The sequence below is a fragment of the Cornus florida genome, unplaced genomic scaffold (genome assembly GCF_030987335.1).
Source record: "Cornus florida cultivar Cherokee Brave unplaced genomic scaffold, ASM3098733v1 CherokeeBrave_3.0.0_Hap2_Chr07, whole genome shotgun sequence".
NCBI lineage: Eukaryota > Viridiplantae > Streptophyta > Magnoliopsida > Cornales > Cornaceae > Cornus > Cornus florida.
In genome coordinates this window covers 82,738,872-82,810,960 of record NW_026775577.1, presented here as the reverse complement: position 1 = coordinate 82,810,960, position 72,089 = coordinate 82,738,872, and the positions used below count along the sequence as shown (strand labels likewise).

General features: G+C 37.8%; 1 protein-coding gene across 2 annotated transcripts; it reads left to right on the top strand.

Annotated features, from left to right (window-relative positions):
* Positions 1-40,817: 40,817 nt before the first annotated feature.
* On the top strand, positions 40,818-67,093 carry LOC132267348 (uncharacterized). 2 transcript variants are annotated; one of them, XM_059768507.1, is made up of 10 exons: positions 40,819-41,375; positions 43,279-43,376; positions 43,472-43,517; positions 44,738-44,820; positions 44,969-45,033; positions 48,022-48,083; positions 64,755-64,814; positions 65,070-65,102; positions 66,767-66,832; positions 66,927-67,093. In XM_059768507.1, exons 1-10 carry the CDS (start codon positions 40,944-40,946, stop codon positions 66,957-66,959), a joined length of 978 nt encoding a protein of 325 aa, XP_059624490.1. In that variant the 5' UTR covers positions 40,819-40,943; the 3' UTR covers positions 66,960-67,093. The 2 variants fall into 2 exon arrangements, with proteins under 2 accessions (XP_059624491.1, XP_059624490.1); XM_059768508.1 differs by lacking the exon at positions 65,070-65,102 and having other exon boundaries at positions 40,818-41,375.
* The last annotated feature ends 4,996 nt before the right edge of the window (positions 67,094-72,089 follow it).

Below are 72,089 nucleotides of genomic sequence, written 5' to 3'. Positions count from 1 at the left end.
GTTTCTTCCTTTGTTCATATTTTCTCATTTTGAATCTTTTTCATTCATGGAGTTTCGTCATTTGAGCGCATTTGCTCAAAATCCACTTTCTCAGACCCGGTAAGGCCCTTTCGAGGCACTTTTTGAGTTTTTCTATAAATAGGGGATTTAAAGAGAAAATATCAGATTTTTCTCTCTCTCTCCTCTCTCTTGGCCGGCAGCCAAGGGGCTGGCACCCTTCTTCTTCATTTTTCGGCCACTTCCCTCGAGTGAAACATCGTAGTGCCTTAACGTTTAATGCTTGTCTTGACGACGCGCATCTTTCACCCTTATTAGAACCCGTTTTTGGCCAATTTTTGAGTTCGGGTTTGAAGTCAAGTTGTGATTTTCATGGGTCTTCTTCGGGATTCTTGTTCACCGTGTTGTCCCTGACAAAACCCTTCGGTATCGTCGGATTCGAAGCACTTTTATTTCGGTGGGCTTTTGAGATTTTCATCTCAAATTGAGGTAGGGGTTGTTATAATTTATTTTCTTGCTATCTTGCATGTTTGTGATGCATATACAACTCATTTACATATCTTTGTACCAAATCTAGAAACTTTGATTTATTATTTCTTTGTATAAGATTTAATTTTCCCAGTTGTCCATAGTTTGTTTTAAACATATGGCATGATAGAATATTATCCCTTGACATGATCATTGACATATATTAAATTGAGAGCTTTTGGATAAGTAATGAAGTTTTTATTTAATATTTATCTTAAGTGAAAGATTAATTCATGTGGCCTTAACTAGCTTGAAATCAATGTGTGTTAGCCTATTATACTAGGCCCTAGCATGCTCTTCAACATAGATGAATTTGAGAGAAATCGGAGATGTTTTGAAATTTAGTAATATTTAATTAATTTATTCTGAGTGTACTATTCACTCCATTGGAATTCTGACTTGATATTCATGATGTGCATGCCATATAGTTTCACATATGTTAAATCTAGAATATTTGATTAGGTTTTGAAATCTTTCATTTATTATTTTTTCTAGTATTAAAGTTTAATACTCATGGCCGTTTCTTGCTTAGAATTCACTTGTATCATGTTTTTAAATCAAGTCTTGACATGTTGTATAACATATATTAATTTGAAGTCATTTGGATGAATTTCAAAATCCAGAGATTTTAATTAAATAAAATAATTAAAATCCATTCAATGGTTCCATGAGCTAGATTAAGTTTCAGAGATTTTAATTAAATAAAATAATTAAAATCCATTCAATGGTTCCATGAGCTAGATTAAGTTTCTAACCTTGTATTCATGATTTCCTTGACAAGTTCCTTCACGTGTATCAACTCGAGAATAATCGGATAAGTTTGAAACTTATATTTAATTATTTCCTTTGTGTGGAAATTAATTCACATTATTGAGTCCTGTATGAAATGAACTTATAACATGATATTGAACTTGTCCTTGACATGATCCTTGGCATGCCTTATTTGTATATTTGGACTTGTCTTGAAATCTTGATAATTTAATCCCTTAAGTAGATTAAATTCCTGTTTATGCTTCCATCGGTTTAATCATGGACTTGTATCTTTTAATCAGGCATTGTGACCCTTTGTATCTTGGTTTCATTAATGTACTTCATAGACTTGTACATTTGTCTTGGAATGGTTTAATTACACATGTGTTGTTTAGTAAGTAATTGAATCATGTATCTTATACTTGTGGTATATTTACTTCAATGAATTTTTTGTGCTATATATCTTGGTTCTAGTCTATATAGATGCACACTATGATTTCTTGACATTTCACATGCCATCATAGTTGATGAACTTAGGGCATGACTTGTGTGTTCCAAAATCTTGGTTGTGCATGAAACGTGGTTAATGCATTTCTTATATTTTGATACTATCTTGGTTTGCACAACTTCTTGATTTTGGGACTTGGGATATCAATCAAGAATTGACATGGCTAGGACTTAGTTCTAGTACGGGGGAATGTCCTCTTACACTATAGTGCGCACTAGGGGAAAGGTACCCATAGGTTAGTAGCCCTAAAGTGATCTCAAGAGTACGGTTTTAATCCGGGCAATATCCGAGTTTTCCACATTGGTTGATTTCACTTTTTAAATTTCAAGTTGTTATTCCTTGAAGATTTAAACTTGTCGTGTATGTGAAATGCTCCAATCTTGTTTACTTGCATAGATATTATGCCTTGTTCTTGATTCATGCATAACTCCTTTCGTGTTTCATGGAATGTTCCATCCTTGTTTAATTGCATAGATATTGTGCCTTGTTCTTGATTTCGTGTATTACTCCTATCGTGTTAATTGGAATGCTCCAATCATGTTAATTGCATTGATAATGTAATTCTTGTTAACTTATATCCATGTATACTTCTCATCTTGTTAAATTAGAATGTTTCAATCATGTAAATTGCCTTGACAATTTGATCCTTGTATTCTAGTACCTTCTTGTCACGTTATATGGATTATTCCAAACCTTGCTTAATTGTATTGATAATGAAATTCATGTTGATCTCTTTTCAAGCATCCTTCTTATCGTGTTCTTTAGATTATCCCAACCTTGATTTGTTTCACATATGTATATGTATCATGATTCTTGTTAATATTGCTCTAGGGTAGCTTAGGATGATCCCTGAGTTTCAGTTTGACATAGACGCTAGGTGACATGATCCCTTTTGAACTATTTCATGATAGTCTAAAAATCTCTAAAGAAATTGAGTCGATGCATGCTCATTCTTTACGAGTAAACTTGTTTACTCACCCCAAAGTTACTGGGGGATTTGTTCAGGTATGAAGACTTGGTTCGTGATGCTTGTCATTCATTGGGATGGCTTGTAGCTTCAAGTTTCCATTTCATGCAAGTGTTAGCATGAAGTGCCATTGTTGTAGCCTTTTGTATCAAACTTGTATTCTTTGATTCCATTTATGTAATATGTACATAAGTACACTTTTTTCATTGTATTCAACATGTATAACATGAGTCCAAGGGCCAAGCATGTTCATATTTGCACTTGTACTCATTTGGAGCTTCATTTTGTTTTGAAATGTATATTTTATCAACTTTGGAGGTTTGGCATGTCAAATCTTGTGAATGGATTGTAGTGAGGCCGTAGGCCATTGTAGCATGTTTAAAATACCATATTACACTTGCGTGTATGTTCACATCATCACACATTAGCTTATAATGCAATTTGATCATGCCATGGGGGTTTCAAATGAGACTTAGAGTCTTTTCTTCATTTTGACTCATAACAGGTTCATATGCACATTCTCGAGCCATTTCGGTCGACCGAAATGCTAGTTCGGTCGACCGATTCCTTTTTGGTTTCAATTATTCAATAAAAACTCCAATTCCAGTAGCCATTTTCACTACCGAGGCCCATTTTGGTCGACCGGTTCTCTACATCGGTCTACCGAAACTCCTTTTTTTTATCTCGAGCCTCAAACCGGTCGACCGGTTTGTCACTTCGGTCGACCGAACTAGGAGCTCTTTCTTCTCTTTTCTCCTGGCTCATTTTGGCAAACTGATGCTCCATTTCGGTCGACCGAAATGGAGCTGCCTTGTGAGTTTGTTTGGTTTGTTGCCTAGACAGGTTAACCTTGTTCTATTTGCTCCCACTTGACCTTGTTCATCTTGTTTAAGCCATTTAATGGCGTACGTGATCTAGTTTGAACTAGATCTTGTCCTCTTGGGTGTCATTGGTGCCATAAGGTATCATTTAATCTTTTTATCCTAGTTTCCGCTTCCAGTTATTTCATTGAGTTCTTTGACTTCATGGAAAGTCACTTTGGTGTCCTAGGGATGGTTCCTATCTCTAGAGGCCTAGGTTTATCCTTTGCTCCCACGTTTGCGTTTCCTTTGAGTTCCTTAACCTCATGGAAGGTCATCTTAGTGTTTTAGAAGTGTGTTATGCCTTGGAAGACCATTGTCTTGTTTCTTGCTTCCGCATCTGGATCCATTATCGGGTCAATCTTCGATTCATCACTGACCCACCGAGTTAAAATAAAACTCGGGTCGTTACATAAATTGCAATTAACTAATTTACCTTAAATTAAACTAACCAAACCTGAAATTAAACTATTTAAACTAGACATTAACCTAATTGTGTAGTACAACCCATCTAATATAAGCAATTTCCATCAAATTAGAACACAATTATATCAAATTAATACAATGCATAGCCATCACATGATTTAATTCACAAAGAAATCAAATGTAAAGATCAATTATCATTCAAAAACATATAAGACAATATAAGATTGACAAAGATAATCAATTAAAAGAATTATTATATAAATATATCAAGGCTATAACAAAAATTACATAAATTAAATCCCTAAAATAGTAAAAGAGAGAAAATTTAGGTTACATGCTTAGGGTTTATCCAACCCTAAGTTGAAGAATTAGCCGCTCATGGTTGATGGATGTAAGATGTCAACAAGCCCCATCCTTTGATTCATCTAGCTCCTCTTCTTCTTCTCTGAACTTTTCTCAAGAACCCTAGCTTTCCTCTTTTTTGTGTTTTCCAGAGAGAATATCGATATATTGATTACATAAATTAAAAAATTAATAATAAAATAATAAAAAAAAAACTCCCCCAACTAATGGGTATTGGTTTCCTTAAATATAAGCCTTATTGGAGACCAATAAGTTACAAAATAAGCCCAAAACAAGAAAATCTCATAGCCAAGTAAACATAAATCCCGCAATGCTGCCAGGGGCTGGGGGATCGATCCCCCATCCCCTAGAGTTGGAATTTTCTTTTGCGCCTTATTTAGCTCCATTTTGGCCCCAGGCTAATTAGTTTGCTTCTTCATCTTTGGGAACATCATCAAAGGCCTGAAAAAGGTAGAATTGACCGCTTTTGAAGAATAAGCACACTATACGAACAATGGGCTGCGAGCTCTTTTTGCCATTTTCTAAACTTTTTCCGAATGTCTTTGCTTGTCTTCAAATAGGTTTTAATGAACCGAAATTAGTCCGTTTGAACCTTATTGACCTGAAATTGACAAAAACATAAATTAAAACTAAAACATGAAAATAAGATAGATGCAAGGACTAAAATACCCTAATTTAGGTGCTGAAATGTGCAACATTTAAGCACTTATCAAAAATCCAAGACATGATGGATGTCTTCAAACAGATAAAAGTCAATATTCCTCTCCTAGATGCTATCAATTAAATCCCTGCCTATGCTAAATTTCTAAAAGACTTGTGCACCCAAAAGAGAAAATCAAAAAGCTAAGTCTCTAAGAAAATCTATCTCACTGAGCAAGTCAGTGCAATCATACAACATAGCACTCTTCCTAAGTTCAAAGATCCTGGTGCTCCTACCATATCTTGCATCATTAGATATAATGTGATAGACAGAGCACTTCTTGATCTTGGAGCTAGTGTTAATCTTCTTCCTTACTCGGTGTATGAGCAATTAGGCTTGGGAGAGCTTAAACACACGTCAATGGTGTTGCAACTTGCTGATCGATCTATCAAGCAACAACGTGGGATCATTGAAGATGTTCTCATTAAAGTGGATAAGTTTTATTTTCCAGTTGACTTTTTTGTCCTGGATACAGAACTTGTTTACGATCCCAATAAATATATTCTTGTAATCCTTGGTCGTCCATTCTTAGCTACAGCAAATGCCAACATTAACTGTAGGACTAAGGCTATGGATATTTCTTTTGGGAACATGAAACTCAAATTAAACATCTTCAATGCCACTCCATATTCCTCAGAGAAAGATAAGTGCTTCTTTATTAATATCATAGATAAGGATTCAGTCACCATCTTTCCAACAAAAGATCCTCCTCATTTGATTTCAAGTCCTCCTTGTCCTTCTTGTGAGTCCTCTCACAAACTTGAGCTTAAGCCACCACCGAATAAGCTTGAGTATTCTTTCATGGGTCTTGATGGAACCACATTGGTTCCTCCTGTTTCAAATTTCATAATCACCCATAAGACTGATTTTGGGATAAGGGAGGTAGTTGAGTTGTTGATATAAGCAAAAGAGCGGTGTGTAGTCAAGCTAGCGACATTAAACTTAGCATGCTGTCGAGCTATTGACGTTAAACTTAGCATTTGTATGTTTGTACCATAGTTTATTTTTATTCTTTTTAGTTTTTCTAGGTTTTTATTTTTTTTTTCTTTTCTTTTTAAATTAGGTTAGTTTAGGTTTTCTTTGATAAAAAATAAAAATAAAAATAAAAATTAGGTTAGTTTATTTGTGTATTTTTCTTTTATTTTTAGATTAGGTTAGGTTAGGTTAGTTTTGTTATAAAAAAATAATAATAAAAAAAAAAAAAAAATGTCTTGTGCATAATAGTGATTTATTTGTTTTACTATATATGCTTGATACTCTGATGTGTGTTGTGGAGTGTGATTATTTTGTAGGTACAAAGGACTAAGTTTGGGGGTAAGGTGACGATTTCATCCTCTATGCTCTAATTCATGACCTTTGTTGGTTCTGCGCATTCTGGTAATATTGTTCTAACTCTACATCTATTTTCACACATTAAGGACAATGTGCATCTTATGTGACGACCTTGGTTTTTAGGCCAGCGTGTCCTGTGATGAACCAAAGATTGACCCGATAATGGATCCGAATTGCGGAAGCGAAAACAGAAAACAAGACTCTAAGAAGTCAAAGTGACCTTCTATGAGGTCATGGAACTCAATGAGAACTGATGTGGAAGCAAAAGATCAAAAATATGACAAATAAGCCCTCAGGGGCAAGATAGTCATTTCTGAAAATATAAAATCAGGTGCCACCGAGTACACCGCTGGAAGGACAACGAAAAACTAATCAAGATGGACTCAAGAATCGCATGATTCGGAGTCCGGACGAAGAAAAAACGGCATGACAAAGAAAAACGAGCACTTAAGGCTAAAAGGGTAAACTGGTAAATATTCAGGAAGATCCGGGTGCAACCGAGCACACCGTTGGAAAGACAGCAAAAAATTAATCAAGTTCCAAAAAAAGTTCACTCGATTTGGAGTCCGGACGAGGAAGAAACGAGTGTTTGAAGTTTTGACGTCGCGGCAGCCCGACGAAAGCCATGACATGCCCCATGCGCGCCCGGCGCCAATGCCGGCACGCGCGCCGGCACCCAATGGCATGCCCATGCTGACAGCAAGGGTCCAAAGTAGGTTTTCCAGAACTGAGGCTTGAAACGGAGGTCAAGACGAGTTTTTCTGGAAAAACATGAAGAAGAAACCCCCCCTAAAATCGAGTTTTCTACGTAACTCGTGAGAGAATTCAAAAAAAAAAAAAAATCACTGTAAAATGCCCAAAATGCCCCTCCATGAAATCTGGTCATGAAGGCCAAAAAGTTGCTAAAATGCAAACTGGAAGCTGAAACTTCACGAGGGATTTTCGGTACCAAGACGACATATTCTGGAAAAACACGAAGAAGAAACCCCCCTAAAATCACATTTTATATTCAACCATGTCAAAAGAAGAAATTAAAACTGATGTGAAAGGTCTAGAATGCCCCTAGATCAGATTATGCAACAAAATTTCAAAATGAGTCCATAGGAGGCTCATTTCACCAAAGAAAAAGGTTTGCCCGGAAACGACTATGCACGCAACCGTAACTTACCTATTTGGACGTGCTACAATGGTCCACGGCTTAAAAATACCACCGATACAAAATCCGACCCCCCAACGGGCAAAAAGGCAAAAATGAACAAAAAAAGGGAAATTTGAAAACCAAAATTATCAAATGATTTCAAATTACCGTTTGGCCCTTGGCCACACTTCAAACATAATTTATAAGACCCTATGAAAGAATAAGAATGGAATTCCCACACCCGATGCAAAAGTTATGAAGCAATGACGTAGCATTTTTCAATATTTTCATAATATTTCATAAAGTTAAAGTTGCATAGAATACAAGATACATGTCATTGGCCTCTGGCCTCATCTCATACATGTCAAATACATTGCATAGAGTGTACTTATGTACACATTACATAATTGGAATCAAATATACACATTTTGACGTATAAGGCTACAAGTGGCATTTCAAGCCAACTTTTACAAGAATTGAAACCTTCAAGGCTACAAATCATCCAAGCAATATGAGAATCTTGAATCTTGATTCCTTTACCTGAAAAATGTCCCCACTACATGGATGAGTAACATAAAGCTACTCGCAGGAGATGAGACTGCATCGACCTAGCAGTTTACAATAAGATCACCTTATGGTGAAACATGTTAAAAGGGCTCATGCCACCTAACGTCTATATCAAAATGAGACTCAGGGAACATCATAAGCTACTCATGCAATTGAAATGAACTACGGCATACAAGTATATATGCCAAAGTACACTCAACCGTATTAAAACATGATACACGACATTCAAGTACACATGCTCACAAGTATACTAAATCATGTTAAACGGGATAAGCAATACCTAGCATACATACACAAGTATAAGATATATGTATAGAGTACTCATAAATCAAGTATACAAACACAAGTATACTAAGCTAAACACATACGCACAAGACAAGTATACATGGCACAAGTGTACAAAAATGAAATCCGCACACACAAGACAAGCATACTAAGCGTAAATACACTAGATAGAGTTTAGATACACCAACAAGGATACAAGTTCAAGTATACAGTTTCAAGTATACTAAATGAGATCAAAATACATAGGCAAACACCAATTCTCAAGTTACAAGTAATCCATGATTAACAACTTGAAATTGAATGCGAAATCAAAGTAGAAAGACTAGGACATGTGGTCACTAGACCAAACAAGTGTTTCCGGGTAATTACGACCCACAAAGCACTACCTAGTGCGCACATGCATAAGTTATTCCGGACAATTACGACCCACAAGGTACTACCTAGTGCGCACTTATGACTTAGAAGACTCTTGTCTCTGTACTAGAGCCAAACACTAGCCATCACGTGAAATATGTCCTTATAAGCTTTCCAAAATCAATAAGTCCAAAACTTATACAAAAATCAATAAGTTAGACCAAACTTATACCAAATCCACTAATGCATAAAACCATCTTCCATGCACAAATAAGGTTGAATCCACACAAACTATGTCCTATAATTCAAGTCTAGATAGCATATGACATGTCAAGCCTCCAATATGCAATTTATACACCAAAACAAGAATATTTTACAACAATTGAACCACATTACCACACTAAGCCACAAGTACTAAATAAGTCCCAATTTAGTAACTAGCTTCCAAGGTAAACAATTGGAATATTCTAACAAGCTATACACCTGCACAAGATATATCTAAACAAGCTATGCAAGTCAATGATATTCTATATCATGCTAAGTCCAATTACCATTTCAAGAGGTCTCAAGTACTAATTCTACATCAAATTAGTAACATGCCCACAAGATGATTAAATAGACTACATTTCAAGGGATTATCAACCTATTACCTCCAATATCAATTTAAGTGACCAACACACTTAAAATAAAATTAATTAAGCTCATTAATTAATTTTTCTCTAGATTTTCAAACATATCCAAATATCCTTAATTTAATATATGTTAAAGAACTCACCAAGGCCTACTTTAATATCACATTACAAGTTGGTTTCATGTTTGATACAACTATGTGAATTAATCTTTCACAAAAGATAAATATTAAAAAAGTTTTGCAATTCTTACTCAAATGCTCCAAATTTAATATATGTTACACAACTCACCAAGGCCTAATTTACTAGCATTTCACAATTTAATTCTAAACTATATATCATCATTAGAATTAAATCCTAAATAAAGAAAATAAATAAATTAAATTCTATAACTTGAACAAGGCATGCTCACAAGTTGTATATGCTCATATAACAATCAATACAACAATAATATAACCCTAAAACATCCCCTACCTCAATTTGAGATGAAAATCTCAAAAGCCCACTAAAAAAAAAGTGCTCCGAATCCGACGATACCGAAGGGTTTTGTAAGGGACAACACGATCTACATGAACCCACAAGAAGCCCCATCAAAATCACAACTTGACTTCAAACCCAAACTCAAAATTTGGCCAAAAACGGGTTCTAATAAGGGGGAAAGATGCGCGTGGTCAAGACAAACAATAAACGCGAAGGCACTTTGACTTTTTAAAAAGGAAAGAAGGTTCAAATGAAAGAAGAAGGGTGGCAGCCCCCTTGGGCTACCATAGCAGGTTCTGGTCGTGCATGGAGAGGGGAGAAGATGAATTTTTAATTTTAAGTCCCCCTATTTATAGAAAATTTCAAAAAGTGCCCCGAAAGGGCCCCGCCGAGTTCGAAAAAGTGAATTTGAGCAAATGCACTCAAACGGCAAAACTCTATGAATGAAAAAGATTCAAAATGAGAAAATATAAATAACGGAAGAAACGTCATCAAAAACTGAGTTCCGAGCAGAGAGATATGCCCCAAACAAGTTCGGCGGCAACCAGGGCCAGAAACCCTGAAACTGAAGAACATCAACCAGAAGGGACTTCTAAGAGTTTACGACTTGACGAAAAGTGAAAATGAATCCCATACGAGGATCCAGGCTCAAAACAAAATAATTTGCAATAACTTTCATTAATTGCACAATGGCCCCCACAAAAAGGGTTAACTACAAAACTGCCACAGAATGAAAATATCTTCCAAAAGATATTTTCTTAAAAACCCCTAAAATAAAATATCTTCAAAATATATTTACAAAAAATACCCCAAGAAAAGAAAAAGATTCTGAAAAACTAAGCATCCATGCCCTTATGGACACCGGGAGTAACCAAAGTACTTTTCTGCAAAAGTAAAGATACGTATTTCGTGGAAACCACTTAAAATGAAGATACGTGAAGTCAAAAACCAACTCCAAACACAAAGAGTGAGGTTTTGCCAACAAAGTGACAAACTGAAAAAAGACAAAATAGGGAAAAGGACAAAATAGGGAAAAAGACGAAAAGTGAATAGTGTCAAAAAAATGAAAAATGTGGAAATGACTCGGTCCTCAAAGGAAGTTGTCGATACAAAGGAAAGAGTCTCAGAAACTATTTCTGAGCACTCGAGATGACACTAAACGACGAAAAACCGAACTTAGAAAAGGAATTTTAATGAAAAAAATTCATCCGTAAAATTCTAAGGAAAAAGGAAAGGAAAGAAATGACCGGGTCATTACATCTTAAGTTTGGGGGTAAGGCAGTGCCTTTTAAAATTTTTTTGATGATATATTGTGCACAAAAGGATATAATTTAACTACTTAGGCATGATTTTGAGTCTGTTGATTGTTATGATGTCTCTATTCAGTCTGAAGTTGGTTAAAGATGGCTTATATGCCAAATTTATGTTGAAAATAAATTTTTAAAATTTTTTGAAATCAGTTGGTGGCCTGTGGTCCACTTGGTCGGGATGATTATTGTTTGATGATTGAGATCTCTGAAATACTTTACTTTGCACATATTCACACTTGCATGAATTCTGTGGGGTATAAACTGGAAGTCTTATTTGGTTTTGTGTTAAATTGAGATGAGCAGGTGAATTTGATAATTTTGATAACCAAGGTATAAAAATAAAAAAAAAAATAGAAAGAAAGAAAGAAAGAAAGAATTAGTATGTATACAATAAATAAAAAAAATTCTTCACCAATGTGAATGAAAGAAAAAAAGAAGAAAAGTGAAAAAAAAAGAAGTAGAAAAGGGCCAAGTTTAGGTCTATACCTAGATTAGTTGAGCAATTAAGTCTTTAGGGGTGTTTCAATATCTAATGCCCTAAGACCATCTGGTTTGAGAGTTATTGGCTGAAAGCTTGTTATATAAGGGGTTTAGGTTGCCTAGATTACTTGAACAATTAGGTCCAGAGGGGTGTTTTATCACTTAATGCCCTAAAACCGTCTGGTTTGGGAGTCATTAGCCGAAAGTTCGTTACATGGGTGATTTAGAAGCTTAATAGACCTGAGCATTGCACAGTATTCTTTTTGAAAAATGCATACCTGAAGAAAATAAAAAATAAATAAAAAAAAATACCTTGGGAATTGGAATTTGAAAAGTTTGCCTATAAATTGAGGGATAGCATGGAATGAATATAAGTATGGATAGTAAGCCACATGTTTAAAATTGTGAGTTCACTATAAAAAGGATTTTGGGGATTGAGATTGTTAAATAAATGATTAAACTGACATGTGGGAACCATGGTTACTAAATAGAGATTGAAGGATTGAAATTTTTCCTGATTAATATAACTTGTTATAATTGTTGTAGTTGACTGATTGATGCATTATTGAGACATCATGATATGAAAACAGGTTTGGTTGAGCTTACCATGCAATTAAGGCACTGATTTAAGAAGTTTGTGGGTATCTTTACTGAAACCTTCACGAGACTACAACTCGTCTACTAGGGATAACCTAGGGGTTTAAAGGCTTGTTGTATAAGATAAATGCAACCGTGATTCCCATGAAAGCGGCCTTTTAGTTTTGTATTGCTAAGGGACTAGCAATATGTAAGTTTGGGGGTGTGATGAGCGCTGAATATTGCATATTCGAGCCCCTAAATACGCAAATGTTAAGACCTAAAGTGATATATCTATCCTGTTTTATATTGATTTATGTTTATTTTGTGTTTTTAGGTGATTTCCCAAAGAAGCAGTTAAAATCGGGCTTTTATGATGAAAAGAATGATAATGAAGTTTACAGCGTCGTTGCCAGTCATTCAAAGCAAGTCGAGTGTCAAAATGGTGAATTTTGGAAAAGTTTAAGTTCTGAAGCTCGAGCCTTGCACCTTCAGGCTCGAGCCTGAATAAAGGATGCTCAAGCCTGACTATAGGGTGCTCGAGCCTTGCCCTTAAGCTAGAGCACAAGGCGTCAAAATTTGAAGGAATTGATTTCCAAGCTCCCAGACCTCGTGCCAGACCTTAGGGATTGAGCACTAACACCTAAAGCTCGAGCCCACAACCCCAAAGCTCGAGCCCAACACCTTGGGATCGAGCACCATGAAGAGAGGATCAAGCACCATTAATAAAAAGACGTTCTAGACAATTTTTGCTCCCATAGCTCGAGACTGAGCTTTAAGGCTTAAGCACGAATCAGAAGGATCAAGCACCAACACTTCGGGCTCGAGCATGGCTGAAAACTCTAAACCCACTTTAGTATTTTGGCCATAAGTTTTAACTCAAAACTCCAAATTAAGCAAACTTAGTGGTTCTAGAACGAAGAGTCGAAGCCTAATGTTTTTGTCTCTAATAGCCATCTCCAAATTCGCACTCTAAATGGGTCAAAATCACATTACAAAGTTGGAACAATTTGTTGGCAGGTGATGCTCGAGCCTAAACCTCAAAGCTCGAGCCTGGGACTCTAAAGCTTGAGCCTGGACGTCCTAGAAGTCGTAAATACATGCGGCAATTACCAAAAATCATATTTCTTTATTTCCTTATAGACCCAATTGTTACCAAAAGCTAGAAAACCAATTTAAAGGGGATTGGGACTTGTTCTCCACTATAAAAGAAGAGGAGAAAGCTATAGAAAAAGATCCATCTGTTGTTTCATATCTCTCTCCCACGGCAGCTTTTAGGATTTTAAAAAAGAAGATCCCAAAGGAGTTTTGGCGGTCCATGGCGATAAAGACCACAACAACACAGATAATATCTTGCATCGTCATGAGTAGCTAATTCCTCTCTTAGGGCATTGATGTAGCCTGAATCCGAATACTATGGTTTGATTGTTCTGTACTTTGGGAATTTAATATATTATATATTTGGATTGCATGATTTTGGGCAATTGCTTAATTCAATTGGTGTTTTAATTATTAAATAGTTTTTTAATGGTCAATACCTTGTCTTAGATTTAATTATTCTTAAATTATATTCAACCCATTCTTATGGACGATATCTGGCGGAGCCCTGTCAGACATAAGAATGGAGAAATGCAATGGTGTTCAAACGTTTTTCATGAATGAATGTTTTTATAGTCTATGCCTAGGGAAGACGAGTTATACTGCAAAATTAGTTAGAAGTAGGTAGGTAGATAATTCGTGTCAACCGAAGATAGGTTATTATTAATTGAAATTCATGAAATATCTTTCTTTAAATATGAATTAAATGAATGTTATTGAGTTTAATTCCATATTATACATAATTGTTGAAATCCCAAGGTTGAACAGTTGACCATAGTATGAAGTTCGTGGTGAAGTCAATCCCTAAGTATTTCTTCTCTTGATCTCAGTCATTTTATTACGTTTATTTTCTTTATGTTATTGAATTGCAACACAACACACAAAATCAAATCCTCTTTCTAAATTAGAATAGTATTAATTGAAGACTTGATGAACCACCACAGTCCTTGAGGTTCGACACCCTCAATATAGCCCTATCCTACAAGAATTCATTCTATTGCGAGTGGTATTTTATTATTGATAAATAAAAACACACATCAGCCAACACACGAGGGATCAATTGAGAGTGATTGAGAGAAATTCTCCATTGTAATTCTTCATTTTTTTCATAGTAAATTTGTTCAGTGCGCTCCATGGATGTAGCCCTAAGATTTAGGTGAACTATGTATATATTGTGTTCTTGTGTGTGATTGATTTTATTCTTTGTAATTGCTTATAATTATTCCTTGAACAACATTGTTTTTTGCGTTTTTACCACAATAACTAGTATCAAAGCATCTGGTTGATTGTGCAACAACCATAACAACTGGTATCAAAGCATCCGGTTGATTGTGTATCAACTCCAACAATTTATTCATGGTACAATAGATTGTCACTTTACTTCATGTTTTGTTCTTAGGAAATGGTACCGTTTACTGATTGTGATTTTTAGGGGAAGACGGGATTTTAATTCAGAGAGGGCATAGTTTTTTTTTTTTTTTTTAAAAAAAAAAAATCAGTGAACATTGATATAACACGCAAAAAGAAGAATTTTAATAAGAAAAAAAGGAAAGAAAATGGAGATATATTTGAAAGGAAAAAAATTAATGTATGATTTAAAAAGGGAAATTTAATTTTTTTAAAAGAAATTTAAAGAATTTAAAAAACAAAAGAAAAAAAAAAGTTGAGATAATTTCAGAAATTAAAAATTTAGGGGGGCACGATATATAATTTTTCATATATACTAAAAAAATTATAAATTAACTATATATATATATTCTATTGGGCGGGGCCGGGGGGCACGTGCCCCCCCAGACCTTAATTGACTCCGCCCGTGGTCATTTTGCTTTTGCAAGTATATGGTATAGTGTCAGTTTACTTCATGACAGATTGTTAATTTACTGCAGTATTAGTGGTATTATTTTTTAGGAAATGGTATTATTTAGTTCTTTCCTTGAAATACTATTATTGTTCAAATATGTAGTGGTGGTTGTGGCATGGTCAATTACCATGGTTATTATTGATATCCAGTTTTGGTTAGTGGGTTGTATTATTGTTACATTATTGGTAGCTGTTATGTTATGATGACAACAGTTGTTATTACATTATTTGCCCTCAATGTGATTGTCTTATAATGATAGCATTTGGTATTACATTGTTAGTGGCTGTTGTGTTGTTTAAATGTTGTGTTAGGTTGTTATAGTGTGCATAATGTATGTGTGTGTGTCATGATTAATGTACATGTTATGATAGCAAGGAAATAGACTTTATTTTATTAACAATACAATTACCATTACAATAGCACATGTTATAAATCCTAACATGAAAACAACCAAATTAGTAGTTCACATACTCCTTGTATTTGCTACTGCACTCACAAAGTTAATACTCTCATCAATAGGCAAAGGTTCCACCACCAAGTTCCTATCAACATTTCTCATACCAACTTATTGATGGGAGAATTCAAGGACTGATTCTACCAACCTGAATCTCTCACAATTAAATCAGTAAAAATATATCCTCCCTCTGTGTGTAAATCTGTTGGGAAGCAATTAAATAGAGCACAATAATTTGCAAAATATAATCAATATCACACACACAATTGACACAGTCAATTTTAGCATGGAAAAAACTCCCTAATGTAGGAAGCAAAAAACCATGGACCGTAGTCACTTAATCTCCACTATCAACAAAATAATAGGTGTACAAAAGTTCCCTCTAGTTAGAATTAGAGGTAAACAATCTTAAGAAATAATCTTTCTTGGCAACAAATATCTTTTAATCAAAGATTAAGGACAGATCTCACCAAAAATAGAGGTATTATTCATGGACCCAAAACTATTCCAGAATGCTCGAAATCCAATCTCTACCGTTCAAAATGTAGAGACTTGTATTACGAACCCACCTGCCAAATTTCAGTTCGATCAGACCACAAACACCTGTTGATCGGAGCCCTTGATGAAATCTGGTTGCACTTGGAAAAACTGGTTTTAGCAATTATTCTCTATCTGTTTTTGGGTGCAGAAGACGCCGCTGCTTTTTTTTTAACCTCAATACAGAAACTATATATATATATATATGTAAGCATGTGGACTTCAAACCACATGGGCTTCACTTGGCCATTCTCACATTAGGAGGGAACCCAGCCCAACAAATCTCCCCCTTCCTAACTAAATGGGAAGATTCGCCATCCCAGCGATCAAGCGGCAAATCTCAAGCTTCTCCCTTGCCAGAGCCTTCGTTAACATGTCTGAGCCATTGCGATTTATATGAATCTTTTCAAGTTCCGACAACTTGTCATTCAAAGCGTCTCTGATCCAATGGTTTTTCACATCAATATGCTTCGATCTGGCATGAAAAGTAGAATTCTTAGCAAGGTGAATAGCACTTTGATTATCACAAAACAAGAAATATTTTTGTTGCTTAAAACCAAGCTCTCTCACAAACTTTTTCATCCATAGAAACTCTTTACAAGCTTTTATTGCTACAATAAACTTTGTCTCTATTGTAGAAAGTGTAATACATTTTTGCAACCTCGACTACCAAGAAACAACCCCACCTGAGAAAGTGATCAAACATCCTGAAGTAGACTTGCGGGTATCCACATCTCCCGCAATATCTGCATCTGCATATGTAATACCCCTAATTTTCAAAAGGATAATTTTGGAATTTAAATTTGATTCTATGTACTTAGGTGTCAAATTGTTTAAATAGTTGTTTTATTTAAATGAATTATTTTTTTTCAATTGTGTTTGTTGTTTGATTATTTAATTTAATTGCATTCCTTGATTTAATTTACTTATATGATTTAATTGGTAGTTATTTATTTTAATTGCATTCCTTTATTTAATTGATTGGTGGAAATGGTTTAATTTATTGTTTGGTTTTTTTTTTAGTTTACTTTACTTATTTAATTAAGTTAAATGAGTATTTTAAATTACGTTAATACAGTCATTACAACCTATGGGCCGATTAGGGTTTTATTTAGGCTAGGGTTTCTATCTCAGATTACCATTAGAATTAGGGTTTTATCTGTGCCTATATATATATGTTTATAGCCTGAAAGAAGGGTTGGGAAAACCTTATTCACGTCTCAAAACACAGTGTGATACAGAGTGAGGTTTTGAGAGAAACAGAACAAGTTTGTGAGGTTTCAGGCTGGGGCTTCAAGGTCAGACCTAGGAGAAGGGAAGAGCAGAAGTAAGAGGAGGCTAGACAGTAACTCAGTGTTGCCAGAACAGTGGACACGACGCCGAGATTTCATAACTGAAATCACAGGCAAGTTCTTTCCTTCCTCTTTCCCTTTGGCTTGTGTTCTGTGCACCTAGATGGTCTCTAGGGTTTAATTAATCATTAACTGAGTTTCACATGTATAATAGATGCTATATTGATGATCTGTATGGGTTAAAATTTGATCAATTACAGTTCGTGCATTTTTTTATATCAGTGTGTTTCTTAAAGCATAAAAAGTCTGTAGAACTTGTAGTTTCTGTATTTGGTTTCAACTGCTGTAAACACACCATGGGGATTATACTGGACATAGTTAGGACTCTTAGGAACTGTTGTAAAACCAAACAGACAGGTCGAGAGTGGCCGGAGACAAAGCAGAAGGTCGTAGAGGCAGCAGAGGTTGAAGACGGCTCTCAGAAAGGGAGAGAGCCAGCTCCAAGAGGAGGGAGTCGGCTCCCCCCCATTGTAGAGCCGGCTCTAGGAGAGATAGAGCCGGATCTACCCTTTTGGAGGCCATTCCAGATAGGTTGGAGCCTGCTCCAATAATTTTTAGAGCCTGCTCTACAAGTTTAAGAGCAGGCTCCCTTGTTTTCGTGAAATCTGGACTTTTGGGCACTTGTTTGGTGTTCTGAAATGATTTTTGAAGTGCACTGTGGGTTTTAAACATAATTTCATGAATTATTAAAGTTTCACATGGCAAAGATTATACCCATAGACAAGTGGATGAAACAGTATTAAACTATACAATTTAACATACTGTTAACGAACGGGTGGAACTGAACTGTTCTGGAAAAATTCTAGGACTACACAGAATGATTAAGAAGTTAATTTTAGGTGTTAATACGACTTTAATTGATCAAAGTTTACCCCTAAATTAACGGAACAAATCGTATAAAATTTATGCATTTTTTTATACGGTTAACGGATGGAAGAAAACTTAAATTGCCTAAGCTTAGTTTTGGCAATCCAGTGGGATCTAGTATGTTTATAAATCTTATTTTGGTTGTATGCTAGGGTCAGTTAGATATCAAGTTTGCTCTAAGCATACCTTGGATGTTAATTGTTGAAATGCTAATTCTGTTTTGCAATACATGGATTTAAGCTAGGATTGTAACTGCAGTAATATTAAGCACTATTATGCAAATACTTGGGTTATTGATTTGGGCCTAAATTGTTGAACTAATACTTAGGTTTTGTCAATCTAATTGGATGTTGGCCTGGAAATAATTGAAGAATTAATTATATATTTTCTGTCAATTACCTGGATGGATGTTGGACTGTAACTTGATGCACTGTTAAACTTCGTCTCGTTAAGTTACGTGAATGGATTCTGGATTTGTAGTTGATGAACTGTTTAAATTCTGCATTTATCAACTATTTGGATTATGTGGACCTTATTTGATGTACTGCTTAAAATATTACATCATTTACGGATCATATGCATAGTATATACCGGTATGGGACGGTGACATACGGAGGGATGGATTAGATCAAAATGCTAATTCCAACCCATTCATACATACGGAATGGATTAACTAAAACAATTAAATCCCACAACCAATCATCGGAACTACGATTCCTCAAAACTACGCCTAGCTATATCTAGGATAAGAAAACTCTACAAGCAAGCCATATCCAACAGCGATCCTCCAAAACTTCTCCTAACAGTCAACCACATCTAGATCTCCAAAACCAAAGCAAGTCTCCAAAAGACATCCTCAAAAGAGCATCGAGCTCACCTCACGAATTAAACAATTCCTCAATGATATGGACATAAGTCCCCGTAAAAATGATCTCACACCAATCAACTCACTCTGAGCACCACAACTCTGTCAACAACCACGGTAAAACTCCCCAAGGGAAGACACGAAGGAAAGGAACCACCAGTCCTAAGAAAGACAACACCACGACTTCATCTCTGAAATGAAAGACAATAAGGTCAAAGACTTCACCCCCTATATGGAAGTAAGTCGACAAAATCCATCAAATCCTCACCAAGGACTCAAGACAACGATAGTGGTCCTTACGGACCAGCCAACCCCCAAAGCTGTGCACAACGCAACGAAGAGAAGAGACTCACTCCTTGTGAAGTCCCTTACTTGAACCAAGAAAAGATGAGAAACCCTATTCTCCCACAAATGTCAACACGACAACATGAAAAGGGAGCAAAAAGGGAGAACTAAACCTGGAAGTCATGCAAATAACAAGGAATGCAACTACCAAGAAGGAAAATCTACTCAGATAGATAAAATCAAGGGTACATGCAACACGTCTCCACGTAAGCACAAAATCATGTCACTAAAATACAGTAACAACTTGGCATCTCTAAGCATATAAGGAAGGCATGCTAATGCCACACAACAAGAAAGCAAATGTGGATAGATCTCCACCTACTCACGTATCACAATAACATAAATCTTACTACTAACATGGCAGTAAACGAAACTGCAAAAGATAAAAATGATGCAACAGAACCCTATAGACATCGTGTCCTAGAGTGTCTAAGTAGAAGGAAAGACCAATCCTAGCCATAAACTGACTCAAAAAACCAATGCGACAACAACCTATCTCAAAACATATGTGAGCCCTTACCACAATGGTAAGACTCTAACAATCCATCTCTGAATCTGAAGGTGACACTACAAGTGACACTAACAGTGCGATGTTCTCTACCCAAACATCAATCAATCGAGTTGATCCCAAAAGCGTCATCACGCAAAGAAAACTCAAAGAAAATGGCAACTATAGCCATATCAACAACAACCAAATCAATCACTACGACTAATCCTCAAAAAAACTATCATCATCATCGATCAAAAGGACAATGCCTATCAAAACAAAATAAACATCGATTCCATCCCAACTGCATTTGTAGCTAGCCAGTACGGTAGTATGACAGTGCCATGCACCCGCCCACGAAAATTGCAATCCCAGAGGAATCATCCCGAACAATTAAGGATCCTAAGAGGCCCATAACCTCATCATGGCTCAAAATCAACAAATCCAGCACTACGGCAACGCCAAATGAATCACCTCACGAAAGCCTAAACAAAAGGTGTCTCACCACCTTCCTCAAAACCAAAGCTAGGTCGATAACAACCTATACTACCACAAAACCATGTGGACAATCACCAAAAACCTCAAGGAAGAGTGCCTAAACAAAACCAAACACACCAACCATTGCACTAAGTGCAAACTCACCGAACAGCTCAAACTAAACTCGAACATCCCATGACTAATCCCAAGTCCTGCCAAATATGCAAAACAATCATGCATATACAAATCAAATCTAGCATACATTATATGTCATGCTTTTTACATAAGAATTAAAATCATGCTTAAACAAACTGCATACTATATATACCACATAAGCACATAAACATGTTATCAAACCACAACATGTTATCAGGAAGCATATAAACACATAGAGCATGGCAACACAAGCATGATATGCACCCAAACTCGTCGTCCAAGGTATTCAAACCTAGGAGCTCTGATACCACCTGTGATGGCCCAAGTTTTTCAACCCGGTGCGTCAGTGATGAACCGAAAGTAGACCCGATAACGGATCCGAAATGCAGAAGGAAAAGATAAATCCAAAGTCTATAGAGATGTAAACCATCCCCAAGACACCAATGTGACCTTCCATGAAGTCACGGAGCTCAAGGAAATAACCAGAAGCGAAAATTAACATGAAACGGGTCAAATGGTACCTTATGGCACCAATGACAACCAAAGGGACAAAATCTAGTTCAAACTAAACCAAGAACACCACTAAATGGCTTACACAAGATTAATAAAATCTAGTAGGAAAGAATGAAGTAATAAAGGCCTGAAGAAACAATCAACCAAACAAAACCTAAAAAACAGCTTCATTTCGGTCGACCGAAATAGAGCTTCAGTCTGGCGAAATGAGCTAGGAAAAAGAAGGAAAAGAGCCTTCATTTCGGTTGACCGAAATGACAAACCGGTCAACCAGTTTGTGGTTCGAAACTGAAAAAGGCTACTGGAATTGGACTTTTATTGTTCAATTGAAATTCAAAGGCTACCGGTCGACTGAAATAGGTTAAAAATGCAAAAACGAACCTATTATGCACCAAAAATGAAAAGAAATCCCTAAGGCTCAATCGGATCCCCCATTGCATGATCAAATTGAATTGTATGCAAGTGTGTGATGATGTGAACATACACACAAGTGTAAAATAACATTTTTAAACATGCTGAAATGGCCTATGGCCTTATTACAATTCATTTATAACATTTGACATGTCAAACCTCTAAGTTAAAAAAATTACATTTCATAGGCAAAACTTAAACATGCGAACACTTGCATGTGAACAAGAATGCTTCTAAAGAAACTTCCATTCTGCAATGCACCCAAAGCAAGTGTAAATCTCCAATCTTGTATCCTATACCTGAAATATGCCCTAGTAACTTTAGGTGAGCAACATAAAGCTACTCGTAAGAAATGAGCATGCATCGACCTAACATTTTACATGTTTGCATGATTTAAACATCGTGGTTCATTCCACCTAACGTCTATGTCAAAGGTGAGACTCAGGGAGCATCCTAAGCTGCCTAAGATCATTTCTAGTATAAAACACATCATTCATGTAATTCAAACAACATAGGAGCATGTTATACAAAACAACAAAATATAGACTCTCAAAGTCATCAACTTAAAATCTAAGATGCAAGAACAACCAAAGTGGGTCATGCCACCTAACGTCTATGTTCCAAATTAACCTATAGGATCATTCCAAAGTCACATTTGAACAGTAAAGCACGAATCACAATATCTATGTAATTTAACCAACATAGAAGCATGTTATACAAAGCAACAGGATATAGATTCTCAAAGTTATCAACTTGAAATCTAAAAGTGTGAAATCAACTAAATATAGCAATTCAGTATAATTAGAATTTCTAATACCACACATCAAGACATAGATTCTCTAGGTTATCAACTAAAAATCTAAAAGTGCGAAATCAAATAGTAGAATACTTGGACATCTAAGCTCGGAATTCTGCCGAGACCTCAACGGTTATTACGGGCACTAACCCGCTGGTAATACCACCCCTAGTGCGTGCTATCTCAACGGGGAGAACTCATACCTCCCGCACTAGAGCTAAAATCTAGCCATGTTATAATAACCATGTCCCAAGTGACTCCAAAATAAATAAGTTAACAACTTATATACGAAAAATATATATACAGCACGAAACTACATTCTATACACAAGTAGGTCGAAACCACACAATACATGCTCTAAATCCACAACTACTATAGGATGACAATGTCGAATCTTCAGAGCACGATTCGTTACGCGCTATAATAACATCACATGTCGAATCTTCAGTGTGCGATTCGTTACACGCTATAACAATATAATTCAATATTGAAACATAATCGTATAAATCCATTACAAGTCTAAAATCATGCTTCGAATATAATATCAATGTTAAACACATGATTTAATCAATATTGCAATAAAAACATAAATTAATTATATAACCTAATTAATTTCTCTAAGTTTCATATCTCAATCAAATGAATCATAATTAACACATGTTAAACAACATAACTTATTCATTACATGAATCAAATCAAAAGCTTACTTAGGTCATTGGATCAATAGGATGGAATTTAATTAAAACATGATAATTAGATCCCTAAATTCTAAGACAACATCAAATGGTCCCAAATTAATATATGCTAGTATATAAGCCCTAGTCATCACAAATATCAAGTTAAAAACTTAATTAGGCCAATGGAACCATTAAATTGATTTTAATTAATCATTTTAATTAAAATCTCTAGATTTTTATACTTATCCAAATACTCTCGAATTAGAGTATGTTAAGGAACATGCCAAGACTTAATTTAAAAGCATATTACAAGTTCATTTCATGTAAGGTATGACCATGGGAATTAATCTTTCACAAAAGAAAAATATTAAATAAAAGTGCAATTCTTATTCAATTAATTTCAATTTAATATATGTTAACAAACATATTAAATCCAAACTTTCTAGCATGCCATAATTTAATTCTAAGTTATACATCATCATGAGAATTAAATTCTAACCATAGAAATTAATTAAATTAAATTCTAGGACTTAAACAAAAGCATGCATACAAGTTGTATAATCATGAAAAACACTCCATACAACACATATAAGATCCTAAAACATACCCTACCTCAATTTGAAATGAAAATCTCAAAAGCCCATCGAAATAAAAGTGCTCCGAATCCGACGATACCGAAGGGTTTTGTTGGGGACAACACGATGAACAAGAATTCGAAGGAAGCCCCATGAAAATCACAACTTGACTTCAAACCCGAACTCAAGAAATTGTCATAAATGGATTCTAATAAGAGAGAAAGGTAGAGCTCGTCGAGGGGAACAATAAACGTGAAGGTCGAAGACTTTTCACTTAGGAAATCAAGTGGAGGAGAAGAAGAAAAGGTGGCAGCCCAAGGAGCTCCCATGGTTGCCGGCCAAGAGGGTGAGGAAGATGATCAAAATCTGAATTTTCTTCTTTAAGTCCCCTATTTATAGAAAATCTCAAAAAGTGCCCCGAAAGGGCCCCGCCGAGTCCAGAAAAGTGGATTTTGAGCAAACGCGCTCAAACGGTGAAACTCCGTGAACAAAAAAGATTCAAAATGAGAAAATATGAACAACGGAAGAAACAGCGTCGAAAATTGAGTCCCGAACAGAGATATATGCCCGAACAAGTTCGACGGCAACTAGGGTCAGAAACTCTGAAACTGGAGAAAAATGACCAGAAGGGAATTCTAAGAGTACACGATTTGATGAAATGTGAAAATGAATCCCGTACGAGGATCCAGGCTCCAGACGAGGTATTTTTACAATAACTTTCGTTAATTGCACAATGACCCCTCCAAAAAGTGAAAACTGCATTAATGCCGCAGAATGAAAATATCTTCCAAAAATATTTTCTTAAAAACCCCTGAAATAAAATATCTTCAAAAGATATTTACGAAAAACACCCCAAGAAAAGAAAAAGATTCTGAAAAACTATGCATCCATGCTCCTATGGACACCGGGAGCAACCAGAGTACTTTCTTACGAAAGTAAATATACGTATTTCGTGGAAACCACTTAGAATGAAGATATGTGAAGTCAAAAACCAACTCTGAACACAAGAAGTGAGGTTATGCCAACAAAGTGACAAACGGGGAAAAGACAAAATAGGGAAAAGGACGAAATAGGGAAAAGGATGAAAAGTGAATAGTGTCGAAAAACGAAAAATATGGAAATGACTCGGTTCTCAAATGAAGTTGTCAATCCAAAGAAAAGAGTCTCGGAAAGCATTCCAGAGCACTCGAGACGACACTAAGCGACGAGAAACTGAACTCAGAAAGGAAAAGACCAACGGAAAAAAAAAAATATCCGTAAAAATCTGATAAAAGGAAAGGAAGGAAAAAGACCGGGTCATTACAGCTTAGGTAGTCATACCCACTCAGGTACGTTTTGCATGTTGCCTTTTATTCAGGTTGAGACCCTCAGCATAGTCTAGTGAGAGTCCTGTAGTGTGAATATATATTTATCTATTACGGACTATATAGATATGGTTGAGACATCTAGGATGTATCTGCGTATCGGGTCTCTATTTGGATTGTAGTTAGGATAGAACTTGTTCATAGGCCTGACCCACTCTTATTTTTCAGGTAACGGATGGTTCCAGTTCTTAGAGCTTGTTCGTTCTGAGCAGAGACGACTTCTCATTCTTCCAATGACGTATGAGTTTTTTTTGGATTTAGCATTGGAGTTCCTCAGTTGTTGATTTCAGTGTTGGAGTTTATTAGGGGTCCATCAGATGGATTCCCGAGTTGTATTAGAAATGGAGAGTTGGATGTATCAGAATATTTCTTTATTTATAAAATTTTATTCTGAGGTTTTAATATTTGGATTATCATTCTAATTTCTTTTCAGCAGTTTTATTTGTTCCTGTTTTCTTAATTGTATTCTGTGTTCGTTTATTGGTAATTGGTTTGATATCCTCGGGTAATCGGGCGTGGGCCTGGCCAACCTGCATCCGGAAATCCGAGGGTATCATAGCATAGCCAACTAGCACTAGTTTGCCACTTCCAAAGCTGAGTCTGAACTTAGAAGTGCCTCGAAGATACCTCATAATCCACTATACTGCATTTCAATGGTCTCTTCTTGGATTTGAAAAAAATCGGCTAACAACACCAACTGCGTGGGCTATGTCTGGCCTTGTGCAAACCATTGCATACATCAAGCTTCCTACTGCTGAGGCATATGGAACTCTTTCTATATCTTCCTTCTCTTTATCTGTGAAAGGGCTTTGATTTGTGCTTAACTTAAAATGAGTAGCAAGAAGAGAGCTAACCACTTTAGCATTATCCATTTTGAACCTTTTAAGCACATTTCCAGTGTATTGCTCTTATGACATATACAGCTTCTTCTTTTTTCAATCTCGACAAATACGAATACCAAGAATTTGTTTTACCGGTCCCAAGTTCTTTATAGCAAAGGATTGACTTAGCTGCCTTTTCAATTTGTCAATTCTTGAAAGATTCCTACCAACAATCAACATGTCATCAACATATAGCAATAAAATAAAAAAATCATCATCAGAGAATTTTTACACAAATACACAATGGTCAAAAGTAGTCTTCCTGTAGACTTGTTCCCCCATAACTAACTCAAACTTCTTATACCACTGTCTAGGTGCCTGCTTCAAACCATAAAGATTTTTCTTTAGTTGACACACATAATCCTCTTTTCCTTTCACCTTGAAACCCTTTGGCTGCTCCATGTAAATCTCCTCCTCCAAGTCACCATGAAGGAATGTAGTTTTCACATCCATTTGTTCAATCTCTAAGTCTAAGCTAGCTGCTAAACCAAGAACCACACTTATGGAAGACACTTTCACAACTGGAGAGAAAATGTCATCAAAATCAATGCCTTTTCTCTGACTGAATCCTTTGACAACTAATTTAGCTTTGTACTGTGGCCGTGAAGTATGTTCTTCTTGTTTCACCCTATAAATCCATATATTCTTCAAAACTCTTTTTCCTTTAGGCAACTTCACCAGCTGAAAGGTGTAATTGTCATGTAATGACTACATCTCATCTTGCATTGCATCAACACACTCTGTCTCATGTTCATCTTCTATGGCTTCTGCATAACACTCAGGTTCTCCCCCGTCAGTCAGTAACACATACTCATTTATAGAATACCGAGTGGAAGGGTGTCGGTTTCTAATAGATTTCCTGAGTGGAACATTTGGTGGTGTCTCTAGCACTGGCAACTGATCAATCTCAATCTGTACAGAAGCATCACTGTCACCTGGACCCTACTGGTCATCCTAAGCATCATGTTTAACATATACTGGAACATCTGTCAAAGAAATTAGATCCAAGTCAATCAAACCATCATTGTACTGAGGCACTGCTTTATCTGTTTTCTCAGTATCTTGTATGATTTGATCTTCCATAAACACAACATCTCTACTTCTCACTAGTTTCTTGTCAATTAGATCATATAACTTGTAGCCAAACTCATCTAGGCCATAGCCTAGAAAGATGCATTGTCAGGTCTTCACATCAAGCTTAGACCTCTAATCTTTGGGAATATGCACAAAAGCCTTACACCCAAAGACACGCAAATGATCATAAGAAACATCCTTGCCAATCCAAACTCTGTCAGGTACATCAAACTGAAGAGAAGTATATGGTGTGATATTAAGAGCATTTATAACTGTACTCAAAGCTTCACCCCAAAAGGATCTTGGCAATCGTGCCTATGAAAGGAAGCATCTCACTCTCTCAACTAGTGTCATGTTCATCCTCTCAGCTAAACCATTCAACTGAGGAGTCTTGGGAGGCGTCTTTTGATGTCGAATACCCTGTTGTCTGCAATAGTCATCAAAAGGACCTATGTACTCTCCCCCATTATCTATTTTGATGCACTTCAGTTTATTTCCAATTTGCCTCTCAATTAAAGCCTGAAACTGTTTAAACATATCCAACACTTGATCTTTTCTTCTCAAGGTATACACCCACAATTTCCTTGAATGATTATCTATGAAGGTCACAAAATAACGAAAGACATCGAGTGACATCGTCTTTATAGGGCCACAGACATCTGAATGTATCAAGTCAAGTATATATGGCTTTCTTGAAGGAGGGGAACTCTTAAACGAAACTTTATTCTACTTCTCTACCAAACAATGAGTACACTCTTTCAAAAATGCACTCTTAATTCATGACAGAAGATTCTTTTTAGACAACATTGTCAAGCCTTTCTCACTCATATGACCAAGCCTTTTGTGGCACAACTCAATTGAGTGCTCATCCTCCATTGCATTAATAATGCCTTTGGAGATTTTTGCCTGCAATACGTACAAACTAGAAGACTTGTTGCCTTGAGTAACTATCATAGCACCTCTGGTGAGCTTGCACTGGCCATCACTAAAGGAGCTGCAATAACCCTCATCATCAAGTTTGCCTGCAAAAATCAAGTTCAAGCGGATGTTAGGAATATGCCTTACATCTTTAAGGACCAATCCCGTGTCATTAGTCATTTCCAAGCACACATCTCCAATACCAATGATTTTGGCCAAGCCATCATTTCCCATCTTTATTATCCCAAAGTCACATGGTGTATAAGATGTGAAGGCATCCTCTCAAGATGTAGCATGAATAGAGGCGCCACTATCAATAACCCATCTAGTCTCATGGTATGCAATATTAATAGCATCATCATCATAAACAATGAGGAAGTCTTCAAAAGTAGTGGTGGCAACTCGATCATCATCTTTGCCATTGTCAATTTTTTTTCTCATTCCCTTTCCCCTTGTTCTTTCTCTTTAACTTTCTGCAATATTTCTTGATGTGCCTCTTCATGCCACAATGATAGCACTCAACATTAACAAACTTATTGGACTTGCTTCTGCCTTTATCTTTATTCTTTTAACCTCTGCTCTTACTTCTCCCCCTATATTTTGTAACCAAAACCTCTAACTGTGAACTGGATCCCTGTGACTTCTTTTCATCTTTTCATTTAAAACACTGTTCTTAGCCAGATCCATATTGATTAAGCCATCCGGAACTGAATTAGACAATGACATTCTGAAGGTCTCCCATAAGTCCAGCAATGTACCAAGTAGACATAACCCTTGTACCTCAGCATCAAACTTAATACCCATTCCAACCAGTTGATTAATTATTCCTTGGAAAGTGTTCAAGTGATCTGTTATTAGAGTCCCATCTTGGTATCTCAAAGTTATTAAGTGTTTTATCAAAAACATCTTGTCATTTTTAGTCTTCCGGGCATACAACTACTCAAGCTTATTTCAAAGTGTGCGTGCATGTGTCTCTTCAACAATATTGTTCCAAATATTATCATCAACCCACTGTCTAATATATCCACACACTTGCCGATGTAGTAATGTCCATTCTTCATCAGATTTATTATCAGGCTTCACACTAGCAAACACCAGTAAATAAAATTGCTTCACATAGAGAAGGTCTTCCATTTTTCCTTTCTAAGTGTGGTAATTTGAACCATTCAAAATGACCATTATACTTAAATTAGCTTCCATTATTTAACACAAGAAATTCAGCAGTAATAATAACCAGGCTCTAATACCACTTGATGAGAGAATTCAAGGATTGATTCTAGTAACCTGAATCTCTCACAATTAAATCAGCAAAAATATATTCTCCCTCTATATGTAAATCTGTTAGGAAGCAATTAAATAGAGCACAATAATCTGAAAAATATAATCAACATCACACACATAATTGACACAATCAATTTTAGCGTGGAAAAAACTCCCCGATGTAGGAATCAAAAAACCACGGGACCATTGTCACTAAATCTCCACTATCAACAAAATAATAGGTGTACAGTAGTTCTCTCTAGTTTGAACTAAAGGTAAACAATCTCAAGAAATAATCTTTCTTGGCAACAAATATCTTTTAATCAAAGATTAAGGAAAGATCTCACCAAAAACAACGGTATTGTTCACGGACCCAAAACTGTTCCAGAATGCTCGAAATCCAATCTCTACCGTTTAGAATGTAGAGCCTTGTATTGCGAACCCACCTGCCAAATTTCAGCTCGATCGGACCACAAACACCTATTGATTGGACCCTTGATGAAATCTGGTTGCATTTGGAAAAACTAGTTTTAGGAATTATTCTGTCTGTTTTTAGTTGCAGAAGACGCCGAAGACACTGTTTGTGACGACCCTGGTTTTTAGGCTCCTGTGATGAACCGAAGATTAACCCGATAATGGATTCGATGTACAGAAGCGAAAACAGAAAACAAGACTCTAAGAAGTCAAAATGACCTTCTATGAGGTCGTGGAACTCAATGAGAACTGATGCAGAAGCAAAAGATCAAAAATATGACAAATAAGCCCCCAGGGGCAAAATAGTCATTTTTGAAAGTATGGATTCCGGTGCCACCGAACACACCACTGGAAAGACAATGAAAAACTAACCAAGATGGACTCAAGAGTCACATGATTCGGGGTCTGGTTGAAGAAGATAAGAAATTCCAAAGTTTCATAAAATCAAACTTTTGGGTTTTTCAAACAAGTGCGGCAATGGTACTTTACAAGGGGTAAACTAGTCTTTTTAGACAAAACCATATGCAACTGAGAATACCATTAGATAGACAAGGAAAAACTAATAAATCTAGACTCAAGAATCTCTTGATTCGGAGTCCGGATGAAGAAGATATGAAACGTCAAAGTTACAAAAAATTAGACTTTTGGATTTCAAATCAATGCGGCAAGGGTACTTGGCGAGGGGTAAAATGGTTCTTTAAGAGAGAATTGGATACAACCAAACATACCGTTGGATAGACAAGCAAAATTTAATAAACTTAGACTCAAAAATTACTTGATTTGGAGTCCGGATGATGAAGATATGAAGCCTCAAAGTTTCAAAAAAAATCAACTTATTTTCCGGGTAAGAAATCTTGGCAGGAATAATGTTTTTACAGCAAGCAACATTTGATTTTTTTTCCCAGAACTGAGGCAAAGAACGGACCCTTAAACGAGTTTTTCTGAAAAAATACAAAGAAGAAACACTCCTCAAAATCATATTTTCTACCTGACATTGCAAAAGAAACCAAAAAAAACATGACGTAAAGTCCCTAAAATGCCCCTTGAACAGCATAGGTCAAGATGGACCCAAAAAGCTGTTACATGAATTTTTTTCAGAATCTGCCCACAACTGAGAGTGAAAACGGGCTACCAAACGAATTTTTCTGGAAAAACACAAAGAAGAAACCTCCCTCAAAATTGAGTTTTCTACATGACTCACAAGAGAATTAAAAAAAAAATGCAATGTAGAATGCCCGAAATGCCCCTCCATAAAATCTGGTCATGAAGGTCCAAAAAGCTGCTAAAAAAAAAAAGAAAGCTGAACTTTGTGATCGATTCCCGGCACCAAGACGACATTTTCTGGAGAAACATGAAAAAGAAACCCCCCCTAAAATCACGTTTTCTAAGAGACCATGAGAAAACCGGAATTTATTTCCCGAAGGAAAACTCCAGGATGCCTTAAAATCAGATTATACAACAAAGTTATAAAATGAGTCCACAAGAGGCTCAAATCACTAAGGATGAGGTTTTCTTGAACACGATCATGCACACAAATGTAACCTACCTATTTGGATGTGCTACAATGGTCCACGGCTTAAAAATACCGCCGATGCAAAATTCGACCCCCCAACGGCCAAAAAGGCAAAAATGGACTTGAAATGGGAAAAATTAAAACCAAAATTGATAAATGATTTCAAATTACCGTTTAGCACTTGGCCACACTTCAAACATGATTTATGAGGCCCTATGAAAGAATGAAAATGGAATTCCCACACCCGATGCAACCATGGTGAGACAATGACTTGGCATTTTTCAATATTTTCATAACATTTCATGAATTCAATATACATGTCAATAGCCTCCAGCCTCATCTTATACATATCAAATACATTGTAAAGAGTGTACTTAGGTACACATTACATACATGGAATCAAAAGATACAAGCTTTGTCAAAATAAACAAAAGCAAACATGATATGCTAACATGTACACATTCAATGTCATCAAAAATACTTCAAGACTTCTAGCATGTCTAAAAGTGTTATATATCCCACAACAAAACTTATTTACCTGTAAAACACCCAGTAACTTCGGGGTGAATAAACAAGACTAACAAGTTTATTCGTAGGGGATGAGCATGCATCGACTTGATTTCTTTAGAGATTTTTAGGACTAACATGATATAATTCAAAAGGAATCATGCCACCTAACGTCAATGTAAAAGTGAGACTCAGGGATCATCCTAAGCTACCATGGAGTATAAGCAACAAGAGTCATGATATATATACATATATGAAACAAGTCAGAGTTGTGATAATCCAAGAACACGATAAGAAGGATGCTAGAATACAATGATCACATTATCAAATGCAATTAACATGATTGGGAGTGATACATGAAATCAAGAACAAGGCATAATATCTATGGAATTAACAAGATTAGAGCATTCCAATTAACACGATAAAAGTAATACAAGAAATCAATGACAAGGCATAGTATTTATGCAACTAAACAAGGATGGAACATTCTATGAAACACGAAAAGAGTTATATCAATAGCAAGGCATAATATCTATGCATTTAAACAAGGATAGAATCTTCCATACAACACGAAAAGAGTCTTAAATCTTCAAGGAATACAACACTTGAAATTTAAGGAGTTAAATCACGAATGAAGTATAAAATCTATACAATGAGACAAGTTTGGAGCATTTCACATACACGACAAGTTTAAATCTTCAAGGAATAGCAACTTGAAATTTAAAGAGTGAAATCAACCAATGTGGAAACTCGGATATCGCCCGGATTAAAACCGTACTCTTGAGATCACTTTAGGGCTACTAACCCATGGTACCTTTCCCCTAGTGCGCACTATAGTTTAGAGGGACAATCCCCCATACTAGAACCAAGTCCTAGCCATGTCAATTCTTGATTGATATCCCAAGCTCCAAAATCAACAAATTGTGCAAGTCAAGATTGTATCACAATACAAGAAATGCATTAACCACATATCATACACAACCAAGATTTTGGAACACACAAGTCATGCCCTAAGTTCTTAACTATGATGGCATGTGAAATGTCAAGAAATCAATGTGTGCATTTATATAGACCACAACCAAGATAAATAGCACATGGAATCCATCGAAGCAAATATACTATAAGTATAAGATACATGATTCAATTGTATATTAAACAACACATGTGTAAATAAACCATTCCGAAACAAATGAGCTTGTTCATTAAGCACATTAATGAAACCAAGATACAAGAAGTCTAGATACATGATATCAAGGCATGATTAACTCGAGGGAGACATAAAATGAAATTTAATCTACTTAAGGGATTAAATTATCAAGGTTACATGGCAAGTCCAAATGTTCTACGAACAGGTTATGTCAAGAATCATGTCAATGCCAAGTTCAATGTCAAGTTTTAAGTTCATTTCATACATGACACAACCATGTGAGTCAAGTTCCATACAAGGGAAATAAATAAATGTAAATTTCAAAACTTATCCGATTATGCTCAAAGTAATACACGTGAAGGAACTTATCAAGAAAATCATGAATACAGGGTTAAAAACTTAATCAAGTGCATAGAACCATTAAATGGATTTTAATTATTTCATTTAATTAAAATCTCTAGATTTTGAAAGTCATTCAAATGACCTCAATTTAATATATGTTATACAACATGTCATAACTTGATTTAAGAACACGGTATAAGTACATTTCATGCAAGGTACGGCCACGAGTATTAAACTTTACTACTAGAAAAATAATAATTGAAAGGTTTCAAAACCTAATCAAATATTCCAAATTTAATATATGTGAAACTATATAACATGCATATCAAGAATTTCAAGTCGGAAATCCAACGGGATGAATAGTACACTTGGATCAATTTAATTAATCTAATTAATTAACTATTACTAGATTTCAAAACTTCTCCGATTACTCTCAAATTAATCTATGTTGAAGAGCATGCTAAAGCCTAATATAATATGCTATCACATGTTGATTTAAAGATAGATAAGGCTACATGATTTAATATTTTATTCAAGATAAATATAAAATAAAATCTTCATTACTTGTCCAAATAATCTAGATTTAATATATGTCAATCTACATATCAAGGGGTAATATTCTATCATGCCACATGATTAAACAAAGTTATGGACAACCAGGAAAATTAAATCCTTCACAAGAAAAATAAATAATAAAATCTCTAGATTTTACATCCAAGCATGTAATCAAGTTGTATAAGCATCACAAGCATGTAATATAGCAAGAATTTAAATTATAGCACCCCGTACCTCAATTTGAGATGAAAACCACAAATCCCTACTAAAAAAAAAGTGTTCCGAATCCGCCGATACCGAAGGGTTTTGTCGAGGACAACACGATCTACATGAATCCGAAGGAAGCCCCATGAAAATCACAACTTGACTTCAAACCCAAACTCAAGAAGTGGTCGGAAATGAATTCTAATAAGAGGGAATGGTAGAACACGTCGAGGGGAACAAAAACCGTGAAGGCCGAAGACTTTTTACTTAAGAAAAGTAAATCAAATGAGGAGAGAGAAGGTGGCAGCTGTGACGGCCCAAGTTTTGTAAACTCGGTGCGTCAGTGATGACCAAAAGATGACCCGATAACGGATCCGAAATGCGGAAGTGAAAGGTGAAACAATGGTCTCTAGAGATACAATGTGTCTCTAAGACACCAATGTGACCCTCAATGAGGTCATGGAACCCAAAGGAAAACAAATGCGGAAGTGTCATTTCAAAAACGGATAAAAAGGAACCTAGGGGCAAAATGGTCATTTTGCAAAAAAAAAAGGGATTCAAGTGCTATCGAGCACACCACTAGGAAGACAATAAAAAATTAGTGATGATGGACTCAAGAATTTCATTATCTGGATTCCGGACGAAGGAGAAACGACAAAACAAAAAAAAAAAAACGAGCAATAAAGCTAAAAGGGTAAACTGGTAATTATCCAAAAATATCTGGGTGCAACCGAGCACACCATTGGATAGAAAATGAAAAATTAATCAAATTAAAAAAAAAAAAAACTCACTTGATTTGGAGTCCGGATGAGGGAGAAAGGTTAAAAACAAAATCGATGTCGCAGCGGCCCGACGAAAGCCGTGACAACTACAGTGCCATTAACCCACTACTGCTGCAACTGAGAGTAAAAACGGGCATCTAAACGGACTTTTCTGGAAAAACTCAAAGAAGAAACCCCCCCTAAAATCAAGTTTTCTACCCGATGTGCAAACAGAAACCAAAAAAATGCATTGTAAAATGTCCAAAATACCCTAAAAAAAATCAGGTCTAGAGGTCAAAAATCGTTCCAAGCTACTGCCCAAAGAAAGGAAATGGGGCTTTGGAAGGTTTTTAAATTGCCTAAATTGAAAATGCAATTTTAAAATACACCCACAAGACTCCCGGAAGTTTCGGATCGGTCGTCATGCTTTTCAAAAAAAAGTCGATGAATAGTACCAAGTATATTTGCATTAAAGTCGGCAAAAACCTGGCAGTAATGATTTTTCGGAAAAAAAAAATCGATTTTTGAGAGCCAAGATGATAGTTTCTGGAAAAATACAAAGAAGAAACCCCCCTCAAAATTGAGTTGTCTATGTGACTCATGAGAAAAAATGAAAAAACACATTTTGAAATATCCGAAATTCCCCTAGAACAGAATAGGGTAAAACTCCCTAAAAATGCTACTTAGAGTCTTTGTTTCATCAAGGATGGTTTTGTTTGCCAAAGTGAGCATGCAAGCATATGTAATATGATAAAATAGATGTGTTGCAATGGCCTATGGCCTCATGGCATGTCATATGCAAAATAGAACCCTTCAATGCATTAATCCACATATCTTCCATAGGCAACAATGAAGTTCAAAGTTAGCATACTTTTCACATAAGTGTCTTTGGCCCTTGGCCTCATTACAACCACATTCTAAGAGTGTCAAAAGGTGCACTTAAGTACATATTACATAACTTAAACAATAAGTACAAGTTTTATCAAAGTAAGCAAAAGTATGACAAGAGATGCTAACATATGCATATTCTATGTCATCAAAATATACTTCAAGAACTCTAGTGAGTCTAAGAATGCTGTGCATCCCACACTAAGGCTTCTTTACCTGCAAAACACCCATTAACTTAGGGGTGAGTAAACAAATTTACTCGTAGGGAATGCATGGGTTTATCTTTGTACCAAGTTACAATCCAATACCATTTAATTCATGCTATCAAGTGACAATAGAACTTTCAACATAACACAATGAGATGTAATTTTACAAAGTTAACAACTTGGAATTTAAATGCAAAATCAAACCAAAGTGGATACTTGGACGTCATGCCAGATCAAACCGACAATGTGGTTACTTTAGGGTTACTAGCCCATGGGTAACCTCCCTATGTGCGCACTAGACTATATAGAGGGACAATCCCCCGTACTAGAACCAAGTCCTAGCCGTAGCCAAACAACGACATCCCCAAGTTCCCAAAATCAACAAATTATGCAACAACGTATATATATATATCAACATGTACATACAAGATATCAACTATTTACCAAGCACAATCCAATTTTGGAAACTTATACAATACATGCTCAAAGTCTACAACTACTATAGCATGAAAGATGTCAAATACAAAGTGTGCAATTCCTTACGCATAGCAACAATATATTCAATAAGGAAAAATATATTCTCATGAATATAAAAGTAACAACTATGTTATCCAATGGTCAAAAGTAATCAAATGAACATACACCAAATCCAAATCCATGATTTAAATATAAAAATAACTTCTAAAATGCAATTAAATCCATGGAATAATAAAATAGAATTTAATTAAACATAAATAGTTAAATTCTCTAAATTCCAAGTTAACCCCAAATAACCTCAATTTAATAAATATTGAAGGACATGTCATGGTTATCATATATATAATATTAAATGACAATTTAAGTGATTAAAACACTTAAAACAAAATTAATCAAACTAATTAATTAATTTCCTCTAGATTTTTAAACAATTCCAAATATCCTCAATTTAATCTATGTTAGAGAACATGCCAAGACCTATCCAAATATCACATTACATCATGATTTCATGCTTGCTATCACCATGTGAATTAAACTTTCACAAAAGATAAATATTAAATAAATTTTACAATTTTTATCCAAATGTCCCAAATTTAATATATGTTGTAATACATGTCATGGTTATTATATAAATCACTTCAAAACTTGATTTAAGTCATAGGAGCATATAAATAAAAATTAATTAAATTAATTCATTAATCTAACTAGATTTTAAAACAACTCTAAATGATCTCAAATTAACATAAGTTATGAATCAAGCCATGGTCATGTTATTTATCAAGTTTAAAGTGAATTACATACAAGTTACAATTAATCATTTATTTCTCATTTTAATACAAGACAAACATATAACTTAGATATCACTATAGGAACAATTAAAATCACTTGGAAGATAAATGATAACACTCCCTACCTCAATAGAGAATTGAATCTCTATAATCCAAGCAACCAAACTCAAAATGGAAAACAAGTTTAGGGTTAATGAAGAGGGGAGTGAGAGGAAGCTTTTGTCTTCCAAAGTTTTATGTCTAAGGTGAGTGGAAGGAGGCCAAAATGAAGAAGAAAGCTATGAACCAAGTTTTTCTCCAATGGTGGCTAGGTTATGGTTCTTGAAGACAAGTGAAAATGAAAATGATAAAGTATAAAATGGTGAGTGGAAGGGCTAGAAATCCTCCACTCACTATGTGCTCTTACACTACCTCTCTCACACACATAATGCAAGACTAAATGGTGAACCTACACTTGTCATGAATCTATGGTTCATTCTTAGGCTTAATCTCAAGCCTACACTTGTCACCATCCTATGTAAACTTCCAAGACTTAATATTGAACATACATTTGTCAACCATCCATGCCAACAAGTGTACCAATCCTAGGCCAACAAGTGGGTGAATCTCCACCCTCCATATGTCATCATCCAAGGCATCAAAGTGTTTCCACACAAATGTCAACAAGTGAACCAATGAGAGTGTGACACTTGTCACACTTTCCGGAAATTGCAAACAAGTCTTTTTTGAAAATATCTTCCAAATTAAATTGTAAAATGGTCTTTAAGACGAAAAATAATTACTTTACTTAATTACCCAAAAACCTCTCAAGTTATGGATAATTACAAAAAGTCTTTGTTTTCATGACTTTTACAAAGAAAGTAAGTATTTAATATGCATTTCTACAAAAGTAAAAATGTAGATGTCATGGAATTTAAATACCATGAATGCATGCAAAATCGGAATCAAATCCGAGTACAAAAAATGAGGTTATATAAGTAAAAGTGAAAAACGAGAAGAGGACGAAATAAGGAAAAGACGAAAAAATGAATAGTGTCAAAAAACAAAAAAATGTAGAAATGACTCGGTCCTCAAAGGAAGTTGTCAATCCAAAGGAAAGAGTCTCAGAAACCATTTTCGAGCACTCGAGACGACACTAAGAGGCGGGAAATCGAACCCGAAAAGGAAAAGACAATGAAAAAAATTTATCCGCAAAATTTGAAGAAAGGGAAAGAAATGAAAATGACCGGGTCATTACAGAAGCTCCATGGGTATTCATGGCTGCTTCAAGTCGTGCAAGGAGAGTGGGGAAGATGAAAAATAAAATATTTCACCCCCCTTTTAAAGAAATCTCAAAAAGTGCTCTGAACGGGCCCCGCCGGGCCCGAAAAAGTAGAATTTAAGTAAACGTACTCAAATAGCAAAACTTCATGAATGAAAAAGATTCAAAATGAGAAAATATGAATAACGGAAGAAACGGCGTCAAAAACTAAGTCCTGAGCAGAAAGTTATGCTCCGAACAAGTTCGGCGGCAATCGGATCCAGAAACTCTGAAGCTGAAAAAAAATGACTAGAAAGAAATTCCAAGAGTCCATGACTCGACGAAATGTGAAAATGAATCCCATATGAGGATCCAGGCTTCAAATGATATATTTTGCAATAACTTTCGTTAATTGCACAATGGCCCCTACAAAAAGGGTTAACTGCGAAACTGCCCCAGAATGAAAATATCTTCCAAAAGATATTTTCTTAGATACTCTACGAAAAACACCCCAAGAAAAGAAAAATAATGCCAAAGAATTGTGCATCCATGCCCCTATGGACACCGAGAGCAACCAGAATATTTTCTTGCAAAAGTAAATATACGTATTTCGAGGAAACCACTGAAGATGAAGACACGTGAAGTCAAAAACCAACTCCGAGCACGAAAAGTGAGGTTGTGCCAAAAACTGGCAAACGGGGAAAAGACAGAATAGGGAAAAGGACAAAAGTGAATAGTGTCCCGAAAAGTGAAAATGCGGAAATGACTCGGTTCTCAAAGGAAGTTGTCAATCCACACGAAAGAATCTCAGAAGCCAATTCTGAGCACTCGAGATGACACTAAACGACGAGAAACAAATCTCAGAAAAGAGAATTAAACGGAAAAAATTTATTCGTAAAATTTCAGGAAAAAGGAAAGGGAGTCAAATGACCGGGTCATTACACTGTTGCCTTTTTATTTTTTTAAACCTCAATACAGAAACTACATATATATATATATGTGTGTGTGTGTGTGTGTGTGTGTGTGTGTGTGTGTGTGTGGGCTTCAAACCCACATGGGCTTCACTTGAGCCATCCTCACATTAAGAGGGAACCCAGCCCAACACTTATACCCTAGAGATTATATGGTCTCCGTGGCCATATCTTGTTCCATATGGTTCTAATTAAAATTTCTTTGAACTTCATTGTGCTTGGGATCGATCTATCTCAGGAACCCACAACACTTTATCGAATAGTTATCACATCCATAGAACATTCGTCCTAAATTACTGTTGTTGCTCTTCTCAAAGGAGACTTTAGTCCATAGTAGAAATAGATATCTTTATATAATCTATCCAGGGGCGGTTGGACCCTTAGGCGACTTAGGCTGTTGCCTAAGGCCCCAGCCAATAAGAAGGCCTCAAATTATTATTTTTTATTTATTTTTATTTCTTCATATATATCCTTCCTAAAATTTTTATTTCCTTCCTATTATCACTCCAGGTCAATATAAATTAAGGCCCCAAAATTTGTATTTCCTTAATTATATTATAACTTTCAATTTTTTTTTTTGTTTATATTATAACATTTCAAAAAATGTTATTTCCTTCTTATTATTAAACTCTGTCAAATAGAAAGGCCCCAATTTTATTTATTTATTTTTTATTTCCTTATATTATAACCTCCTTACAATTTTTATTTGTACCCTTGACCAATAGAGATTTAATAGGGGTCAAAAGATATCTATCTATCTATCTTCTTTTTTTTTTTTTTTTTTTTTCTCTCTCTCTCTCTTAGCTCCTCATTCACGTTTCTTTTTTCATATTCCGAAATTTGTAAAACTTTCCATATTCATATTTTAACTTTTTTTTTTTCTTTGTTTTTTTTTTTTTCCTCATTTTTCTAATTGGATTGACTATATATATATATATATATATATATATATATATATATTAGATATTAGAAAGCCACTTTTATATATTTTGCCTAAGGTCTCAAATTATATTAAGCCGCCCTTAATTCTACCCTGATATAATAAGTGATTCGGGTTTCTTGAAGTCATAGATGCATCCATATATGCTGCTTAAAAAAAAAAAAAATTTCAAATCTGTTAATAAAAATACTACTTATGTGAACATATAGATGCGCGCGCGCGCGCATATTTGTACTAAAAAGTGAAACTTATAGATGCAAATTGGGATAAAATCTGAAACTTTTGATGCAAATGGGTTTGGGAATTGCCTGATTACTGTTGGATGGGAGACGAGAAAGAGGGGCTGCCGCATTTTGCTTGCAAATGGGTTTGTGAGGCAAACAATACATTTTATAGCACATGAGGGGGCATTTTGGCATTAAAATAATATTGCAGGGTGTATCACAAATTTACGGAAAGTGCACTCCGCTTGGCTCCAGAGGGTATTTGCTTCATTTTGGAAAGGTGGAGGACTGACTTGAGAACAAAATTAGTTCAGTGGGTTTTATGCAACTTTTTTTTATAGTATAGGGATTTTTTTCAAACTTCTGCCTTGTATCATTTTGGGTATCGTCATTTGGCGAAAGGCACTTTGCTCTCTCTCTCTCAGCGTAACACAGCTTAGCAGAGCACAGCAGCATACTATAGCAGCATACAGCTCTTCCTTCAAGTCATGGCTCTCTCTTTCTCCACCACCCCCATATCAACCTCTTCAAACCTCACCATTCTTGCTTCACTTCTAAAGCCACGATTTAAGGTGCAATCTCGTCCTTCACTCGTAGTCTCAGTCTCGCTCTACAATCGTAACCCTAGAACTCTTCGATTCCCTTGTTGCCATGCCGCCAAGCAACAGAGCAGCTCAGTCAAGAAGAGGCCACCCAGGAAAAAGAGGGGTAGTGCTGGTAATGATGCTTTGAAGGGGTTGAGTTTAGATGATGTTGAAAATGAAGATGATGATAGTGTCGATGCCTCGTCGTCTAAGTCCAAGTCCAAGTCCAAGTCGCAGTCATACCATCCTCTCCCGCTACCCAAACCTCCGGCTGGGTTTGTAGTGGATGAACACGGACAGGTTCTCATGGTTTCAAAAAAGAGAATTGCTACAATTGTAAGTCTCTTCTTGCAACTTCCATAGTATATAAACATCATCTATATGTATATCTTTATGCATATACATGATTATGCATATACATGATTGTATATATTGTCTGGTACGGGTACCTTTTGGTTTGAATTTCATGTCCACAAGTAATGCTGCCTCTGCCTTACAAAGAATTCAAGATGAAGAAATTATCTTAATCTATTTCTACAACTTAATCTGAAAACTAGAGCAATAAATTTTTTTTTTGATAGGTAAAAAAACTAGAACAATAATAATCCCACAAATCCTTGCAATGCCAAATTATATTGTGTTTCCTACTCAATCCCAGCCATAGATGGATTTATTACCAGCTATAATTTCAAAGGAAAAGGGAGAATTTAAAAAATGTTAGAAAATCTGTATCTCTTGCCCTTTCCCCACTTTCTCTCTCTTTTGGGTGTTTCCAAAATTGTAGGAAATTTTCTGCATGGATATGATGCCATTATCCTCCCCCTAGGGGAAGTCGTCAAATTTTGGCTCGACCTCCAAGATTACTTCATAAAATTCCTCAGTGTAATCTACCACACTGCTGCCTCCTTGCCTTAAATTCTGCAAACTTTGGTACATTGTTTGAACATAATTAAAATGTAAAAAATGTTTCTTTAACTTTTTCATCTCTTTTCATTCCGCAACCTTAGGCTTATTCTCTTCCCTTCAAACGAATAGCCATAAGCTTGACCACTTTTTTTATTTTTTATTGGTAAGTAAAATTTCATTAAAAGAACCCTCAAGAGGGGAGCATCCCAAAGAACTACACCATCAAAGTATGTTATGTAGATAAGATATCCAAAAAATCCACTGTATCCCTTACCGATTTACAAATTGATCCCTGTATCCAAAAAAATAAAGAACTCACAATAGAGAACTTAAGCAGCCAAATCAGAACCTCCTCTTTATCAAAGGATTGCCTGTTCCGCTCTCTCCACAAACCCCACCACAAACAAAGGGGTGCCACCCTCTAAGCATCATGAGCATGCCTCTGCACTATACATCCTCTTTAAGCCTCAAGCATGCTCTTTGGGGACTCTGGCATAACCCATAAGACACCAAACAACGTAAAGATCATAGACAAGCTCTCCCAAGCCACTGCGTAAAGCAATAGAAGATGATTAACCGACTCCTCACCCCTCTTACACATGCAATACCAATTGGTGATAGTGTAATTTGCCCTCAGTGGACATCAGTGTAATTTACCATTTTTTTGGGTTTGCTAAGCAACACATTCACACACCACATTGCCCTGCGTAGGGCTTGAAGCACTCACCTCCCCTTTGGGGAGCAGAGCTCTTACCACCTGAGCCATTACCCTAGTGGTAGTTTACCCTTTCTTTAATCAAATTATTGACACTCACATTCCTAATTATCCCTTTCCTCAATCAAATTGTATGAATGAAATTCTCTCTCAACCTATGAGAGCTCATACCACCCAGGCCAATGGCCCAATGGTAGTTTACCCTTTCTTAAATCAAATTGTAAACACTCACATTCCTAATCAGCCCTTTCCTTAATATAATTGTATGAATAAAATTCTCTCTTGACCTATGGCCCATTATATCTAGCTTTAGTTGTTATCAACATTGTGATCTACCAATCTTTACTGTAAGAAAATATAGAAATAAAGTAAACAGAGTTAAGGTAGCCCAAAGGGATATACTAGGGAGATGTTTTCACAATAGTATTGATACACCAACATTGTTTATTTGGTTTGTTGGAAGATAATGACCACTATGGATTATGACAAATATTCCCTTTACAAGAATATGTTAAAATGCTTATCAACTGCAGTTTTGTGATACATCTTTTTGGGTATTATTCTATCTTGGTCCTTGCATGGCCTTGATTTTATAAATTATAATGAAATCTTGGACAGGTTGATTCTACCAATAATTTCCCATTGGACTGCATAATTAGGAGAGTGTTTAGAAGTTCACGAGGGGATGAGTGTTTGCTACTCTGCCCAGTTGATACGTAAGTGAGATTGCATTACACAACATCTCTTGTCAACTATTAAATGTTTTTCCCTTTTCTAAAAGTATACTTAATGTATAGTTTTGCTTTTGCAGGCCTGTTCAGATTTTGAAGAGCACAAATATTGACGGATGGTCAGCTGTAAGTTTTTTCTTCTTGTGTAAATTAAAACTTGGAAATTAAATATTCATTTAACATATTTATATTACATATTACTAATCCACACATGTAGATAAAGAAGTCAAAGCCGCTGCCCCAACTCTTTTTTTCTCACTGTTGTCAAAGGTGTGCCTAGGCTCTAGGCTCATACAGGCTTGCGCTTGTGCCCTGTTGTGTGCCCAGGTGTGCCTTTCACAACAGTTGTGCCTTTAATATGGAATATGAATATGCTTTAATAGTAATTTAAATTTTTAGTTGTGCACCTCTCTTTACTCAGGCGCGTGCTTCGCCTTGCGCCTAGGCTCCAACGGACCTCTAGCGCCTTAGGCCTTTGATAACACTGCCACTACCACAATCTCTCTCCACCATCAAGAGTTCCTACGACCACCACCACATGACACTAATGCCTGCCCCCCCTCTCTCTCCCTCTCCCTCTCCCCACCCCACCGCCGCCATCCCTGCCTCTATCTCTTTCGTCGATACTGCCTCTCCCCCCCCCCCCCCCCCCCCCTCTCTCTCTCTCACACACACATTGCAGCCTCCAAATCCCCCGCTAAGTGCTCTGGCAATTGCTTTAAAGAAATAAACAAACACACAAGCTTGCAGAAATCAAGCAACTTCCATTTGGGGAATTTCAGAAATTGTTCAATTGCGATTGAGGGGCATGTTTGCGATTGCAATGATGAGAAGAACAATGACTGTCTTTGCAATGCTATAATTGAATGGCTGTGATACCATGTGAAGTTTGCATGGAGAAGAAGAGGGAAGCAATCCAGCCGTATGTTATTCAAAATTGTTGAAGAAGAATACAATACATACAAAAAATACAAGAAGCCCTAAACTAATAAACCGATGGAAAGGACAGTACGACCCTCATAACAGGGCAATGGTGTATAGTATGTATTTGAAGGAAGATTTTAAGAGCAAATGCAACTTTACATGTAAGCTATTGTTTGCATTTTTATGCCGTGATTTTCCATTGTAGGATGCCTTCCTTGTTTTGCTGCTTCTCCCTCAGAGATTCTTTCTTTATGGTTGCGACTTGAGAGATTGTTTTTTAAAAATACGATTAACATTTTGCTGCTTATTGTGAGAAGGAGATCCACTCATCATCCTTCTTCTATTTAAATGTAAATAGGGATATATGTGTGTGTTTAAACTTGAGTTCACATTTTTTATAATCTGCATCTATCTGCATTTAGGTCAGTGATGAAGAAGTTGAAACTATCCTTCCCACAGCAGCCTATGCCCTTGCCAAGATACACATGCATCTGGTATATAGCGGGTAAGGTCACCGATGTACATTTTTTTTTTCTTTCTCTAAAGGTTGTGCTTGTGCTTGTTTCCTTTGCTTGTTAAACCATATATACATTTTTATCTTTTCACTTCTAATAGTTTTGATATCATGTTTCTGCTTTGTGTCTTCCAATCAGGTTTTGTTACACGGCTCGGGGAGGATTTTGCTACAGGGAAGAGGACATATTTGAATTTCGTACAGGCAATGCTCTTATTCTATAATTATTCTGTGCTTGTCTAACCATTGAAGCACTATAGACCCCTTTTTTAGTTGGATCTGGAGATTTTCATAACTTATTCATGAATTCAACTTGAGCATTATTAAGATGGTGATGAGCTTTCTATCTATTGATTTACATGTGCTTTTACTTGGGTATTACTAGCTTAACTAAACAAATGATTGGGAGTTATCCAAAATGGTACTATAAAAATTCAGTTGAGAATGGTTTGGGACCTGTAGACGGCATTTCAGTGGGTGGGAATCAGTAGCAGCCTGCAATGGTGACATTGCGTTGCTGTCAACCACTGTGATGATGATGTGGTGGTGGTTACAGTTGAAAGGGCTATGGTGAAACGTAATGTATCGTGATAATCTTGTGATGGTGGTTTGCTGAAGATGGTGGTGGCAGCTACTGACGGTAGTTGATGTAAGTTTACAGAATTCTAACAGTGTTTTAGAAAGTTGACAAGGGAGAGCAGTCTCTCAAATTGTCTCTTAAATTGGGGACCTCTTCTCTGTAACAGGGAGAGAGAGTTCAAGAGCAAAAGGCATAAAAAATGGTAAAACCAAAACAGTTCACATGAAATGTAAATTTGATAAAGTAGCAGAAAATGATAATATAAGTATTAGAAGGGTAAACTGTGAATAACCCCCCTCAACTGTCAAGGATTTTCAAATACCCCCTGGTGATGCAACTAACCCCTCAACTATCTAAAAGTTGCAATTTACCCAAAATAGTGTCTGATTTACCATTTTACCCCTGAAGAAATAAAAAATAGGTAAACTGCAAAAAAAAAAAAAAAAAAAAAAAAAAAAAAAAAAGAAAAATCCCTCCACTTTCAAGAGGTGTTGTAGCATTTTGTAATATTTTAAGGGGGTTATGTGCAAAAGTGAAAGTTGAGGGGAGTATGATGTAGAGCATAGTGTGATGGATTCTTGTCCCACATTGGATTTGGATGGGGAGGGTCTTGGGCATATAAGGTTGGGTGTTAGAACCACTTAATAGCTTAAGCTTTTGGGTAGGCTCGTGAAGCACCCGGCCCGTGAAAAATGCTATCAGAGCAGGCCCAATACTTGATCCGGTGTCACGCCAAGTGCCCACACACATGGAGGTATCCGGATTGGGTACCGGATCCCTCGCCGTTAGGGTGGACGGGTAGGCAGGGTGGGCCAACTGCAACGAGGGCGTTGCGGGTTTGGATGGGGGAGAATGTTATGGATTCTTGTCCCACTTCGGATCTGGATGGGGAGGGTCTTGGGCATATAAGGTTGGGGGTTAGCACCACCTAATAGGTTAAGCTTTTGGGTCGGACAACAAAGCACCAGGCCCATGACAATAGGCTGGCATACAAACCAGGCATAGGCAGCTAACCTAACGGCTGCAATCTGATTATGATGCAATGGCAGCTTCAGTGATGTTTTTGCAATGCTGTTTTGTGTACTTGACAGTCATATTTTGTACTTTCTATGCTATCAAGTTTCCCTAGATATTTTGTGTTTCTTTAGTTATAAAGGAAACTTTTGAGGGAAGCTTTTGTTAAGAAGGTTATGGAGGAAGCTTTTCTAGGAACTAGGAAGCTTTTGGTGCCTATAAATAGGCATATATGTAAATCATATGGTCAGTTTTTGGATTGAGTTTGAATATTGAATTTGAGTTCAGTTTTCCTCCCCTAAATTCTTCTCTCTTCTCCTCCCTCTCCTTCTCTAGTCTTTCTCACATCTCTTTTCTTCTCTATCTCGCCTCTGTTTCTATCTGTTCTCCATCAATTCTGTTCTCTATCTCTTGCATCTATCTCTACTCTGTTTCTATCTATTCTATTATAATTTTGTTATCTACGTCTCTTCTTAATTGTTTCTACGCTCCAGTTGCAACCAAAGCTAACCATACCAACAAACTTCTATCCATTCTACATTAGGGTAATCACGAAATCATGAAAGTTGAGGGATTTTATTATTATTATTATTATTATTTGCAGTTTACCCGAAAGGGTATTATAGAGTTTTTACAGCTTAAAATCTCATGTGCTATGCACATGATACTATTCCATCCATTCCGTTATGGTCAGCTTTTTTTAGTACTTTAGGGGGGTTATTTGTAAAAATAAAAGTTAGAGGTTTTTTTTTTTTTTTTTTTTAGCATTTTACCCATATTAGAATTCAAGACCAAAGAATAATTCAAAATAACTACTTTTGTTATTTAGGGTCAATTTTACAAATAGATGGAAAAATAGATGGTGATGTAGGAAGCAGGATTGGAGTAAGGGGGGACAAAACGGAGGCAAACTAGTTGTATTCTTTGTTACAAACGAATATCAAATAAATAAAAGGAAAATTCTATGGAACGGGTAATTAAGCTAGTTATATTTTATGGAATAGTGTGCTATGCAATGAAAAAGAAACAAAAATAACACACTCATGTAGCGGAAATGAGGATAATATGATGGAGATGATAGGAGTGAGAGGATTGGTAATGAACGAGTCAGGGAAAAACTAGGAATAGCCACTACTTCTGATAAAATTTGAAAAAGTAGACTTAGGTGGTATAGTCATGTACAACGTAGATTTGAAGATGCACCCATTAGAAGAGGAAAAGTTGTTTGCCTAGAAGGTAAGCAACAAAGAGGATGACCAAAACATACATGGAATGAAGTAATTAAACATGAATTTAAAACATTAATTTGAGGAGACATGGTATATAATAGGTAAGAATGAAAAAAGAGAATTCATGTGGCCGACGCCATCCATATGGGGCAAAGGCAAGGATGATGATGGTATGTTGACTCTAATTCAACTTGAAAAAGTTGTTTATATGCTCTTCATCTCATTGTGGGCTTTAAAATCTGATTTTACTTCTCAATGAAAAGGGTTTTTTTTAAATTTTTTTTTGTATTATTGTAATTATTTACTGGGATAGTATCTTTTGAGACATATTTCAAGTTTCGTCCACACTGCGTGTTCACAATTTTGCAGATGATGGTCAAGATGTAGATGGCTTGCCAACCGAAGGCATAGAAATTACATGCTTCCATTTGGTAATGTGTTTGTGATCTGTTCTATGAACTTATCATTTTAATTTTGGAATATAGTTTAGAACATCTTGATTTCTAGAAACTGTTTAATGGTGCTCTGTTTGGATAAAAAGTGACACACTTATATTAGCCTTTTCTTCTCATACAATTATGCTTTTCACCTAGTGAAGTGAGTATTTATAATGCTTATATGCTTTCATTGTTAAAATGGTGTGGCAGCTCCTAATGGGTATTAACAATATTAGGCTTGCAATTAGATCCTAGTTTCCTTCCACTCTTTCTTCTTTTTGTCTGAAAATTTTACTTAATAAGATTTCTCTTCGCCATTGCCCAAGGCCTTTCCAAATTGTTTTTAAGTTGGGTATCTACTTTGGTTTATTGTTTTCTTCATCATTTCCTATCTGCCTAGGTTTATGGTTGTGGTTGAGATGGATTACTTATGAAACTAGAGTTGAAAGGTATCTACTTAGGTTTATTGAAATGGATTGCTTGTGCTAATAATCCATCTACTTGAACTATAAATCTCTCGTTTCTTAAGCAGTTGCTTGTCTTTGTTGTAAGTGACCAAAAACATCTTAAATGATATTTTTTCATTGTGCTCAACTTACATGAAACATTCCTTTTGTTGTATCATGAGTCGTGTGCAAAATAATTTTTTGAGCCAATTGTCTTTCTACCTCGCCCTATCCCAAGAACTGAAAACATAAAAAGTAAAAAGAAAGGAAAAGGCTCATTGCAGAAATTTTAATATTGCACATTGAAACTATAGGGAGAAAATATAGGGATTTGATCTGTATTGGGAGTATCTTTAGGGATTGGATTTGATCTGTATTGGGAGTATCTTTAGGGATTGGATTTGATCTGATCTTAATTTGATTTTATATGATATTATTTTCATATGCCTATTAGAGGCATAGGATTAGTGATTTGATTTACTTTCCACTTATGTAATATAAATTAGGGGTAAGAGCACGACACACACTCCACTCCACTCCACTCCACTGCTTGAGCTCTACTTCATCTTCTCCTGGTTCATCCTCGCCTTTTCTGTGTTCTTTAATTTTTTCAGTCACCAACAACTAGACCACACCCATGCAAACCCCTCGGGGGTATTTCTTCTTCCCTCCATGGCTTCGTGCGGTAGAGGGGTCTCTCTCTAAACTAACGACCGGCTCGGTCGTTATGTGCTGTTGACGAATCATCCAGCCTCTTTTCATACTTAGTCGACTTCTGCAAGGGTCACTACATGTTGTTGATGAATTGTCTGGCCGAGTTTCACAATTGCAGACAGAGCTGCTCGCTTGGAAGACTTCTCCAGCCCTCGTGACTTGCAGACAACAGTATTTACAATCTGCAATTTGATTCTATATCATCACAATCTGAGAAATGGTATCTGTTCAGATTAAGGATAACGTAACCTATGGGCATAGTTCCCAAGCCCAAAGGATTAGTACAGTTTTATTAAATGGGAAATTTTTTTCCATCTTGGTCGAGATCAGTGAGACTTTATTTAGGGAGTTGGGGTAAAACTGGATATTTATTGGGCACTATTAAAAAACCAGCACCTACTGAACCCACGTTTACACTGTGGGACATTGATAATTGTACCACTCTTGGGTGGTTATTCAATTCTATGTAGCAGTGTATTTATAATATGTTTATGTATCATGAAACTGTACACACATTATGGATTGGTCTCAGTAAGACTTATGTCCATGCTCGCAATGACACCCAAATTTATGAGTTGCATCGAGATATCTCACGAGCTACCCAAGACGATCTCAAGCTATCAGTTGCAGATTACTTTGCCTTCCTCCAGTCAAGTTGGGAGGAGCTTGCTCACTATGAGCCCCTTCGGGATATCTCAGCAGAGGCTTCAAGGATTATTAAGGCTAGACATAAGCGCCATTAGATTTATCAGTTTCTTATGGGACTTCATCCAAAATTTGAGTCCCTTTATGCTTAAATTCTGAATACGACACCTCTACCCTCTCTTTTCGAGGCTTATGCTATTTTTGATGGGGATGATTGTTGACGTTAGGTTACACCTTCGATGGCTCCTGCTACACTTCCTGCACCTGACATTGATTAGATGGCATTAGTCGCTTCTTCTAAACCATCTAGTACTTGCAGTCGTGGCCGTGGCAGTAACCATGGACGGTGGAGTTCTACCATATGTGCACCCTCTGGAAAAATTGGTCATACTACCTGAATGACGTAAGAACAAGGTATGATTGGTTGCACTCTATTGGAAACCAAACTTGAGCATGGCAGTGCCAAAGTGATTAGACCAAGCTCAAGGAGACTACTTGAGGCCGTACAGGGAACGACGAAGACGACAGACCATACCAGAATGAGCAAGAGAACGAAAGCCCGGAGGGGGAACCATGTACACCTTCTCCTGCAAATCACCATTGAGAAAGGCATTCTTGACATCTAACTGAAATAGATGCCAAGATCGAATCGCAACAACGGAAAATAATACATGGATGGTAATTCATCTTGGCAACAAGGGCAAAAGTCTCCTTATAATCTATGCCATAAGTCTGAGCATAACTGTAATGACCCACTCCACTACATGGTATGATATTGTCCGCTTTGGGCCTGAGCCCGCACGGTTTTACTCTTGGGCTTTACCCCAAAAGGCCTTATACCAATTAGAGTAACACACCTACATATAAGCACTTCACCTTTCCCTTTCCTAGGTGATGTGGGATTGTGCACCCGTAGCTTGCCAGTGTGGTAGTCTGTTAGTGTCTCGCACCCGCCCACGGCACACCCGCCCACAGGGTCATCACAATCCACCCCCCTTGGAGGTCCGACGTCCCCGTCGGCATACTTCCGGCTGGATCAGGCTCTGATACCATTTGCAACGACCCACTCCACCACATGGTATGATATTGTCTGTTTTGGCGTGAGCCTTCACGGTTTTACTCTTGGGCTTTATCCCAAAAGGCATTGTGATGACCTTGTGGGCGGGTGTGCCGTGGGCGGGTGCGAGACATTGGCAGGCTACCACACTGGTGAGCTACGGGTGCACAATCCCACATCGCTTGGGAAATGGAAAGGTAAAGTGCAAATATGTAGGTGTGTAACTCCAATTGGTATGAGGCCTTTTGGGGTAAAGCCCAAAAGCAAAACCGTGCGTGCTCAGGCCCAAAGCGGACAATATCATACCATGTGGTGGAGTGGGTCGTTACAATAACCCTTGGCAACCAACCGGGCAATTGACCCATTTGGATTATGCTTAATTGTAAACACCCAACGACAACACAGCCTTTCATCCAATAGGAAGCGGAACAATGTCCCAAGTCTGATTTTTCTCCAGTGCTTGTAGTTCTTCTATCATAGCATCACGCCATTGAGGTTGTGCTAGTGCATCTGCAACACTAGAAGGAAGAGGAACCGAGGCAACAGAAACAAGAAAACTCCGATAGGAGGGTGAGAGAGCACAATCAAAAACAAAATTAGAAATAGGGTATGTATAAGAACGTTTACCCTTTCAAAGAGCAATGGGGTGATCATCAAGCGAAACAATAGCTTGAGAAGGCGGAGTTGGTGCTGAAGGAACATGGCAGTCGATCGTGGGAGTAGAAGCTTGTACTTGTTGTTTTCGACTATAAACCTGTGGAAAAGGAACAATTCTCCCTGCTGAAGGGGTATCACGAGGAGAAATCATAGAAGACGAAACAGGTAAAGGTTGAAGAGTTGAAGACGGAAGAAGGTGATCATCAATTATATTTAATGGGAATCATTCACTTTGAGAACCAATTGGACCACTATAGTATGGTGTATGCTCAAAGAAAGAAACATCCATGGATATAAACCGCAGATGATTGGGAGGATGGTAACACCTATAACCTTTTTGAGAGTGACAATGGCCCAAAAACACACATCAAAGCCTTGGGGTCAAACTTTGTAAGAGTCTGTCCCAACTGCTGAACGAAGCACACACACCCGAAGACTCATGGAGGAATAAAAAAAGAGATGAATTGGGTTGTAAGATTGAGAGTGGGGCTGCAAAGTTAAGAACCTAGGAGTCATATTAATGATGTAAACGGTTGTAAGAACTGCGTCTCCCCAAAATGACCGGGGAACATTCATGCCAATGCAAATTGCTTTGGCTAAGTCAAGAATGTGGCGGTTCTTTCTCTTAGAACGGCCATTCTGTTGAGGGGTTTTAACATTAGACATCTAATGCTCAATCCCAAATTCTATACATAGCTGCTGTACCTCCCCATAAGTGTACTCCGTACCCTGGTCAGATCTAATTTTTTTAATGGTACAACCATATTGAGTCTAAACCATTGCCATAAATTTTTTAAAAATGGTGTACACCTCATTTTTGGTTTTCATTAGATAAACTCATGTAACACGGCTATGATCATCAATGAACAACACGAAATATCGAAATCCAAGATTAGAAGTAACTGGGCAAGGACCCCCACACATCTGAATGAACAAGATCAAAAGGTATTAAAGCATATTTATTACTACTAGCAGAATAATTGGAATGAACATGTTTAGCCAAGTGACACGTCTCACGGGATAAATCTGAGACTGCCACGTTACAAAATAAGGAAGGAAATAAATGTTTTAAATAACCGAAATAAATATGTCCTAAACGCATGTGCCAATGCATAAGCTGGGCTTTATTAGATGAAACATAATTAGAAAATAAAACTGAATGTGCTTGAGGTGCAAAAGATCATCTAATAGGTATAGACCGTCCACTTCACGCCCACTGCCAATCGTCCGCTTTGACACCAGATCCTGAAAAATACAATGAGAGGGAAAGAACGTTACAATACAATTTAATTGTTTAGTAATGCTTCTAACATAAATAAAATTTGTAGTCAACTGTGGATCATGAAGTGTACCTGACAAAGTTAATGAAGGAGTAACTGATATGTGACCCTTCCCAGCAATGAAAGATGGAGAGCCATCCGCGAGGCGTACCTTGCGATGGCCAGAGTAGTTACTATAAGGTTGGAAGAATGAGGGCAAACCAATTATATTGTCTGAAGCACCAGAATCAATGATCCATCGAAGATGTAGATACGCTATGTGCAGACGCAATAGTACCTGAGTGGGCATAAGTGGAGGTTGGCTGAGATGATGCCTCCATTTGGTTGAAGAATTGTTGTCCAAAGCAGCTTGAGTCAAGGTAACTGTGGTAGAAGACGTAGAGACGAGTTGTCAGGAGCTGACAGCGAGACTGGTTGTAATGTGCAGAGGATCGAGGCTGTTGTTTCTGTTGCGGTGGGTGTCCGTGTAGAGCATAACAACGAGATTTGATGTGACCAATTTTTCCGCAATAGTCACACCGCCCATGTTGTCGTCCTAGAGGAGGACCGGTGGTAGAACTCTGAACTGATTGGGATGGTGCAATTCCTGAAAGGTTGGGAACCCGAATTTCCATAGCAGAACGATCAACAGAAGCAACACCTAATGCATGAGTCCGACCGCTCTCATCTGACAACACAAAGGAGTATGCATCCTCAAGAGTAGGGAATGAAGATAAGCCCAATAAATGAACACGAGCATACTCAAACTTGTCGTTCAACCCGGCAAGAAACTAAAACACTCGATTCTTCTCCACAATCCCTGCATATAAAACTACATCATCTGGATCATTCCAAGAGGAAGGAATCATAATATGACATCTCCCAAATAGCACGAAGCTTGGCAATGTAACCTAAAAGTGTTGAGTCACCCTGAGAAATTTTGGTGATTTCTCGCCCCAACTGGAAAATTCGTGCATTACTCTGCCTCTAAGAATAAGTGCGTTGAACTGAGTCCTAAATCTGCTTAACAGTCTTCAAAACATATAGCCAATGACTATGTTTGGTTGCATCGAATTAACTAGCCAAGACATAACCGTAGCGTTATCTACAAACCATTGTGGATATGCCTTCTCTGACTCGGTTGGCTCTTTCTCAAAACCAGTAATATAGCCAAGCTTACCTTTGCCACCAATGATCATCTTGGCAGGCTGTGCCTAAATCAAATAGTTGGAGCCATCCAACTTCACTATGGTGATTGGAAGTCCTGGATTTTCTGATGAGTTGGTGGGAAAAATGGCACCTCCACCTATAGAACTTGAGGCAAGACAATTAACAGTCGAGGACCCTGAATCTGCCATAATCTGTTACACGACAATAAAAAAACTCCAAAAATACCACAAATTCTGTTAATAAATCAGAGGGTCTTCTTAGACCATTCCCGAAAAATCCAAATACATACTTTTTTTTTTAAGGAGCGCTGCCCGCTTACATATAGCCATACAACCTTTTCCATTTGTTTTTGATAAGTAAAATTGTATTAGAAAGCGTTCAAAAGGGAACGCGTCTCAAGAGCTTTACAAAAACCGAAATCAACAAAGGGAGTCCTATGGACCCAAAGAACACAAAAAGTCCACGTTTCCTTAAAGATATACAATTTCTCCCCATAACCTAACTAAAAAGAGAACAAATAATAGAAAACTTCAACACCCCAATGGAGAATTCCTCCCCATCAAAAGATCTTCTATTCTGCTCTTTCTAAAGACTCCATCAAACACAAAGGGGGGTCACCCTCTAAAAGTCACGAGCATGAGCCCCCACCCTTTGGCTCGTCCAAACGTCAATCAAATCCCTTGAAGTCTGGACATTCAGATCACCCTTTCTATGAAGGGTCTGTGGGGAGGCTATTAGAGCCTAGCTGCTTGAGAACTGAGAGTTCGGAGCTCTGTGGAAAGGTAGGAGGGACTGTGTTGAGGCCTCACGTGGAAGGGTTATGTGGAACTTCAGGGAACATGACAGTTTGTGTTGGTAAGGACATTCATATCACCCTTAGCGATGAGTCGGCAGCTTTGTTGGTTCAGGAATTGAGGAGTTTGCGAGATCGGAAGGTGGGGGAGATATTGATTGGATGTCATGTGTAGATGATGTGGAGGGGCTGGAGTGTTGTGTGGGTAGTGGGGTGAGGGACCAGCAGGTTGGGTCTCTTGATTTAGTTCTGTGGGTAGAGGAGGGTCATCCTAATTTGGGGGTGGTGGATCCTTTGGTTGTGGTGAGACTGGAAGGGTTGGAGTCGGATGGTTTGGTGCAGGGAAATGTTGACTTAGGTAAGGAATGGGTGAAGGACAATATTGGGATCACTAGCGAACTCTTGGGTGTCTCTTTTGAAGGAAAAAAGGAACAGGCTATTTCGCTTCTTCATGCGACTGTGGAGGGGAGAGCAGGGGAGGTGAACAAGTACGGAAGGAGGGGAAATAGAAGGAAGAACCCCCTTTCATGGATAGGGGAGGGAGGTGAAGAATCTTATTTGTTACATGAATTATGAGGGGGAAGGAGGGTCGGTGAGGGAGAAAGGAAGAGGGAGGAGTGGAGGGAGGAGAGGTGAATGACTTTGTTTCCTTATGAAGCTTAGATTTATTTCATGGAACGTCCGTGGTCTAAATGATTTGGACAAGAGGAAGGTGATTAAGTTGGCGGTGAGAAAGTGGCGGGCTCATGTGGTGTGCTTACAAGAAACTAAGATTGCTTCTATGTTGGATAGGGTGCCTAGGAGCCTTTGGGGAGGTAGGTTTGTGAAATGGGTGGCGTTGGATGCTTTTGGTGGTATCCTTGTCATGTGGGATAGGAGATGGTTGACTCATGCGGATATTTGGAGAGGGAGGTTCTTTATCTCATGCGTGTTTAATTTGGAGGAGGATGACTTTAGATGGGCTTTCTCTGGGGTGTATGGCCGGTGGATGATGGCGAGAGAGAGTTGCTTTGGGTGGAGCTCAGTTTTGTGAAGGGGTTGTGGTCGCTTCCTTGGTGTGTGGGTGGTGACTTTAATGTTGTAATGTCCCCGACAAAGAGATCTATTGGTGGGAGTTGGACAATGGCATAATTTTTAGAGTTTATTGATGCTTATTATCTTATCGATTTACCCTAGGAGGGAGCGGTCTTCACGTGGTCTAGTGGCAGGGTTTTGCCTACTCTTTCCAGGTTGGATAGATTCTTGATTATAGGGGACTGGGAGGAGAAATTTCTGGATGTTATTTAGGCAGCTTTGGCTAGGGTGACTTCGGATCACATTCCGTTGGTTTTGGATTGTGGGGGATTGAGAGCTTGAAGATCCCCGTTTAAATTCGAGAATATGTGGCTCAGAGCTGACAACTTTCAGGATAGAGTTCGGTCTTGGTGGGAGGCGACTCTGGTGGTCGGCTCTCAGAGTTTTGTTTTAGCTGGGAAACTTCGCTTCCTAAAGAATGAGCTCAAAAGATGGAATAAGGAGGTGTTCGGAAACTTAGAATGAAGGAAGAACAGGGCGCTAACCGATATTGTTGAGATTGATAGGTTGGAAGGGGTGGATGGTATTGTGGATTTTCAGCGTTCCCAGAGAGCAGAAAGTCGGGCGGAGTTAGCGGAGATTGCCATTATGGAGGAGATTTCATAGCGACAGAAATCCCGAGCTTTATGGCTCAAAGAGGGAGACCACAATACGAAATTCTTCCATAGGCTCGCTAACGCCCATAGGAGGGGCAACCATATTGGGCGGATATATGTGGATGGAGTGGAGATGCATAGGGAGGAGGACGTGTGTGGGGGGATTGTTTCCTACTATCAGAGGCTCTACTTTGAGACTGTCGGTTGGAGACCTAGGCTTGGTGGCCTTCATTTTGATTCTATCTCTGTGTTGGAGAGGGATGTGCTAGAGATTCCTTTCTATGAGGGGGGCGTTGAGGAGCTGCAATGGTGATAAGTTGCCGGGATCGGACCGGACGGGTTTACTATGAGATTTCTGCTGGAGAGTTGGGAAGTGGTTAGGAGGAGTGAGGTTTTGGGCACTTTTCAAGAGTTTTATTCTCACGGGAGGTTTGAGAAGTCGTTGAACGCTTCTTGTGGGGTGTATTTATAAACTTATTGCTAAAGTCCTTGCTTTGAGAATGAGGGTGGTGCTAGATGGGGTTATATTTGAGTCTTAAAACGCTTTTGTTGGTGGTTGACACTTTCTTGAATCTGTTCTTATTGCTAGTGAGTGTGTGGATTCTAGGCAGAGGAGCAATGAACCGGGAGTTTTGTGCAAGCTTGATATCGAGAAGGCGTATAATCATGTTAGTTGGAGCTTTCTGTTGTATCTGCTAGGAAGGTTGGGTTTTGGAGAGATGGAGGAGATGGATTGAGGCTTGTTTTTCCTTTATTAGATTCTCTGTTTTGGTGAACGGATCTACTATGGGTTTTTGGTAGCTCTCTGGGTTTGAGACAGGGTGATCCTCTATCTTCGTTTTTATTCCTTATTATTATGGAGGCTATAAGGGCAGTGAATTTGGGATTTATCAAGGGCTTTAGGGTCGGTAGAGACGTGGATCATCAGATGGAAATCTCTGATTTACTGTTTACGGATGATGCCTTGGTTTTCTGTGATGTTGATGTAGCCCAGCTCAGATATTTGAGGTGTGTCTTGGTTTGTTTTCAGGCAGTTTTTGGTTGAATATTAATGTAGGAAAGAGCATGCTTGTCCCTGTAGAGGTTCAGGATTCCGTATCTCTTGCTGCAGTTCTTGGGTGTGGGGTGGGCTCTTTTCTTATCTCCTATTTGGGTTTGCCATTGGGTGCTCCGTCAAGGAGGTGGGAGTTTGGGATCCTATGATTGAGAGATTTTTGAAAGGAGACTGGCTGGTTGGAAGAAGCAATATATTTCGAAGGGTGGGAAGGTTACTCTTTTGAAGAGTACACTGTCGAGTCTACCTACTTACTTTCTATCCCTTTTTCAATTCCTGTCTCAGTAGTTGAAAGGATTGAAAGAATTCAATAGAACTTCCTATGGGGTGGACAGGAGGACGAGTTCAAGTATCATCTTGTTCGTTGGGATCAAGTGTGCAGGCCAATTCCATTGGAAGGTCTGGGTATTAGGAGGTTGGCCCTTTTCAACAGGGCTCTTTTGGGAAAGTGGTTGTGGAGATTTGGTAGTGAGCGCCATCGTCTTTGAAGTAAGGTTGCTGTGTGTCGCTTTGGGGGAGGCGGTTGGTCCTCAAATCTGGTCAGATTCGCTGGAGGCGTGGGTGCTTGGAAATTCATTCGTAGGGATGGGATGAATTTTCTAAGCATATTTAATTCAGAGTACGGGATGGCAGGGGAGTTCGGTTCTGGGAGGATTTATGTTGTGGTGATCGCCCGTTGGCTCGTTCCTTTCCCAGACTTTTCGGATTGCCGTGGATAAACATGCATTGGGAGTTGGAGGAGGTTGCGGGTTTGTTGAAGTTGTTGTGCGGACATGAGGGTGATGGTAGTGGCATGAACTCTTTGGTTTGGGTGCCCTCCTCGGGGGAGGTTCGAGGTTTGTTCCTTATTCCATTGTTTATCTGATTTTCATGGTTCTAATTTCCCTTGGAAAAAGGTGTGGCATTCCAAGGCTCCCCTCAGAGTGGCCTTCTTTGTCTGGACTGCTGTTTGAAGCAAGATTTTGACCCTAGATAATTTGAGAAAGATAAGACAGATTACAATCAATTGGTGTTGTTTATGCAAGAGGAGTGGCGAGTCTGTGGATCACCTCTTTTTGCATTGCCTTGTAGCTCACGACTGTTGGAGCCTTATCTTTGGCATTTTCAATGTCCATTGGGTTATGCCTCGGTCCTCGAGGGGGTTAATTGACGCTTGGCGAGGTTGTAGTGTGGGAGCCCATGCCTGTGAGTGTTGGAGGGTGGTTCCTCTTTGTTTGGTGGTGCTTATGGAAGGAGCGGAATAAAAGATCTTTTGAAGGGGAGGAATCTTCCTTAGGGGCCTTGAAGTTTCATATTATTAGCTCTCTTTTTAGTTGGGTTTTGAGGAGAAATTGTACATCCATTGATTAGTTTATTGATTTTTTGGGTTTGGTAGGTCCTTAGGACCTTGTCTCTGGTTTCGGCCTCTGTATAGCTCTTGGGACGCATTCTCCGTTTGAACGATTTCTAATACATTTTACTTATCCAAACAAAAAAAAAAAAAAAAAAAAAAAAAATGTCTAGGGTCATCCTGCCCCAAGCTGCAGTCCAAACAAAAAAGGCCACCCTAAGAGGAGGCTTCGAATGCCAAACCGTTTTCCACGGGAAATTGGAATCGTGAAACCCGGAGAGGCAGAGAAAAAAGGAACGGACCTAAAAAGTCCCTTGCGAAGAAGGCACCCAAGTCAAGGAATCCCAACGAGTACCATCCACCTCTTGTCTATACAAAAGGTCCAGCAAGCCAGTGACGTCATCCAACTCCCAATCCTAAAAGGATAGCCGGAACCGCACATCCCAAGACAACCTACTGCTATCGAGTCAATAACAGTCAACTATCAACAGTAATCCTGAACAATCTTTGGAACAAACATGACAATGGGCGATCCTCGTACCAAGTATCCTCCTAAAACCGGACGTCCCTTCCTTCCCGAACTCTGAATCTAATATGCTTAGAAACCCATCCCTTCCCAATGGATTTCCACACCCCCACGCTGACAGCAGATCTGATCGGCCTAGAAGACCATCCCCCTCTCTCCTCCCCAAAACGACATGAAACAACCTTCCTCCATAACCTATGTCTTTTGCTGCCGAATCTCCATAACCACTTGCCTAGGAGCGCTTTGTTGAAAGGGGCCAATCTCCTAATCTCAAGACCGCCCAACTTAAAGGGCCTGCAGACAACCTTCTCCTTAATATCCGGAACCTCTCTGTAGACAAAATTTTTTTAACCTAAGCCCTTCTAGGTGTTGGAGACTAACTATCCCAATTTACCCAAGCCTAGAAGAGTAGAAAATAAATTGTAAAACTTAAAAATACTTGTTTTCGATTACAAAACAGTAACATAGGAAAACATGTGTAGGCTACGTCACACGATGTCATAAATAGCCTAAGGTGGCTGTCACACAAGTAGCAAGGCTGCTGAAAGGTGTGGAAAGGTGTTGGCTTTGATACTGAGAAGAAATATAAAAAGAAGAAGAATGAGAGATTTGTGTACAGGCTTGAATGAGATGAATCACTCATTCACAGCTCTAGTATTTATAGATAAAAAGAGTATATGCTCATATTACAAGAAACGAAATTAAATCAAATCTAAATAAAATCACAGCATATTTTATAGCATAATCAAATCTCTGCTAATATGGTAAGTCATTCAATAAATCGTGGCTATCATATCTGCTAACACTAAGGATCGATGCTTCCAGCTCTACCCACACCTCAGATCTAGCAGCACTACAATTTCTTCTACTGCTGCTATTGCCGAGTCTTTTGGCGTCCATGCACCACATGCTCCTCCGCCTAGATGTATTGATATGCATTAATTGCATACACAAATTGGGTCTATTATCCGAGATCATTTATCACAGGCAGCTCTCCCATCAGCTACATCAACTGCATCTCACTTAGATACCCCATTTGCATTCCATGCCTTTCAGTCTGGTACTGTTCCTCCAACTTGGGTCATAGATTCTGGTGCTTCCGATCACATGACTGGTGAGTCTCTATATTTTTAGGATATGGAAGCATCCTTCGGGCAGGTAAGCCTTGCTGATGATTCTTTTACACCGATCATTAGTAAGGGTACTGCCCCTTTATCTCCTGATTTATCTTTAAAGTTTGTTCTTCATACTCCTAACCTTTCCCTTAACTTATTATCTGTTAGCCGTTTAACTCATTCATTGGCCTGCGCAGTGACTTTCTTTCTTGCACAGTGAATTTTTTTCCTGATAGGGGGTATGAGAGGGACGGGCTGTACACCTATGGGACATCTTCAATTCTTGTTTATTGACGATTACTCTCGTTGTACTTGGGTTTATTTACTTAAATCATGCTCTGAAGTATTGTCTACATTTATTTCTTACAAATAACTATCTCGCTTAATGCATTACATCAAATTGTGCTCAAAGAGTGCCTATATAATAAAAGTCTAACCAGGCCCATGTCCTAAACAAGGGCCATTTATATTTTAATCCATACAATTGGGCATCCACTCACCACAAGCCATTTATTTTATTTCAGTTCATAACTAAACCTAGCCCAAAATTCCAAACTAGTCCAACCCAATTATGTTTATACAATGTTATGCTTTTAAAAAAACATCCCTAAGTCCAAATCTACTTACTAGGCCCATAGTCCATTTTCATAAGCATAACCCTAATCCCTCGCTCCTCATTTTACTAGATACGACCTAACCCAATCTCATTCAAGCAAAGTAGCGGCAAGGCCCCTAACACTAAGCAAGAGAAAGGTTCATTCGCGTAGTTGATCAAAGACGTCTAACTCAATCCTCAATTCCGATGATGATACAGAAGCGAACTAAGCCTCTGATCAATCAATCTAGTGATGAAGCAATTGTAGATGTCTAATTGAAGAGAAAGGGTCATTTGCATCAGTTAATCAAAGACTTTTGTGAATGTCTAAATCAATCCTCAATTCCGTTGATGATGCAAACGAAGCCTTCGATCGATCAGTTCGATGAAGAAGAAATTGTAGATGTCTAAGTCAACCTCAAGTCTGGTGATGATACAAAGGCAAAGGGAAGCGAAGCCTAGCCTCCGATCGATTAATTTGGCGGCTCTGCATGTGGATACACGCGGATACTCACGGATTGTGGGTCAAATATTGAATTCGCGAATTCAGAAACTGAGTTCGCGAATTAAACACGATTTTGCTCCCAACTCGTCGATCCGTGTACGGAGCTTGGGAACGTGAGCCTCACACGCGAATTGTATGACTAAGGTTAAAACCATCCAGTTAGATTATTGGAGGGAGTAAATCTGTAATGATTTTCGGTCTCATTATAATAAATTGGGGATTCTTCATTAATTGACATACCCTTATACACCGGAATAGAATGGAGTGGCGGAACGTAAAAATCGTCATCTCATGAGTGTTGTTCGGTGTCTTTTACGTGGTATGCATGTTTCTCAATCTTTTTGGAATATGGTAGTTCTCATTGCAGCTTTAAGGGGTAGGTTCTATTACATATTTTGCGACCAGACATAACCCCTAGTTGAACTTTAAGGGGTAGGTTCCATTACATATTTTGCGACCAGACATCACCCTTTTCCCTATTACTCCTCGTGTTTTTTGATGTACATGTTTTGTTCAGGACCGATATCCTATACGTACGAAGCTTGATGATAAAGCTATTTGTTGCGTTTTTTCTAGGTTATTTAACTATGTCGAAAGGGTACCATTGTTCTGAACCTACCACTCGTCGGATTCATTCTCTTGATGTCACCTTTTTCGAAGATATTCATTTCTTTGGCACATCATTTTTGCAGGTTCCATCTTCTTCTACTCCCATCAGTGACTTTCTCACCTTTGGCTCGGCCTGCACCAATTCTATCCTCAACATCTCCTCTTGTAGCTCAGCCCGAGCTTCACGTTTAACATGCTACCCTGCCATTGCCCTCTTCTGGTACAGGTAATCCTAACCCTGCTATTCCAAATTCTACTCCAGATCCTACCTTGCCTACTTCTGTTGTAGATCCTGCATCGCCTAGTTCTGATTCTGATTTGCTTATTGCTCTCTGCAAAGATAAAAGGACTTGTGTGACTAATCATCTTATTACCTAGTTTGTTTCTTATCAAGGACTTTCGCACAATTACTAGGCCTACCTTGCTGCCACCTCAGCTATTTCCATCCCTCGAACTGTATATGAGGCTTTGCAAGACTAACATTGGACAATAGCCTTGGCTGTTGAGATGGATGCCTTGCAGAAAAATAAGACGTGTAGCTTGTTACTTTACCACAAGGAGAGAGGATTGTGGGCTGTAAATGGGTATTTACAGTTAAATATAAACCATATGGTATTGTTGATCGCCACAAAGCTAGGTTGGTCGTGAAGGGATTTACACAAACTCCGAGGAAGACTTTAATGCCACTTTTGCTCCGGTCTCCAAGCTGACTACTGTCTGCCTTCTTATTTCCTTAGCGGCTTGCTACTCTAGGTCTCTTCACCAGCTAGATGTGAAGAACGCCTTTCTTCACGGGGATTTGACAGAAGAAATTTATATAGATCCTCCTCTGGTTTTCGGCTTCAGGGGGAGTATTCTGGGAAATTTTGTCGCCTTCTAAAATTCTTATATGGACTGAAGAAGTCACCTCGGGCATGGTTTCACCGATTAATTAATGTAGTTATTTCTATGTGGTTCACTTGATGTCACTCAGATCACACCTGTTTCTTCTGTCGTAGTCCAGAAAATTGTTTTGCCATATCTTAGTATATATTGATGACAAAATCGTTACAACAAATGATGAACCCTTTATTGACAAGGTAAAAATAGATCTTGGGCAGACTTTTGAGGTTAAAGACTTAGGTCCTCTTCGATTTTTTCTTGGTATTGAGGTTGCACGCTCTAGGCATGGCATTTCGCTCTCTCAACGAAAGTATGCACTAAAACTCCTATAGGACACTGGTATGCTTGGGTATCATCCTGCTTCCTCTCCTATGGATTAGACGCATCGGCATCGTGCCGAGTCTAGAGACCTTCTCCCAGATCCGTCTGCTTATCAGCGCCTTGTTGGCCGCTTAATTTATCTAACGACCACTAGACTTGATCTCACATTTGCGGTTAGTGTTGTGAGTTCATGCCTGCTCCTCGGACCTCACACTTAGATGCAGTATACCGAATTCTTTGATACCTTAAGTTTTGCCCAAGACTTGGTCTATTCTACAGATCCACACCACAACCTCTTATCTCGTGCTACACCGATGCTGATTATGTTGGATCTCTGACTGTTCGTCGCTCTATTTCCGGTTTCTGTACTTTTCATGGGGGCAATTTAATTTCCTGGAAAAGTGAAAAAACATTATTCATGGGGGCAATTTAATTTCCTGGAAAAGTAAAAAACATAACGTCGTGACTTGTGAGATCCTTTGGCTTCGTTCCCTATTGACTAAGCTAGGATTCCCTATATTTAGTCCATCAACACTCTTTTGTGATAACCGGTCTGCTATTATGCTTGCATCTGACTCAGTTCTTCATGAGAGGACAAAGCATATTGAGGTTGATATTCACTTTCTCAGGGAGAAAGTGCGTTGTGGAGTTATCCATACTACTTTTGTTTCTTCTACTAATCAGCTTGCCGATATGTTCACAAAGTCAATAGGACAATCTGTTCTTCACTCTGGTATTGGCAAGCTGGGCTTAGTCGATGTCTTCCGTCCAGCTTGAGGGGTAGTATTGGGAGAAAATATAGGGATTTGATCTGATCTTAATTTGATTTTATATGATATAATTTTCATCGTTTGCCTATTAGAGGCATAGGATCAGTGATTTGATTTACTTTCTGCTTTATGTAATATTCAGTGTGTAATATAAATTAGGAGTATGTCTAATGAGAATTTGTGGCTTTACAAGAGCCTTTTACACTCAACTGAAACAATGTCGAAATTTCGATTCTTCTTTCTTATTAAACCTCATAATTCTTGGAGAAGTTGTGTATTAATGATATGCTCTGTTTCCTTCATATTCAATCTCTTCCAACATTTTTGGTGTCAGTTGTACTATTAGAAGCTTGGGCTATTGGCACCATTTGTGTATTTCTCTATATCTCATATCTGAACAGCTACTACGAATGGTATTTTATATTTTGTATTATGATATTGTTACATCAATTTAGCCAGACATTATAATGACGCCATAAGAAAAGATTTATCTTATTTGATGCTAATGATGATAAATTGATACGAGCTTAAAATTTCTTCCATGCAGGATGGTAGCCACTACATGATCTATACACCATCTGACCCGTTACTGTTTGTTGCAATGAAGGTAACAATCAGCTCTCATATGCATAACATAAGAAAACTTGTATTGCTTTTCCTGATTTCAAGCCATACTTTCCTTCTCTTATTTCTTACTCAATCCCGTTTGCTAGTTTTGGAGAGCCCGTTAGCAATTTCAAAATTTCTATACTTAGAATAACTTATTTTCCCTCATTAATTCTTGAGTTTCCTGTGTTTGAGTTTGAAGCAGAACATATGAAGTTTCATTTTCTCTTTCCTACATGTTTTTTTCTCAATGCAGGATCATAACGGCCTATTGCAAATTGTTGATGATGTAAGCAATCCTATTTTTTGAATAGATATTGTTTACTGTTATCACATTCTCTCACCGTGCTTATTATCCTTTTGTGAGGAATTCCCACTTGTATGGAGATTATTGTGTTGCCTTAATTAAATTGCTTTTTGTAATGTTTTTTTGTTGTTAAACTATTTCACTAACTTTTCAAGAATGGTGTTTTAGCACTTCTTCTTACACTGTAAAATTAGATTACGAAGCATTTAATGAACCTTTTCATTTTAGTAGCCCTTCCTACCATGGTTCTTATGGTTGCACATTATTTCGATACTCCTGGAACTTTGGGAAATCAGGGCATTCCTCAACTTAAATTAAGGTTTAGAAATGTTTGCATGATATGAGGTTCTGACATTATTAAATATTTATAATTTTGAGAATCGGGTGTCACAAAATTAGGGTTGGTAAGTTTTGATGTGCCAATGATGTTTAAGGATTGTAGTTGAGGTCTAAGAAGCACGGACACGGACACGATATGACACGGATATGCCAACACGTCAAATCTTAAAAAAGAAGCACGGACACGGACACGATATGACACGGATATGCCAACACGTCAAATCTTAAAAATGTAGGACATGGACACGGTGTGGACACCACTAATATAAATGTAATTCTTCATTTATATTTCTATTGATCAAGACAATTATAGAACTTTAATTAATTGATAATTTCTATACTAAAGTTACTTAAGTTAGAAGATGAAGCTATTCAAATATAAAAAAGAGTACATTATATTATATATGATATTACACTCTTATCTTGTCATTATAACATGTGTTTAATGTCAATGTTTTAAAGAAAAAGAGGTTGGACACTCTGATGTATGTTCACAATGTTGTTTCCTGGATTGTTATGTGTTTATTTTATACAAGACGAAGAGTGTAGGATATGTTGGAAGTGTCTGGAATGTGTTGACAAGGGTTCGACATATGTCGGCCAAGTGTACGAAATAATATAAATTATTTTTAAATTATGGACACAACCATGAAGTGTCGAACACACGTCTAGGCGAACAAGCCCAATTGAACTATTTTTCTTTTTATTTTCTTATAATTCAGTGTGGTGACTTTAAGATATAATCAAATCAAGAGTAAGTGATAAAGAAGAAGAAAAAGAGAAGAAAGCGGATGAGAGAAAAAGAGAGAGAGAGATGGGGAAAGAGAGAAAGAATGAAACAATACTTTCATCCTTCCACCACATTCTATTTATAATAAGAAGTTTCAGAAATTACACATAAGCCCCAACATTATATAAGTAATAACAAATAAGCCCCTGACAACACAGTGGGCAATAGGATTTTTGAGTACCTATATTTGAATAAATTGAGTTTATTGTTTGGGCCACCATCCGGAATGCTTAGCTGTTAACTCTGGTCCGTTTAAGTAAATTGTCTGGTTGGGAGGAGATATCACTAGTTTATGTATAATGTGTTTGCATTGTGCTTATTTGCCTGTATGGCTTTGATTATTTTAACTATTCTTGTACTACACTTTGTTGCTCTTGAAACACTGAGCCTTCTCTCTTACGAGAAAGAACCCCACAAGGTGCTGTGTCTCATCTAGAATAAGCTAATATTAAGCATTAGCTGCTGTATCTCAACAAATGAAACTTCATATTATGTCTTGTTTCTTGCTTCAAAACAGGATCTGTTGGACGACCCTGCCATAATAAGTGCCATTGATGAGGAGACTGAGTTTAACGCCTTAGTGGTATTTTTTTCCCTTTCTGCCCAGAAGAGACATTCATAATTGAATGCAGCTCATTCACTTTTTTTTTGTTTGTTTTTTTATTTATTTTTGGCAGGAAGAAGAGGCTGCTCTTCTTGATCCTTATTAGGCGAAAAGAATCAGGCTGCTGCTATTTTTATTCTGAAAGCAGAGCTGCCACTTTGTACACATTATGTAGTGAATTCCGGTTGTATAAAATCATTTAAATTGTTTCCTTTTTGTAAAAAAAAAAACTTTCGGTTAGATGTTTATTTTGTGAAAGAGTGCTTGGGGTTCATGTCTTATTCGTATCTGCCAAATATATATGCTAGTATTAGGTAATGGTTGATATTAATGAACATGTGTAAATGTGATGAGATTGGGATTATCCGAGTCTGGTTGCCCTATATTTTGTGGGATATAAGGAAATGCAGAAATAAGTTCTCATTAATGAGCATGAGAGCATCTCAATTACATTGCATCAGTGGAAGAATATTAATTGGTAGTGCAGAAAGATATAGTGACTGAGGTTGCAACTGAAAGAGTGGGTAGATGTGGTCCAATGTTGGATGATTTGAAGATGAACTATGATGCTACTTATCAGAAGGATAATGTAGTGGCTGCTGGTGGAAGTTTCAGAGATTTTTTAAAGGCGGCTATTTTGTTTCGAGGCCATGTTGCTTCAGCAATGACTGCTGAAACTTTAGTGGCCAAGCAAGTGCTTTAGTGGGGATATGATTCAGTAAAAATTGAAGGAGATTGCAGAGCTGAGCAATTTTGGAGTTGGATATATTTCATGACTCAATTGCTGTTATTCAGAACATTAATTTCTTTTTAAACCTGCACCCTTATCAAGCCAGAGCTGGGTGAAGAGAGGGAAATGTTGTTGCTTGGTCAGTTGGCTTTACAGCTCATGCATATGGGAGACTTCTTTTCCTTCTCAGTTATGGGATATAGCAGCATCTGATTGTGTATCTTGATTCCTTTTCATCTCTATCGAATGCAGTTGGAATTGCAATTCCAAGAATTCAATTCCAAATTCACTGGTTAGATCTACTTTAGAATTCTAATGATATGTATGGGAGCTTCGAATTGGTGCTTCGGTTCAAACTTTTAATTAAATTTTATCTGATTCCAAATTCAAGCTCAAATTCAAAGCGCGATTGGGTGCTTCCAAATGCAAAATAAGTTTAATTGAATTTCAGTTTTAAAATGCAACATAAGTTTAATTGGATTTCAGTTTCAAATTATATATAGTACGATACTAAGAAAACAGCGGCGGTGAAGAAGTGACCGCACCATTAACAGCAAATATTAAGAACTAGCACACAAGAAGTAACTACTCCAAGGAAAACAAAATCTAAAATAGATAAACCAGAAGACCCAAATCTAACTTTAAATTTTTTATTTTTATTTTGGGTAAAGTACAAAGACACTCCCTGAAATTTGGGGAAAGGACAAGTAGAGGAAAGTTGGCCTGTTTTTGGACAATGACACCCCTTCAAGTTTGAAAAATGGACAAAGAGACCCTGAAAATGGTGAATTGACCTTATTACCCTTTCAAATAAAATTAACATTTTAATTGACTTAAATACCCTTTGATTAAACCCAAACCTGAAACCCAACCTGAACCCGCCTATGTGTATATTATACAGTTCACCAGAGGAGAGAGAAGGGAGATCAAATGGATGGTGGTTTGTGACTGCGATGGTGGGTGTAGAGAGGGGGGAAGAGAGGGGTGGTCATAGCTGAAGAGATGAGGTGAAGAGGAGAGAGGAAGAAGATAGGAGAGAGATTGTGGTGATGGCTGCGACAGTGGGGGTGGCGGCAATGACTGCGATAGTGGTGGCGAAACCCAAAAGCATCGGCGAAACCTTGAAATTACCGGCGAGGACCAAGCTCTGATGACGATGCGGCCATGGATTGAACAGTGTGGCGAGGTTTAGAAACCGAGTAACAAGAGACCGACGAGCAGAAACAATCCGGCGAGGACCAAGCTCCGATGACGACAAGGTTAAACACAGTCCGGCGACCGTCACCTGCAAGGCCGAGGAGGCTGAAGTGGCCATCGCCTCTGCCGTCCGATTTAAGTCCGATTAGAGCCCTTTCCGTGCGCAGATGAGAACTGGGGATGGTGATGTGCGTAGATGGGTGATATATATGTGTGTGCGCGCGCGCGCGCGTGTATAGAGAGAGAGGGGAAGAGGGTGGTGGTGGTGGTGGCAGCGGCGGCACCGATCTCATCCTTAAATCTTCGCTGTATGCCAGGCTCAAAATCAACTCTCTGCCACTGTTAAGAATTAGAGACGCCGGTGTGGGGAACGTCTATGTCAATCTCGGTCAAACTCGACTTGTCCGAGGCAGAGTTGGCCGCCCGAACCGAGGCTAAGCTCCGGCGAGTTCGAGGAGGTGGCGGTAGCAGAGCTCCTATTTGGCGTCTTCTTTAGGGGGTGGTGATTATGGAGGTTGAGGGTTGGTGATTATGGAGATTAGGGGCGGTGGTGACTGGTTGTTGGTGTATATATATATATATATATAAGTATATATAGAGAGAGATGAAAAGGGTAATTTGGCCATTTATGTTTTTAATATATTATAATTAAAATTAATAAAATAGTGAAGGGTAAAGTGGACTTTTCACATGATTAAAGGCTTTGTTTGGAGGGCAAATTTCACAAGGGGGTGTGTTTGTCCAAAAACAGGCCAACTTTCATATGCTTGTCCTTTGTCCAAACCTCAGGGGGTGTCTATGTACTTTACCCTTTTATTTTTTTGGTGGTAAATTGTACTCACCCTTCCCCCCAACCCCCCTACAATTCAGTCACTATTTGGACAATAACACTCTCCAAGTTTGGTAAATTGAACAATGACACCCCCAAATTAAGCTAAAAGTACCTTATTACCCTTTGACTTATGAATGGACTTATGCCAACACTGATCGCCGAGAACATAATAATCGCCGCGAGTTCTTGGGCTTTGAGCCATTAGGTCCCACTCCAACACCTAGTCGACGAAACCGATCCATAGTTGTTGTTATTGCAGCATTTGTTGGATTATCGGCATTGCTGTTCTTATCATCGTCCTCCTCACAGTTGACCGATGTCGGCACACCAGATAACGAGGTAGAAAGGGTTTTTGGCGTCGCCAAGAAGCCCTTGCAAAACCAAGATCTCAAGTGTTGAAGGCTTTCTTTATCTCCACCATCGTTGCCAATGCTTTGTCCGCCCTCAATGCCTCCGAAGAACCATCATCATCGACAACTTTGCTGATTTCCAAAGGCCTTCTCCTAGTCGACAATGCTGACATCAATCTCACCCTCCAACCAACACAATCACATCTCACACATCTTTGCTATTCGGTGGCAAAAGAAATCGTTCGCTATCGAATCACTGCTCCTACTCATAAACCCACAACTAAATCAATAGCAATCCCGAACAAGCCATGGTTGTTATCACGGAGAAATGCGTGATTCAGATCGTTAGGAGCAGAGTCTAATTCAAGATTGGGCCTTTTCAGTATAAGTCTAACCCTAGATTTTAATTTCAATTTAGAATATGAAATTATGAATCTAGAAAGACTAAACATGTGTTAGGGAGGAAGATTTAGATGGAGATAGAGGTGTTGGGTTCTATGTTGATGTCCTTGATTGTGACACGTCGGTGAAGGAAGGGATGGTGTGTAATGACCCTAAATTTCATAAATCAGTGCACCAACTGAAAGACCCAAAGCCGACCCGATAATGACTCCAAAATGCGGAAGCGAGAACAAGATGAAGAGGTCGTTAGAGGCAAACATTGCCTCTACGACAGCAAGAGAATCTCAAATGAGTCAACAAGACCTTACACAAAATGAATATGGAAGCAAAGAATAAACGGATGGAAATAATCCCAAGAATGATTAAAGCAAGGGGTAAGATGGTCAAATGGAATAAACGAGACAATAAATGAAGTCTCAAAACACAACTACACTTGTACGATGCATCCCTAAGTACCATATGTCAAGAGAGAAGGGTCAAAATTGAACTGGGAAGCAAATAACAACTACAGGTTGACGTGTAAAGTTCACATGTCGACCAAAATGGCCAACTTAGTCGACGTGAGGAAAGGATACGTCGACCAAAAACTGCAAATTCCCAAAATTCCTACTATGTTATAGTGATCCAAGAGATACCGATCGACGTATGGGATCTAGACGTCGACCGAAACCATACTGTACTCTACACTTTGGTCTTTTGACCTGTAGAATGATTCTTGGTCACCTCGAAGCCATTGATAAGCATTCTAATGAGTCCCAAAATGAAATATAAACGTGTGACGTCCTGGATTTTTCTAGATTTTTTTTCGATTTTCATTTTTCTCAACACCTCGTTTTGCATGTTAGGCGCCGATTAGCATGTCGTGTGGGCCCCGAGAGTCATTTAGGGCATTTCTTTGAGTTTATAACTCTTATAAATGCATTTCGACCCATTTCAGTCATTTTCGAGTTTTGAATCGGGGGGATCCCATGTGGGTCTAGGGTGGCTTAAGTCTATGGGAATGGCTTAAGTGAAAGACCACTGGAGGGCATCATTATTATATTTTCGGTAGATTATTGTCTTAAAGTAATTTTAGGAAAGTTACTTAGAGGAAGGGAGTAATTAGCTGTGGAAATTTGGGATTAAGTGGCGTAAATAGTGGAAGTTATGGGGGATTTATAAATAGGAGGGGTTTGGCAATTTTCCCCACTATTCACCTTCTTCCTCCCCACACATTCTCTCTCTATATTTATACATATCATCCTCCATGGATGAGTTTAGAAAAACTTCATTTTGAGGGCCTTGGTTTCTGATTTTGAGTGTACCCATGAAAGGAAAGTTGTTCATCTCCTTCTTCTCTATACAACCATGGTGAAAAATTAGAGATTTGACTACATTGAAATTCTTGAAATCCCTAGAGCTTGGATTTGGAATGGGGGTTAGCTAGAGAAGTTGCAGAGCATCTCTTGATCTACAAGATGATGTGATTTTGGAGGCCATTGAAGCATTCTTGAGATTTCGGCCAAGGCAAGTTGGTGGCTTTTGGGGTAGCTCCAAGAGGAATGTTGTTCGCCTTTTCTTTCTCTTCATTTTGATGGTTCAACCTTTTGATTTGGTGGAGTTCAAGCTTAGACTAAGCTAGGGCTTTGCATCTATGAGGTAGGGGCTTACTTAAATTGTGTAGTCCTAGGTTGTAGTAATTAATTTCTTGTTTTCCCCTTGAAAACATGCTTATTGTGGTGTAAT

Excerpts from the sequence above, each read along its gene's own strand:
- LOC132267348 (XM_059768507.1), top strand. The coding sequence starts at position 40,944 with ATGGCTCTCTCTTTCTCCACCACCCCCATATCAACCTCTTCAAACCTC. Across the intron at positions 48,084-64,754 it reads AAATTACATGCTTCCATTTG|GATGGTAGCCACTACATGAT; the intron begins GTAATGTGTTTG and ends TCTTCCATGCAG. Across the intron at positions 64,815-65,069 it reads TACTGTTTGTTGCAATGAAG|GATCATAACGGCCTATTGCA; the intron begins GTAACAATCAGC and ends TTCTCAATGCAG.